The sequence below is a fragment of the Myxine glutinosa genome, chromosome 6 (genome assembly GCF_964187855.1).
Source record: "Myxine glutinosa chromosome 6, kmMyxGlut1.1, whole genome shotgun sequence".
In the NCBI taxonomy this organism is placed as follows: Eukaryota; Metazoa; Chordata; class Myxini; order Myxiniformes; family Myxinidae; genus Myxine; species Myxine glutinosa.
This window is the reverse complement of record NC_136266.1, coordinates 15,384,901-15,456,783: the sequence shown is the minus strand read 5'-3', so window position 1 is coordinate 15,456,783 and position 71,883 is coordinate 15,384,901. Positions and strand designations below refer to the sequence as shown.

The 71,883-nt window shown below is 46.5% G+C and overlaps 2 protein-coding genes across 6 annotated transcripts; one reads left to right on the top strand and one right to left on the bottom strand.

Annotated features, from left to right (window-relative positions):
• Nucleotides 1-11,642: 11,642 nt before the first annotated feature.
• Nucleotides 11,643-33,542, top strand: DNAAF19 (dynein axonemal assembly factor 19). 2 transcript variants are annotated; one of them, XM_068102885.2, is made up of 3 exons: nt 11,643-12,016; nt 30,907-31,033; nt 32,472-33,542. In XM_068102885.2, exons 1-3 carry the CDS (start codon nt 11,868-11,870, stop codon nt 33,027-33,029), a joined length of 834 nt encoding a protein of 277 aa, XP_067958986.2. In that variant the 5' UTR covers nt 11,643-11,867; the 3' UTR covers nt 33,030-33,542. The 2 variants fall into 2 exon arrangements, with proteins under 2 accessions (XP_067958986.2, XP_067958987.2); XM_068102886.2 differs by having other exon boundaries at nt 11,822-12,016; nt 30,993-31,033; nt 32,472-33,163.
• Nucleotides 33,338-68,188, bottom strand: LOC137417115 (cysteine/serine-rich nuclear protein 2). 4 transcript variants are annotated; one of them, XM_068102882.2, is made up of 6 exons: nt 68,098-68,188; nt 63,713-63,866; nt 47,551-47,810; nt 42,102-42,395; nt 41,147-41,400; nt 33,338-35,347 (listed from the first exon to the last, which is right to left on the bottom strand). In XM_068102882.2, the coding sequence occupies exons 2-6, from the start codon at nt 63,858-63,860 to the stop codon at nt 34,393-34,395; spliced, it is 1,911 nt and encodes a 636-aa protein (XP_067958983.2). In that variant the 5' UTR covers nt 63,861-63,866; nt 68,098-68,188; the 3' UTR covers nt 33,338-34,392. The 4 variants fall into 4 exon arrangements, with proteins under 4 accessions (XP_067958983.2, XP_067958981.2, XP_067958984.2 ...); XM_068102880.2 differs by having other exon boundaries at nt 67,753-68,183; XM_068102883.2 differs by lacking the exon at nt 68,098-68,188 and adding an exon at nt 66,955-67,189.
• Nucleotides 68,189-71,883: the final 3,695 nt, after the last annotated feature.

Genomic DNA, 71,883 nt, shown 5'->3' with positions numbered 1-71,883 from the left:
TCTTTCCGGATTCGGTTATCCTGTGGGTGTGTTTCTGTGAGGAGAAGGGTTGCAACGTCGCAGGGGGACATATTTACTCATTTGTGAACATCTGTAAAACTGTCGCACTCAGGGTAGAGTTAATAGTAGAGGGAACTACATCTGAGTGCCACACTAAAATAGGTAAAAATTTATCGGGTCGGGACGCCCCGAGGGTAGAGAAGGGTGCAATGTTGCGGATATGGGACTTGGCCTCAATATCCGCTTGTAAATACTCCCCTATTTCCCCAATACTCCCCAACTATCCCCAATCCCCCATTCCCTAGTCCCATTGTCTGTAAACAACACTCTGTAGAACCGACCTTCCCCTTTTTCCCCCATTAAATGTCGTGCCCAGGTCCACCGCATCTCACGTAGACAACTTTCGGACATCTTGCTAGTTATTCTTAGTCTATGTCAGTTAAGGACTCGTTTCCATTAATTCTGACTCTTCGTTGCACCAGAATGTGATTATATGGCACCAGTAGTGAGTTTAGGACCTTCCCAAACCTCCTCCCATCTTCTTCCCCAAACAACAACTACAACAACAACTACAACAGCAACTACAACAACTACAACAACGGCGCGCGCGGGGAGTGTGCGTCCTCACTCCGGCTCGGTTAGCCGCCATTACCCATGTGCGCTCCGACGGGGTTACCACGAAGGGGCTCCCTGTCAGCCCCTCGTCAAGGGCGGAGCAGGTAACCCCCCCCCGCACGCACCCAATGAGAAGCAACGGGCCGATTCCATCTGGGGCGGAGCTAACGAGCCGAGGGCGTGTCACTCCCCGCCGGATATACGCGGCCACTTACCGGACGTGACGTGAGATGCGCCCCCGACTGAAGAAGACAAGTCGCGACCTTCCATCGCTGAGAGCGACTTCCCCGCATCTCTAGACCGGACCGGGTCGATCCTGCCCTGAGCCCAGGTGCACCTGGAGCCATCGATTCTGCCTTTCCTTGCCATCAATCCCCGTGTGAGTCAGTTTTTGTCCTGTTTATCTGTCGTCTGTCGGGGCTATTATAAGAGTGTGTCTAAGTGCCTGTCTTCCTATGCTGTCCCTCTTGTCGTTGTAATCTGACCTTCCGCCCTAATATAACCTCCTCCGGAGGTCTTGAGAACTGAACCCTTGGTGTCGTGTCATTTTAATCCAGCCGTTGTGTCTTTTCCATCATTGATTTAGCATAGCGCGATTTAGTCAACGTTCGAGTATAATCGGGTAACTTGTGCGGACACGGCGGCCATTCCGCTCGGCCCACCCTAACATCAAAGTCGTGTCTGTAACAATATATACAACAACAAGAACAACATGCATTTTAAAGGCCATTTTCCCGAATGGAGCGGGGGTTAGCCTTATATATAAGGCAGGTTATATATATAAGCAAAGATTTGCAGTTGGGAGTAAATCCAAATGACTCCATGGTAAGATCTCCAACCTTTAATTGAACAAACAATGACTCAACGTTTCGATTAACAGCATGTGACAAAGCCACACGCCTCCGTTAATCTTCCTCAAGAGTGATAAAATCATCTCAACATCCCCTTATATGCAAAGTGGGCGGGGTATATGCAAAGTGGGGTGGGCAAAGCTGGACAGCCAATTAAACCGTATCACACCGCTCTCATGAACTGAGAACGTTACAGACCAAATTCAAAACTCATCCGCATATTAACGGCTCAAAATAATCCTGTAAGCAATGCTGGATAATAAATCAAGTGTTTAGAAAATCCAGAACAATCGTTACATTTAATTAGAAGTTAAACTTGTAAATAATGAAATTGTAAATTAAATTAAAACTGTAAATATATTAAAGCAAAAAATTTTAAGATAAAATAAAATTGCCATAATATCAAGATCATCACATGTGGCCCTCTGCAGTAAAGGGGAATGCGGGAAGGGGCGGGTCATAGGGGGGGATAAAAATGGGGGGGGGGGGGGAGGGAACAGGAGGGGGGCGGAAGCGGATGGGGGGTTTGGGAGAGGGGTGGTTTTGGAGAGGTGTGTTTGGGGGGGGGGGGGGGAATGGGAGGGGGCAAATTGTACGAATAAAAACCTTGTGTGACATATTATGTGGACTCGTTGTTCAAAGTACGGAATGCCTGCTTCGTTTGCACAAGAGTGGGTCAAACGCCACCGGTAAGTCAAGCACCTCTTGTGTGATCGAGGTAACAGTTTCTTCCGTGTGCCAAGCCGCCAAAACACGTCTTCTGTTTCTGTTAGGTGTGGAACCCAAAATATTAACCCTATCCCATAAAGGTGTGTGGCCTTCTTCAAGGCCGTGTTTGGCAATGGCAGATCTGCTGGGATAAATAAAAACACCTTTAGAGGCCATTTTCCCCCGCAAAGTGGGGGTTGGTCCTTTTTCGGGCACCATGGTTGTTGTTGTTTTTGTTGGTCCCCTTTTTGAAGCAATGTTTTACGGCCGGATGCCCTTCCTGCCGCCAACCCTATTTGTCACCTTTTACAACAAACAGGGAATTACCAGTGAACTGGTACTCAATTAGTCGACCTCGGAAGGCTATGTATACAGGCTGAGTCAACCCCCCTGGCGTTAATTCAGCGATCCGACCGGGATTCGAACCCAGGATTCTTGGTTATTATTATCCTAAGCTGGCACCCTAACCGCTAAGCCAATAACACCAGGATAATTACATTCAAATGCTTTTTGGTGTTCAGCAATACGTTGACCTAAGGTCCTCCCGGTTTCACCCACATATTTAGCCCCACAACCACAGGGCACTACGTATACCACCCCTGATCTATCCTTCCTCAGAAGCTTGTCCTTGACCCTCATAAGGGCTTGGCGAAGGGTGAAAACCGGTGTGTGTGGCTTTGTCACATGTTGTTAATCGAAACGTTGAGTCATTGTTTGTTCAATTAAAGGTTGGAGATCTTACCATGGAGTCATATATATATATATATTTTTAATTTATTTATTTATTTATTTAAATAAACAGGAATTGAATTCCTGTGTGTGGCTCGTGTGAAAAATTCTGATTCAACCCGGGACTCGAACCAAGGACCTCCATCACTTTCGCGGTGACAGCCCACTGCGCTATTGAGTCTACGGAATCTACTCAGAAATTTTCCACACTTAACACTGCGAGCTTTATAATGGCCGACGTCTTACGTGCCTGCTAGGCAGACCCCGGTTGTGAGCTTTAATATGTATATGTATGCGTATGTTCGTGTATGCAAGTATATGTAGAAGTGCATTAACGTGTAACGTGTAACAACGAGAAGTAACGTGAAGTATAACGTGTAACACGTTTGTACGTGTATCACTGTTAAGTGGGCTGTCAATTTCTGATTTTAACATACGCTCACATCCGGGGTATAGCCCCACGCAGGAATTCAATTCCTCTTTATTAAAAAAAAAAAGAAAAAAAAAAAAGTATATATTGTTGCGAATATGGAATTTGGCCTCCATATCCGCTTGTAAATATTCCCCTATTTTCTCCAATACTCCCCAACTTTCCCCGATCCCCCATTCCCTAGTCCCATTGCATGTAAATAACAATCAGTAGAGCCGACCTTCCCCTTCTTCCCCCATTAAATGTCGTGCCCAGGTCCACCGCACCACACGTAGACAACTTTCGGACATCTTCCTAGTTATTCTTAATCTATGTCAGTTAAGGCCTCGTTTCCATTAATTATGACTCTTCGTTGCACCAGAATGTGATTATATGGCATCAGTAGTGAGTTTAGGACCTTTCCCATACCTCCTCCCATCTTCTTCCCCAAACAACAACAATAACAACAACTACAACAACAATTACAACAACAACAGAGGAGATGGCGGCGGAGCGGGGGAGGATGCGTCCTCACACCGGCTCGATTAGCTCCAGACCATGCGCTCCACGGGGTTACCCCGAAGGGGCTGGCTGTCAGCTCCTCGTCAGGGGCGGAGCCAGTAACCCCCCCACGCACCCAATGAGAAGCAACGTGCCGATTCCACGAGGCGGAGCTAACGAGCCGAGGGCGTGTCACTCCCCGCCGGATATACGCGGCCCCGCGCCGGATGTGACGTGAGATGCGCCCCCAGCTTGAGACGACAAGGTCAGATGCGCCCCCAGCTTGAGACGACAAGACGCCACCTCGAGCGCTGAGAGACCTCCTGCATCTTTTGGGCCGCGCCATCCTGTCCCTGAGCACAAGGTGCACCTTGTGCTGGCCATCGAATACCCGCTTTCCTAGCCATCAATCCCCGTGTGAGTCAGTTTTTGTCCTGTTTCTCTGTGGTCTGTCGGGAATAATATAAGGTTGTGTCTAAGTGCCCACCTTCCTATGTTTCCCTCTTGTCCCTGTAATCTAACCTTCCGCCTTAATATAACCTCCTCCGGAGGTCTTGAGAACTGAACCCCTGGTGTCGTATTGTGTCATTATAACCCAGCCGGGTGTCTTCTCTTTCCTATTGAGCCAGCGTAGCGCGGCTTCGTCGACGTCCGAGTACAATCGGGTAATTTGTGCGGACACGACCGCCATTCCGCTCGGCCCACCTTAACATCAAAGTCGTGTCTGTAACAATTGGTGTCGGGAGTGAGATTCGAGGCCCGACCAAATTTTGAAAAAAAAAAAAACGAATAGAGGAAAAAAAAAAAATTTGGTCAAAATTTGGAGCGGCCGAAATTTGTTTTGTTTTACGAAACTCGAATTTTGCAAGTCGCGCTATGGCGGATCAAGACGGCTGGGGTCCGGTAAAGGAGAGTGAGGTAGGGTCGATCCAGGACCAAAATGAGGGACAGGAGGAGAGTGAAGCAGTGAGGGCGGCAGGGTCGCAAAATAGCGTTGTCACGCACGAGGTGGCCACGGCGTCCACGCCCGCGACCGTGGCAGCGCCCCTGGTGGATCCGAACCTTTTTATGTTGCAAATGAGGGCCCTTATGGAACAAATGGGTGAGCAATTGGGAGACCAAATTAGAGGTTTGAAAAGCAGTATGGGACAAATGGGGAACCGGATGGATGCTCAGGGTGAGCGATTAGAGGGCCAAATGGGGGTAATGAGGGACGAAGCGAGGGGTACTGGTGAGGGATTAGACAATAGATTAGGGGAAATACAGGAGAGGTTAACGGGGGTAGAAAACAGAATGGCCGCTCAAGAGAATCAAATGGAAGGGATGCAAAAAGGGTTAGAGGGGTTAGAAAACAGTATGGAAGGCAAATTGAGGGACATGAGGGACCAAGCGGAAAGGGAAGTTAAACAAATGGAGCAGCAGATAGAGGGGGTCAGAATGGGGGTAGAAACCAAACTGGATGCTCACAGGGAGGAAATGGAGCAGATGAGGGTGGCATCTGGGCAGGAGATGCAAGTGATGGGAGAGGAGATCAGAAGAGGAGTGAGTGAGGAGGTCGGAGGAGTGCGCGAGGAGGTGAGGCACTGTAAGGAGCGCATGGAGAAAGAGGTGAGAAAGGGGACTGTAAAATTGCAAGGTGGTATAGAGGAGTTGACGCTGGGAGTAGAACAACTGACAGTGGGACAAAAGGAGTTGGGGGACCAGGTAAAGAAGAACACAGCGGTAATAGAGGGTTTAAAATCGACACAGAAGGAGATGAAAAAGGACGTAGGGGTAATTAAAAAAGAGTGCCAGACGGTACATGAGGACCTGACGAGGAAAATGGACAAGGTGGTAGAGGTAATGGAGGTTAAAGAGCGGGAGGTGCGGGAGCACATAGAAAAAAATTAAGTGGAGTTAGAGGAAGAACTTAAAGGGGCGCACGAAGAGATAAAAGAGGTGAGGCACAAATTAGAAGAAGTGGAAGAAGGGGTGAGCGAAATTAAGAAGCGACGGAGAGGGGATAACAAAGAGATAAAAGAGGAGATAAAAGAATTGGTCCAAAGTCTGTGTTTGGATCGTGATGTGCTCGTTAACCGGACGAGGGATTCGCAGGTGATGGAGGAGAAGCGAAGAGGAAGAGGACCCGGTGTAAGTGGTGACCAATATGGTCATGCGTATGATGCGCCAGGTGATTTAAGAGGCTTGGGGGTCGAGATAGACCCGGGTGTTCGTGAGAGGCCGTGGGTGAAGTGTGCGACAGGTCTGGTGTGCGAAAGAGGAGGTGTGCAAGAAAGTCCGACTCTGGGGTGTGTGAGGAAAAAGTGTGTACCAAGGAGTGAGTGTGCAGGCGAGAGTGAGTCGGTCGTAGCGTGTGTGCGAGGGAGCACATGGGAGCGCGGTGTGGTGAGTGTTACAGAGGGTGTGACGGGAGAGTGTGCGCAGGAGTGTGCGCGAGAAAGGTGTGTGACGGACAGGTGCATGAGGAAAGAGCGCGCTGTCAGAAGTAAGGAAGAGTGTCCACCTGTGGTGAGTGTTACAGAGGGTGTAACGGGAGAGTGTGCGCGAGAAAGGTGTGTGACGGACAGGTGCATGGGGAAAGAGTGTGCTGTCAAGAGTAAGGGTGAGTGCGTTGCCAAGAATGGAGGTGAGAGTAGTGAGAGTGACATGGAGCGTGAGTTAGTTGTGACAGGTGAGAGAGGATGTACACCTGGGATGGAAGGATGCACACCTGGAATGGTAGAGCGTGAGTGGGAATGCACGCTGGAGTTAGTGGTGAGGCACGTGGTTGGGTGTGCGAATGAGAGCACACCTGTGATTGTCACAGAGGAGGTGACCGAGGAGGGGGCGCGAAGAAGTGTGTTGGTGAGGTGTGCTACCAACGAATGTGTGCCAAAGTGTTCGGTGGTCAGGTGTGTGACCAAGGCTGTGAGTGGAATGGGTGTGCCTGGGTGTGTAAGGAACGGTACAAGGAGCATGGAAACGGCTGGAGGTGTGAGCAAGGAACGGGCTGCGGGGTGTAAGCATGCAGGTGAAGCATCGACATTAAACGGGATAGAGTTTAGAACGACTTATAGCCGAATCGGGCCCTCGGTGCGTGCTGGGCCTCGCTTTGAACGGCCGCGTCTGTGCTCCACTAGGCGGAGCGGGCGGCCCGATAGAAAGAGTCGTCATGGCGACCACTTTTTGTTGAGGAATTCCGGCAGGTCGAGATCGGGACATTGGATGGCTCCGTGCCGAGGTGGTGCGTGGGATCTCGGCACGGGTAAGCCCCCGTCCCTGCACCGAATGCCGGACGCATCCAGCCGCAGGCACAAAACAACCAGCATCCATTGCTTGGCTTTACGAAGCCGGGCTTTGGACAGGGAGTGGCGCACCGAGAGGTATTAGTGAGTCGACTGGGTGATGAGGTTAGTGTTTTGGACCCAAAATTAGAGAAAAACAAAATTTGATGATTGGCAAGGGATTGGCAGTAGTGATTGGCAGATGATGGGCAGTGATTGGCAAATTTTTGATTTGTTGAAATTTGATGTGCAAAATTGGTAGTGAGAGACCCCCGATGTGGTGGGATGGCAAATCCACCATCCTTCCCATGGGGGGCAAAGGAGCACTAGATTATGGGGTGTATGGCAGTGAAAACTAGCCCGGGTGGGTTAGGATATGGTGTGTAGGGATCTAGCGAAGATTGACATTAGGTAACGTTAAGTTTAGTTAGTGACTGATACCTGTAGTGGGGACGCAGGTAGATTAGTATGGATGATAATGACGAGGGAGCGTAATAGTTTAAAGGGACGACTGGGAAGCGCAAGTTTCAGAAGGGAGTAGTTAGCTGAGATGATGCCGTGTTTGTGAGAATTGAACAGGTGTGATTGCACAGGTGTGCAATTGGACAGGTGTGTGGAGCAGTGTATGAGTAGTGAGTGTTGTGGATCAGCGCGAATGCGCTTGGGGAGAGAAGGGTGCAGGTGGCACCAGGTGTGAGAGCACAGGTGTGCAGGTACAGGTGTGTGGAGAGAGTTGGAGTGAGTGGTACGGAGTGGTGTGCATGGTGCGAAGGTGTGGATGGGGGAAGAGTGGACCCCTTTCACGAGTACCCGGGGCGGGTAGTGTAAGTGTTAGGTAGAGGGTACAGGTAAATTGTGGTTGGATATTGGCATCTGTGGTGCGGTTGCAGAATGGTGTTGTGAATGGGTGCATTAGTGTTGTGGAAATGGCGGGGCGTGTAGCCTGTTAGTGTGTGTAGTTGGTTGGGCACTCCACCACTGTGAGGATGTCGGCCAGGTGAGGCCGCAGGTGGGCTCTGGGAGCCGGTAGTTGTGAGTGGGTGCCTGAGGATCCCGGGTGTGGATCGGGCAGCCCAGTGCCAGAGAGGGCACGGAGTGGGGAGAGAGCCAGAGGGCCTTCCCCTGGTAGTTAGGTTAGGGTAAGGAGCAGGTAAGCTCGGAGGCAACTGCAGTGGTGGAGGTGTGCAGGTGGGTAGACCCACTGGGAGAGGTACACGTCGCAGCCCAGAAATTGTACGAGGGCACCGGGAGATGAATCGGGGGAGTGAGACCCCAAATTGAAGGGCACCACAGTTTGGCCAATGGGAATTGGTTTTTAGAACCCATAGTGTAAGAGGGCCAATGGTTTGGCCGGAGGAAGACCCCGGGTAGTGTAAAGTTGTTAAAGTCATTTAGGAAATAGTTAGGATTGATGAACCTGTCGCACCATACGCAGCCACTTACCTGTGGTGATGATGATGACTCCACACCTGTGTTTTCTTTGTTTTGTGCAGGAAATGAGATTGCTGTGTGGATTTGTGAGACGCATCACGACGTGGATGAGACATTGGGGTGATTCCATCTCTCCCTCCCTAGGAGGGACTGATGATGAATTGGTGATGGCAAATTTTGATGTTGAGTTGGAGATGGCAAATTTTGATGAGAGTTGAAAATGGCAAATTTGATTGGTTAGGAGGGAGAGAAGACGAATTTGGTTTATGGGAGGAACGGGGAAGACAGTAGGGATGTTTGTTGATTTGTAAAGTAGATGTTTATGGGTAGTGTTGTGTTTTGTGGATACAGTAAGGGGTAAGGGAGGGGCCATGTAGGTTACCTGGTGGGGGGGGGGGGCGTACGATAGGAACGTACCTGTCTCACCTGGTTCCCATGTGCCCCCAGTGTGCATTACCTTATATTGCGTGCACTTTTGCGCCCTTACCACCTTACTCACTTGTTTCTTCTTTTGTCTCCCACCTCCGAGGATCTGGCTTTGGGGTAGAGAGAGAGGAGAGAGAGGTGCTGGCTACGCAGTTGTGGGCCTGCACTTTCGCTGTTGGCTGCCTGGATCGATACACCATATGGACCGCAATGTTTGTGGCCACCCACAATGGACCGCAGCTCTTTTGCGGCCAAGCACCACCCGTGGAAGGACCTATGGGTCAACGTGGCACCTATGCCATAAAGGTGAACCACTGTTAATTAACACCAAGTGCACCACAAGAAGAGCAAGAGACACCTGCAGGGTTAGGGGTTGTCGAATTTATTTTTATTCCAATGAACAATGGTGACTGCACCGATTGGTGGTGGGGTGGTGCTGTTGATGCTCGGGAAGGGTGCTCTGCACGTTATTAAAGGCCGTCGGCCACAGAGCACTCGTGGGTTGGTGTATCGATGTTGGCAAGCGCGCTCTCTCTATGCATAACATCTGCATGTGTTCCTCCAAAAACAGGTCCTGGATCGTAGTGTAAATAGCAGCGTAGTCTTGTAAATAATGCTCCCTACCGGCTGTATGTTTAGTTTGAGAATTCTTTCCGGATTCGGTTATCCTGTGGGTGTGTTTCTGTGAGGAGAAGGGTGCAACGTCGCAGGGGGACATATTTACTCATTTGTGAATATCTGTAAAACTGTCGCACTCAGGGTAGAGTTAATAGTAGAGGGAACTACATTGCGTGCCACACTAAAGTAGGTAAAAATTTATCGGGTCGGGACGCCCCGAGGGTAGAGAAGGGTGCAATGTTGCGAATATGGAATTTGGCCTCCATATCCGCTTGTAAATATTCCCCTATTTTCTCCAATACTCCCCAACTTTCCCCGATCCCCCATTCCCTAGTCCCATTGCATGTAAATAACAATCAGTAGAGCCGACCTTCCCCTTCTTCCCCCATTAAATGTCGTGCCCAGGTCCACCGCACCACACGTAGACAACTTTCGGACATCTTCCTAGTTATTCTTAATCTATGTCAGTTAAGGCCTCGTTTCCATTAATTATGACTCTTCGTTGCACCAGAATGTGATTATATGGCATCAGTAGTGAGTTTAGGACCTTTCCCATACCTCCTCCCATCTTCTTCCCCAAACAACAACAATAACAACAACTACAACAACAATTACAACAACAACAGAGGAGATGGCGGCGGAGCGGGGGAGGATGCGTCCTCACACCGGCTCGATTAGCTCCAGACCATGCGCTCCACGGGGTTACCCCGAAGGGGCTGGCTGTCAGCTCCTCGTCAGGGGCGGAGCCAGTAACCCCCCCACGCACCCAATGAGAAGCAACGTGCCGATTCCACGAGGCGGAGCTAACGAGCCGAGGGCGTGTCACTCCCCGCCGGATATACGCGGCCCCGCGCCGGATGTGACGTGAGATGCGCCCCCAGCTTGAGACGACAAGGTCAGATGCGCCCCCAGCTTGAGACGACAAGACGCCACCTCGAGCGCTGAGAGACCTCCTGCATCTTTTGGGCCGCGCCATCCTGTCCCTGAGCACAAGGTGCACCTTGTGCTGGCCATCGAATACCCGCTTTCCTAGCCATCAATCCCCGTGTGAGTCAGTTTTTGTCCTGTTTCTCTGTGGTCTGTCGGGAATAATATAAGGTTGTGTCTAAGTGCCCACCTTCCTATGTTTCCCTCTTGTCCCTGTAATCTAACCTTCCGCCTTAATATAACCTCCTCCGGAGGTCTTGAGAACTGAACCCCTGGTGTCGTATTGTGTCATTATAACCCAGCCGGGTGTCTTCTCTTTCCTATTGAGCCAGCGTAGCGCGGCTTCGTCGACGTCCGAGTACAATCGGGTAATTTGTGCGGACACGACCGCCATTCCGCTCGGCCCACCTTAACATCAAAGTCGTGTCTGTAACAATATATATATATATACATATATATATATATATATATATATATATATATATATACGTATATATATATATATATATATATATACACAGTATACATACATATATACATACATAGATACATACAAATCACTGTGAAATCATAACTGATTCCACTTATCTCATGGTTCCAATTATTCCCACCTTCTCAAGGAATCAGCCGGGGAAGGTTGTGGCACAAGTCTTTCACGAACCGGCTGGCAAGGCCTGACGTTCTCCCGATGGTGACTTTTGAGAATGAATTTGTAATTTGTTCAGAGCGTCGGCGACAACTCGCCTACATTACACGACATGGGATTTAATGATTTTTTACGTCCAACCACGAATGCTAGCACACAGGACACCCGGCTTAACGTCCATTCGAGGGACGGCGCACTTTGTGATGCGACGCCATGTTTGAAAAGCACTAATCTGAGCAGTGAGCATTCGTTTTGTCGTCGCGTCGGGAATCGAACACAGACTCGAGAGCCCTATGTTTACGATCCACGGTTATATCACGAGTATCCCGCAGGAGGCGCTGTGCGGCCTAGTCTAAAATTGTGGCTTTTCCGGAAGTACGTCACAGCTTTAATTTTAAAATGCAGAAAATATATCAAAAAGAAATAACATTTCACCAAATGACATTAAGACTCAATATATATGTATATACATATGTATGTTTAAATCGAAAATATCGTTATCGATTTGAGACATTTGAGAGTGATCGCGTCGCCTAGCAACTGCAGTGTCGCTTTCGACAGTTGCTGATGAGTCCGTCTTTGCGAGTTATTAATCAGCCCTGAGCGGTCACTGATTTCTCTTGATTGGTCATATATAACTAGGTTTATATACACCCTTATTATACCAACCGCTCTCTAGTACGTATCCCACAAAACGCACGATTAACACGTACCTACGTTAGGGCTACCGAGTGCAGGGCCTGATGGCAGGAGGACCCATCGACCACTTGGAGATCCAGCGACAGTTGGAGAGGGAGGTGCAGATCGCTCTGGCTGAAGATGAGCGAAAGCACCGGGAAAACGAGGCTAAGTTCCGTGCCGGGACCCAGGCGAAGACCTACAATCAGTTTAGGTGTGTTGGTCCTCTTACTCTTACTCTTCTTCTTCTTCTTCTTCTTCTTCTTCGGTTATTTGGCGTCTCTGTTGATTTATAGATCTACACCATGTCCTTGGTGTGTTCCATTAAGCCCCAGTCACACCGGGTCTGCGACCAGGTTACGACCGAGCTGCGACCGAAAATTTTGTGAATCGCGGGCAAATCGTAGAAAGAGCGCGCGACTGGTCGCAGAGGTCGTGGGTGATCGCCAGAGCAAAATCAGTCGCAGCAAGGTCGATGGTCATGTTCAAAACTTCTGACCTGCGATTCCAAATCGTAAGAGGTCGCAGACAGGTCTTACGTACATGGTCGTACCACCAGTCGTGCATGGACGCACCACCAGTCGTGCATGATCGCGGGTCAAGTAGTCGCACGATTGGTCGTGCTACTGGTCCTGCCACCTGACGATTGGTGGTGCCACCTGTCGTTCAACCTCACGATCGGTAGTGCGAGCGTTCGCAGGTCGCCACGATTGATTGTCCGAGCGGTCGCAAGTCGCCACGATTGACCGTACGATTGGTCGCTGATCGCCACCACTATTCGCAGGATTACCTACGAATGATCTTGCGATCGATCTTCTCCAATCGTTGGTGATCGCACAACCACGCGTACCACCAATCGTACGATGACCCCTAAGACCAATCGCTGTTTGCGATAGCAAATGGAGAGCGTAGCAAACATTGACGATTGGTCGTACCTCGGCCAGATTGCCATCAATCGCACGATCCAGAAATCGTACGATCCAGTGTGACTGAGACCATAACAAGCGGCTTGCTTCATTCAATGCTTATCTATACAGAAAAGACAAACCAATCCATGTGTATTTTGGGGAGAAATCTTTCATGTTTGTTGATCTTGGAGAATTAGGATGAAAAACAGAAGCAATTCTTGGGAAAAATGCCTGAGGCATAGAAAAGGCCCCTTTATATGATATGTGGCAAACTATATAAAAGAAGGGACATTCCATGGCTTGTAGAAAATGTCGAACAATATGTAGAGAAGAAGGGACATTCCATGGCTTGAAGAAAATGTCGAACAATAGAGAAGAAGGGACATTCCATGGCTTGTAGAAAATGTCGAACAATAGAGAAGAAGGGACATTCCATGGCTTGTAGAAAATGTCGAACAATAGAGAAGAAGGGACATTCCATGGCTTGTAGAAAATGTCGAACAATAGAGAAGAAGGGACAATCCATGGCTTGTAGAAAATGTCGAACAATAGAGAAGAAGGGACATTCCATGGCTTGTAGAAAATGTCGAACAATAGAGAAGAAGGGACATTCCATGGCTTGTAGAAAATGTCGAACAATAGGGAAGAAGGGACATTCCATGGCTTGTAGAAAATGTCGAACAATAGAGAAGAAGGGACATTCCATGGCTTGTAGAAAATGTCGAACAATAGAGAAGAAGGGACATTCCATGGCTTGTAGAAAATGTCGAACAATAGAGAAGAAGGGACATTCCATGGCTTGTAGAAAATGTCGAACAATAGAGAAGAAGGGACATTCCATGGCTTGTAGAAAATGTCGAACAATAGAGAAGAAGGGACATTCCATGGCTTGTAGAAAATGTCGAACAATAGAGAAGAAGGGACATTCCATGGCTTGTAGAAAATGTCGAACAATAGAGAAGAAGGGACAATTCCATGGCTTGTAGAAAATGTCGAACAATAGAGAAGAAGGGACATTCCGTGGCTTGTGGAAAATGTCGAACAATAGAGAAGAAGGGACATTCCATGGCTTGGAGAAAATGTGGAACAATAGCGAAGAAGGGACATTCCATGGCTTGTAGAAAATGTCGAACAATAGAGAAGAAGGGACATTCCATGGCTTGTAGAAAATGTCGAACAATAGAGAAGAAGGGACATTCCATGGCTTGTAGAAAATGTCGAACAATAGAGAAGAAGGGACATTCCATGGCTTGTAGAAAATGTCGAACAATAGAGAAGAAGGGACATTCCATGGCTTGTTGAAAATGTCGAACAATAGAGAAGAAGGGACATTCCATGGCTTGTAGAAAATGTCGAACAATAGAGAAGAAAGGACATTCCATGGCTTGTTGAAAATGCCGAACAATAGAGAAGAAGGGACATTCCATGGCTTGTAGAAAATGTCGAACAATAGAGAAGAAGGGACATTCCATGGCTTGTAGAAAATGTCGAACAATAGCGAAGAAGGGACATTCCATGGCTTGTAGAAAATGTCGAACAATAGAGAAGAAGGGACATTCCATGGCTTGTAGAAAATGTCGAACAATAGAGAAGAAGGGACATTCCATGGCTTGTAGAAAATGTCGAACAATAGAGAAGAAGGGACATTCCATGGCTTGTAGAAAATGTCGAACAATAGAGAAGAAGGGACATTCCATGGCTTGTTGAAAATGTCGAACAATAGAGAAGAAGGGACATTCCATGGCTTGTAGAAAATGTCGAACAATAGAGAAGAAGGGACATTCCATGGCTTGTAGAAAATGTCGAACAATAGAGAAGAAGGGACATTCCATGGCTTGTAGAAAATGTCGAACAATAGAGAAGAAGGGATATTCCATGGCTTGTAGAAAATGTCGAACAATAGAGAAGAAGGGACATTCCATGGCTTGTAGAAAATGTCGAATAATAGAGAAGAAGGGGCATTCCATGGCTTGTAGAAAATGTCGAACAATAGAGAAGGGACATTCCATGGCTTGTAGAAAATGTCAAACAATAGAGAAGAAGGGACATTGCATGGCTTGTAGAAAATGTCGAACAATAGAGAAGAAGGGACATTCCATGGCTTGTAGAAAATGTCGAACAATAGAGAAGAAGGGACATTCCATGGCTTGTAGAAAATGTCGAACAATAGAGAAGAAGGGACATTCCATGGCTTGTAGAAAATGTCGAACAATAGAGAAGAAGGGACATTCCATGGCTTGTAGAAAATGTCGAACAAGAGAGAAGAAGGGACATTCCATGGCTTGTAGAAAATGTCGAACAATAGAGAAGAAGGGACATTCCATGGCTTATAGAAAATGTCGAACAATAGAGAAGAAGGGACATTCCATGGCTTGTAGAAAATGTCGAACAATAGAGAAGAAGGGACATTCCATGGCTTGTAGAAAATGTCGAACAATAGAGAAGAAGGGACATTCCATGGCTTGTAGAAAATGTCGAACAATAGAGAAGAAGGGACATTCCATGGCTTGTAGAAAATGTCGAACAATAGAGAAGAAGGGACATTCCATGGCTTGTGGAAAATGTCGAACAATAGAAAAGAAGGGACATTCCATGGCTTGTAGAAAATGTCGAACAATAGAGAAGAAGGGATATTCCATGGCTTGTAGAAAATGTCGAACAATAGAGAAGAAAGAACATTCCATGGCTTGTTGAAAATGCCGAACAATAGAGAAGAAGGGACATTCCATGGCTTGTAGAAAATGTCGAACAATAGAGAAGAAGGGACATTCCATGGCTTGTAGAAAATGTCGAACAATAGAGAAGAAGGGACATTCCATGGCTTGTAGAAAATGTCGAACAATAGAGAAGAAGGGACATTCCATGGCTTGTAGAAAATGTCGAACAATAGAGAAGAAGGGACATTCCATGGCTTGTAGAAAATGTCGAACAATAGAGAAGAAGGGACATTCCATGGCTTGTTGAAAATGTCGAACAATAGAGAAGAAGGGACATTCCATGGCTTGTGGAAAATGTCGAACAATAGGGAAGAAGGGACATTCCATGGCTTGTAGAAAATGTCGAACAATAGAGAAGAAGGGACATTCCATGGCTTGTAGAAAATGTCGAACAATAGAGAAGAAGGGACATTCCATGGCTTGTAGAAAATGTCGAACAATAGAGAAGAAGGGACATTCCATGGCTTGTAGAAAATGTCGAACAATAGAGAAGAAGGGACATTCCATGGCTTGTAGAAAATGTCGAACAATAGAGAAGAAGGGACATTCCATGGCTTGTAGAAAATGTCGAACAATAGAGAAGAAGGGACATTCCATGGCTTGTAGAAAATGTCGAATAATAGAGAAGAAGGGGCATTCCATGGCTTGTAGAAAATGTCGAACAATAGAGAAGAAGGGACATTCCATGGCTTGTAGAAAATGTCAAACAATAGAGAAGAAGGGACATTGCATGGCTTGTAGAAAATGTCGAACAATAGAGAAGAAGGGACATTCCATGGCTTGTAGAAAATGTCGAACAATAGAGAAGAAGGGACATTCCATGGCTTGTAGAAAATGTCGAACAATAGAGAAGAAGGGACATTCCATGGCTTGTAGAAAATGTCGAACAAGAGAGAAGAAGGGACATTCCATGGCTTGTAGAAAATGTCGAACAATAGAGAAGAAGGGACATTCCATGGCTTGTAGAAAATGTCGAACAATAGAGAAGAAGGGACATTCCATGGCTTGTAGAAAATGTCGAACAAGAGAGAAGAAGGGACATTCCATGGCTTGTAGAAAATGTCGAACAATAGAGAAGAAGGGACATTCCATGGCTTATAGAAAATGTCGAACAATAGAGAAGAAGTGACATTCCATGGCTTGTAGAAAATGTCGAACAATAGAGAAGAAGGGACATTCCATGGCTTGTAGAAAATGTCGAACAATAGAGAAGAAGGGACATTCCATGGCTTGTAGAAAATGTCGAACAATAGAGAAGAAGGGACATTCCATGGCTTGTAGAAAATGTCGAACAATAGAGAAGAAGGGACATTCCATGGCTTGTGGAAAATGTCGAACAATAGAGAAGAAGGGACATTCCATGGCTTGTAGAAAATGTCGAACAATAGAGAAGAAGGGACATTCCATGGCTTGTAGAAAATGTCGAACAATAGAGAAGAAGGGACATTCCATGGCTTGTAGAAAATGTCGAACAATAGAGAAGAAGGGACATTCCATGGCTTGTAGAAAATGTCGAACAATAGAGAAGAAGGGACATTCCATGGCTTGTAGAAAATGTCGAACAATAGAGAAGAAGGGACATTCCATGGCTTGTAGAAAATGTCGAACAATAGAGAAGAAGGGACATTCCATGGCTTGTAGAAAATGTCGAACAATAGAGAAGAAGGGACATTCCATGGCTTGTAGAAAATGTCGAACAATAGAGAAGAAGGGACATTCCATGGCTTGTAGAAAATGTCGAACAATAGAGAAGAAGGGACATTCCATGGCTTGTAGAAAATGTCGAACAATAGAGAAGAAGGGACAATTCCATGGCTTGTAGAAAATGTCGAACAATAGAGAAGAAGGGACATTCCGTGGCTTGTGGAAAATGTCGAACAATAGAGAAGAAGGGACATTCCATGGCTTGGAGAAAATGTCGAACAATAGAGAAGAAGGGACATTCCATGGCTTGTAGAAAATGTCGAACAATAGAGAAGAAGGGACATTCCATGGCTTGTGGAAAATGTCGAACAATAGAGAAGAAGGGACATTCCATGGCTTGTGGAAAATGTCGAACAATAGAGAAGAAGGGACATTCCATGGCTTGTAGAAAATGTCGAACAATAGAGAAGAAGGGACATTCCATGGCTTGTAGAAAATGTCGAACAATAGAGAAGAAAGGACATTCCATGGCTTGTTGAAAATGCCGAACAATAGAGAAGAAGGGACATTCCATGGCTTGTAGAAAATGTCGAACAATAGAGAAGAAGGGACATTCCATGGCTTGTAGAAAATGTCGAACAATAGAGAAGAAGGGACATTCCATGGCTTGTAGAAAATGTCGAACAATAGAGAAGAAGGGACATTCCATGGCTTGTAGAAAATGTCGAACAATAGAGAAGAAGGGACATTCCATGGCTTGTAGAAAATGTCGAACAATAGAGAAGAAGGGACATTCCATGGCTTGTAGAAAATGTCGAACAATAGAGAAGAAGGGACATTCCATGGCTTGTTGAAAATGTCGAACAATAGAGAAGAAGGGACATTCCATGGCTTGTAGAAAATGTCGAACAATAGAGAAGAAGGGACATTCCATGGCTTGTAGAAAATGTCAAACAATAGAGAAGAAGGGACATTGCATGGCTTGTAGAAAATGTCGAACAATAGAGAAGAAGGGACATTCCATGGCTTGTAGAAAATGTCGAACAATAGAGAAGAAGGGACATTCCATGGCTTGTAGAAAATGTCGAACAATAGAGAAGAAGGGACATTCCATGGCTTGTAGAAAATGTCGAACAATAGAGAAGAAGGGACATTCCATGGCTTGTAGAAAATGTCGAACAAGAGAGAAGAAGGGACATTCCATGGCTTGTAGAAAATGTCGAACAATAGAGAAGAAGGGACATTCCATGGCTTATAGAAAATGTCGAACAATAGAGAAGAAGGGACATTCCATGGCTTGTAGAAAATGTCGAACAATAGAGAAGAAGGGACATTCCATGGCTTGTAGAAAATGTCGAACAATAGAGAAGAAGGGACATTCCATGGCTTGTAGAAAATGTCGAACAATAGAGAAGAAGGGACATTCCATGGCTTGTAGAAAATGTCGAACAATAGAGAAGAAGGGACATTCCATGGCTTGTGGAAAATGTCGAACAATAGAAAAGAAGGGACATTCCATGGCTTGTAGAAAATGTCGAACAATAGAGAAGAAGGGACATTCCATGGCTTGTAGAAAATGTCGAACAATAGAGAAGAAAGGACATTCCATGGCTTGTTGAAAATGCCGAACAATAGAGAAGAAGGGACATTCCATGGCTTGTAGAAAATGTCGAACAATAGAGAAGAAGGGACATTCCATGGCTTGTAGAAAATGTCGAACAATAGAGAAGAAGGGACATTCCATGGCTTGTAGAAAATGTCGAACAATAGAGAAGAAGGGACATTCCATGGCTTGTAGAAAATGTCGAACAATAGAGAAGAAGGGACATTCCATGGCTTGTAGAAAATGTCGAACAATAGAGAAGAAGGGACATTCCATGGCTTGTGGAAAATGTCGAACAATAGAGAAGAAGGGACATTCCATGGCTTGTTGAAAATGTCGAACAATAGAGAAGAAGGGACATTCCATGGCTTGTGGAAAATGTCGAACAATAGGGAAGAAGGGACATTCCATGGCTTGTAGAAAATGTCGAACAATAGAGAAGAAGGGACATTCCATGGCTTGTAGAAAATGTCGAACAATAGAGAAGAAGGGACATTCCATGGCTTGTAGAAAATGTCGAACAATAGAGAAGAAGGGACATTCCATGGCTTGTAGAAAATGTCGAACAATAGAGAAGAAGGGACATTCCATGGCTTGTAGAAAATGTCGAACAATAGAGAAGAAGGGACATTCCATGGCTTGTAGAAAATGTCGAACAATAGAGAAGAAGGGACATTCCATGGCTTGTAGAAAATGTCGAATAATAGAGAAGAAGGGGCATTCCATGGCTTGTAGAAAATGTCGAACAATAGAGAAGAAGGGACATTCCATGGCTTGTAGAAAATGTCAAACAATAGAGAAGAAGGGACATTGCATGGCTTGTAGAAAATGTCGAACAATAGAGAAGAAGGGACATTCCATGGCTTGTAGAAAATGTCGAACAATAGAGAAGAAGGGACATTCCATGGCTTGTAGAAAATGTCGAACAATAGAGAAGAAGGGACATTCCATGGCTTGTAGAAAATGTCGAACAATAGAGAAGAAGGGACATTCCATGGCTTGTAGAAAATGTCGAACAAGAGAGAAGAAGGGACATTCCATGGCTTGTAGAAAATGTCGAACAATAGAGAAGAAGGGACATTCCATGGCTTATAGAAAATGTCGAACAATAGAGAAGAAGTGACATTCCATGGCTTGTAGAAAATGTCGAACAATAGAGAAGAAGGGACATTCCATGGCTTGTAGAAAATGTCGAACAATAGAGAAGAAGGGACATTCCATGGCTTGTAGAAAATGTCAAACAATAGAGAAGAAGGGACATTCCATGGCTTGTAGAAAATGTCGAACAATAGAGAAGAAGGGACATTCATTCCATGGCTTGTGGAAAATGTCGAACAATAGAGAAGAAGGGACATTCCATGGCTTGTAGAAAATGTCGAACAATAGAGAAGAAGGGACATTCCATGGCTTGTAGAAAATGTCGAACAATAGAGAAGAAGGGACATTCCATGGCTTGTAGAAAATGTCGAACAATAGAGAAGAAGGGACATTCCATGGCTTGTAGAAAATGTCGAACAATAGAGAAGAAGGGACATTCCATGGCTTGTAGAAAATGTCGAACAATAGAGAAGAAGGGACATTCCATGGCTTGTAGAAAATGTCGAACAATAGAGAAGAAGGGACATTCCATGGCTTGTAGAAAATGTCGAACAATAGAGAAGAAGGGACATTCCATGGCTTGTAGAAAATGTCGAACAATAGAGAAGAAGGGACATTCCATGGCTTGTAGAAAATGTCGAACAATAGAGACGAAGGGACATTCCATGGCTTGTGGAAAATGTCGAACAATAGAGAAGAAGGGACATTCCATGGCTTGTAGAAAATGTCGAACAATAGAGAAGAAGGGACATTCCATGGCATGTAGAAAATGTCGAACAATAGAGACGAAGGGACATTCCATGGCTTGTAGAAAATGTCGAACAATAGAGAAGAAGGGACATTCCATGGCTTGTAGAAAATGTCGAACAATAGAGAAGAAGGGACATTCCATGGCTTGTAGAAAATGTCGAACAATAGAGAAGAAGGGACATTCCATGGCTTGTAGAAAATGTCGAACAATAGAGAAGAAGGGACATTCCATGGCATGTAGAAAATGTCGAACAATAGAGACGAAGGGACATTCCATGGCTTGTAGAAAATGTCGAACAATAGAGAAGAAGGGACATTCCATGGCTTGTAGAAAATGTCGAACAATAGAGAAGAAGGGACATTCCATGGCTTGTAGAAAATGTCGAACAATACAGAAGAAGGGACATTCCATGGCTTGTAGAAAATGTCGAACAATAGAGAAGAAGGGACATTCCATGGCTTGTAGAAAATGTCGAACAATAGAGAAGAAGGGACATTCCATGGCTTGTAGAAAATGTCGAACAATAGAGAAGAAGGGACATTCCATGGCTTGTAGAAAATGTCGAACAATAGAGACGAAGGGACATTCCATGGCTTGTAGAAAATGTCGAACAATAGAGAAGAAGGGACATTCCATGGCTTGTAGAAAATGTCGAACAATAGAGAAGAAGGGACATTCCATGGCTTGTAGAAAATGTCGAACAATAGAGAAGAAGGGACATTCCATGGCTTGTAGAAAATGTCGAACAATAGAGACGAAGGGACATTCCATGGCTTGTAGAAAATGTCGAACAATAGAGAAGAAGGGACATTCCATGGCTTGTGGAAAATGTCGAACAATAGAGAAGAAGGGACATTCCATGGCTTGTAGAAAATGTCGAACAATAGAGAAGAAGGGACATTCCATGGCTTGTAGAAAATGTCGAACAATAGAGACGAAGGGACATTCCATGGCTTGTAGAAAATGTCGAACAATAGAGAAGAAGGGACATTCCATGGCTTGTAGAAAATGTCGAACAATAGAGAAGAAGGGACATTCCATGGCTTGTAGAAAATGTCGAACAATAGAGAAGAAGGGACATTCCATGGCTTGTTGAAAATGTCAAACAATAGAGAAGAAGGGACATTCCATGGCTTGTAGAAAATGTCGAACAATAGAGAAGAAGGGACATTCCATGGCTTGTGGAAAATGTCGAACAATAGAGAAGAAGGGACATTCCATGGCTTGTGGAAAATGTCGAACAATAGAGAAGAAGGGACATTCCATGGCTTGTGGAAAATGTCGAACAATAGTGAAGAAGGGACATTCCATGGCTTGTGGAAAATGTCGAACAATAGAGAAGAAGGGACATTCCATGGCTTGTGGAAAATGTCGAACAATAGAGAAGAAGGGACATTCCATGGCTTGTGGAAAATGTCGAACAATAGAGAAGAAGGGACATTCCATGGCTTGTGGAAAATGTCGAACAATAGAGAAGAAGGGACATTCCATGGCTTGTGGAAAATGTCGAACAATAGAGAAGAAGGGACATTCCATGGCTTGTAGAAAATGTCGAACAATAGAGAAGAAGGGACATTCCATGGCTTGTGGAAAATGTCGAACAATAGAGAAGAAGGGACATTCCATGGCTTGTAGAAAATGTCGAACAATAGAGAAAAAGGGACATTCCATGGCTTGTGGAAAATGTCGAACAATAGAGAAGAAGGGACATTCCATGGCTTGTGGAAAATGTCGAACAATAGAGAAGAAGGGTCATTCCATGGCTTGTAGAAAATGTCGAACAATAGAGAAAAAGGGACATTCCATGGCTTGTGGAAAATGTCGAACAATAGAGAAGAAGGGACATTCCATGGCTTGTGGAAAATGTCGAACAATAGAGAAGAAGGGACATTCCATGGCTTGTGGAAAATGTCGAACAGTAGAGACGAAGGGACATTCCATGGCTTGTAGAAAATGTCGAACAATAGAGAAGAAGGGACATTCCATGGCTTGTAGAAAATGTCGAACAATAGAGAAGAAGGGACATTCCATGGCTTGTGGAAAATGTCGAACAATAGAGAAGAAAGGACATTCCATGGCTTGTAGAAAATGTCGAACAATAGAGAAGAAGGGACATGCCATGGCTTGTTGAAAATGTCGAACAATAGAGAAGAAGGGACATTCCATGGCTTGTAGAAAATGTCGAACAATAGAGAAGAAGGGACATTCCATGGTTTGTGGAAAATGTCGAACAATAGAGAAGAAGGGACATTCCATGGCTTGTAGAAAATGTCGAACAATAGAGAAGAAGGGACATTCCATGGCTTGTGGAAAATGTCAAACAATAGAGAAGAAGGGACATTCCATGGCTTGTAGAAAATGTCGAACAATAGAGAAGAAGGGACATTCCATGGCTTGTGGAAAATGTCGAACAATAGAGAAGAAGGGACATTCCATGGCTTGTGGAAAATGTCGTACAATAGAGAAGAAGGGACATTCCATGGCTTGTAGAAAATGTCGAACAATAGAGAAGAAGGGACATTCCATGGCTTGTAGAAAATGTCGAACAATAGAGAAGAAGGGACATTCCATGGCTTGTAGAAAATGTCGAACAATAGAGAAGAAGGGACATTCCATGGCTTGTGGAAAATGTCAAACAATAGAGAAGAAGGGACATTCCATGGCTTGTGGAAAATGTCGAACAATAGAGAAGAAGGGACATTCCATGGCTTGTAGAAAATGTCGAACAATAGAGAAGAAGGGACATTCCATGGCTTGTAGAAAATGTCGAACAATAGAGAAGAAGGGACATTCCATGGCTTGTAGAAAATGTCGAACAATAGAGAAGAAGGGACATTCCATGGCTTGTGGAAAATGTCAAACAATAGAGAAGAAGGGACATTCCATGGCTTGTGGAAAATGTCGAACAATAGAGAAGAAGGGACATTCCATGGCTTGTGGAAAATGTCGAACAATAGAGACGAAGGGACATTCCATGGCTTGTAGAAAATGTCGAACAATAGAGAAGAAGGGACATTCCATGGCTTGTAGAAAATGTCGAACAATAGAGAAGAAGGGACATTCCATGGCTTGTAGAAAATGTCGAACAATAGAGAAGAAGGGACATTCCATGGCTTGTAGAAAATGTCGAACAATAGAGAAGAAGGGACATTCCATGGCTTGTAGAAAATGTCGAACAATAGAGAAGAAGGGACATTCCATGGCTTGTAGAAAATGTCGAACAATAGAGAAGAAGGGACATTCCATGGCTTGTAGAAAATGTCGAACAATAGAGAAGAAGGGACAATTCCATGGCTTGTAGAAAATGTCGAACAATAGAGAAGAAGGGACATTCCGTGGCTTGTGGAAAATGTCGAACAATAGAGAAGAAGGGACATTCCATGGCTTGGAGAAAATGTGGAACAATAGCGAAGAAGGGACATTCCATGGCTTGTAGAAAATGTCGAACAATAGAGAAGAAGGGACATTCCATGGCTTGTAGAAAATGTCGAACAATAGAGAAGAAGGGACATTCCATGGCTTGTAGAAAATGTCGAACAATAGAGAAGAAGGGACATTCCATGGCTTGTAGAAAATGTCGAACAATAGAGAAGAAGGGACATTCCATGGCTTGTAGAAAATGTCGAACAATAGAGAAGAAGGGACATTCCATGGCTTGTTGAAAATGTCGAACAATAGAGAAGAAGGGACATTCCATGGCTTGTGGAAAATGTCGAACAATAGGGAAGAAGGGACATTCCATGGCTTGTAGAAAATGTCGAACAATAGAGAAGAAGGGACATTCCATGGCTTGTAGAAAATGTCGAACAATAGAGAAGAAGGGACATTCCATGGCTTGTAGAAAATGTCGAACAATAGAGAAGAAGGGACATTCCATGGCTTGTAGAAAATGTCGAACAATAGAGAAGAAGGGACATTCCATGGCTTGTAGAAAATGTCGAACAATAGAGAAGAAGGGACATTCCATGGCTTGTAGAAAATGTCGAACAATAGAGAAGAAGGGACATTCCATGGCTTGTAGAAAATGTCGAATAATAGAGAAGAAGGGGCATTCCATGGCTTGTAGAAAATGTCGAACAATAGAGAAGAAGGGACATTCCATGGCTTGTAGAAAATGTCAAACAATAGAGAAGAAGGGACATTGCATGGCTTGTAGAAAATGTCGAACAATAGAGAAGAAGGGACATTCCATGGCTTGTAGAAAATGTCGAACAATAGAGAAGAAGGGACATTCCATGGCTTGTAGAAAATGTCGAACAATAGAGAAGAAGGGACATTCCATGGCTTGTAGAAAATGTCGAACAAGAGAGAAGAAGGGACATTCCATGGCTTGTAGAAAATGTCGAACAATAGAGAAGAAGGGACATTCCATGGCTTGTAGAAAATGTCGAACAATAGAGAAGAAGGGACATTCCATGGCTTGTAGAAAATGTCGAACAAGAGAGAAGAAGGGACATTCCATGGCTTGTAGAAAATGTCGAACAATAGAGAAGAAGGGACATTCCATGGCTTATAGAAAATGTCGAACAATAGAGAAGAAGTGACATTCCATGGCTTGTAGAAAATGTCGAACAATAGAGAAGAAGGGACATTCCATGGCTTGTAGAAAATGTCGAACAATAGAGAAGAAGGGACATTCCATGGCTTGTAGAAAATGTCGAACAATAGAGAAGAAGGGACATTCCATGGCTTGTAGAAAATGTCGAACAATAGAGAAGAAGGGACATTCCATGGCTTGTGGAAAATGTCGAACAATAGAGAAGAAGGGACATTCCATGGCTTGTAGAAAATGTCGAACAATAGAGAAGAAGGGACATTCCATGGCTTGTAGAAAATGTCGAACAATAGAGAAGAAGGGACATTCCATGGCTTGTAGAAAATGTCGAACAATAGAGAAGAAGGGACATTCCATGGCTTGTAGAAAATGTCGAACAATAGAGAAGAAGGGACATTCCATGGCTTGTAGAAAATGTCGAACAATAGAGAAGAAGGGACATTCCATGGCTTGTAGAAAATGTCGAACAATAGAGAAGAAGGGACATTCCATGGCTTGTAGAAAATGTCGAACAATAGAGAAGAAGGGACATTCCATGGCTTGTAGAAAATGTCGAACAATAGAGAAGAAGGGACATTCCATGGCTTGTAGAAAATGTCGAACAATAGAGAAGAAGGGACATTCCATGGCTTGTAGAAAATGTCGAACAATAGAGAAGAAGGGACAATTCCATGGCTTGTAGAAAATGTCGAACAATAGAGAAGAAGGGACATTCCGTGGCTTGTGGAAAATGTCGAACAATAGAGAAGAAGGGACATTCCATGGCTTGGAGAAAATGTCGAACAATAGAGAAGAAGGGACATTCCATGGCTTGTAGAAAATGTCGAACAATAGAGAAGAAGGGACATTCCATGGCTTGTGGAAAATGTCGAACAATAGAGAAGAAGGGACATTCCATGGCTTGTGGAAAATGTCGAACAATAGAGAAGAAGGGACATTCCATGGCTTGTAGAAAATGTCGAACAATAGAGAAGAAGGGACATTCCATGGCTTGTAGAAAATGTCGAACAATAGAGAAGAAAGGACATTCCATGGCTTGTTGAAAATGCCGAACAATAGAGAAGAAGGGACATTCCATGGCTTGTAGAAAATGTCGAACAATAGAGAAGAAGGGACATTCCATGGCTTGTAGAAAATGTCGAACAATAGAGAAGAAGGGACATTCCATGGCTTGTAGAAAATGTCGAACAATAGAGAAGAAGGGACATTCCATGGCTTGTAGAAAATGTCGAACAATAGAGAAGAAGGGACATTCCATGGCTTGTAGAAAATGTCGAACAATAGAGAAGAAGGGACATTCCATGGCTTGTAGAAAATGTCGAACAATAGAGAAGAAGGGACATTCCATGGCTTGTTGAAAATGTCGAACAATAGAGAAGAAGGGACATTCCATGGCTTGTAGAAAATGTCGAACAATAGAGAAGAAGGGACATTCCATGGCTTGTAGAAAATGTCAAACAATAGAGAAGAAGGGACATTGCATGGCTTGTAGAAAATGTCGAACAATAGAGAAGAAGGGACATTCCATGGCTTGTAGAAAATGTCGAACAATAGAGAAGAAGGGACATTCCATGGCTTGTAGAAAATGTCGAACAATAGAGAAGAAGGGACATTCCATGGCTTGTAGAAAATGTCGAACAATAGAGAAGAAGGGACATTCCATGGCTTGTAGAAAATGTCGAACAAGAGAGAAGAAGGGACATTCCATGGCTTGTAGAAAATGTCGAACAATAGAGACGAAGGGACATTCCATGGCTTGTGGAAAATGTCGAACAATAGAGAAGAAGGGACATTCCATGGCTTGTAGAAAATGTCGAACAATAGAGAAGAAGGGACATTCCATGGCATGTAGAAAATGTCGAACAATAGAGACGAAGGGACATTCCATGGCTTGTAGAAAATGTCGAACAATAGAGAAGAAGGGACATTCCATGGCTTGTAGAAAATGTCGAACAATAGAGAAGAAGGGACATTCCATGGCTTGTAGAAAATGTCGAACAATAGAGAAGAAGGGACATTCCATGGCTTGTAGAAAATGTCGAACAATAGAGAAGAAGGGACATTCCATGGCATGTAGAAAATGTCGAACAATAGAGACGAAGGGACATTCCATGGCTTGTAGAAAATGTCGAACAATAGAGAAGAAGGGACATTCCATGGCTTGTAGAAAATGTCGAACAATAGAGAAGAAGGGACATTCCATGGCTTGTAGAAAATGTCGAACAATAGAGAAGAAGGGACATTCCATGGCTTGTAGAAAATGTCGAACAATAGAGAAGAAGGGACATTCCATGGCTTGTAGAAAATGTCGAACAATAGAGAAGAAGGGACATTCCATGGCTTGTAGAAAATGTCGAACAATAGAGAAGAAGGGACATTCCATGGCTTGTAGAAAATGTCGAACAATAGAGACGAAGGGACATTCCATGGCTTGTAGAAAATGTCGAACAATAGAGAAGAAGGGACATTCCATGGCTTGTAGAAAATGTCGAACAATAGAGAAGAAGGGACATTCCATGGCTTGTAGAAAATGTCGAACAATAGAGACGAAGGGACATTCCATGGCTTGTAGAAAATGTCGAACAATAGAGAAGAAGGGACATTCCATGGCTTGTGGAAAATGTCGAACAATAGAGAAGAAGGGACATTCCATGGCTTGTGGAAAATGTCGAACAATAGAGAAGAAGGGTCATTCCATGGCTTGTAGAAAATGTCGAACAATAGAGAAAAAGGGACATTCCATGGCTTGTGGAAAATGTCGAACAATAGAGAAGAAGGGACATTCCATGGCTTGTGGAAAATGTCGAACAATAGAGAAGAAGGGACATTCCATGGCTTGTGGAAAATGTCGAACAGTAGAGACGAAGGGACATTCCATGGCTTGTAGAAAATGTCGAACAATAGAGAAGAAGGGACATTCCATGGCTTGTAGAAAATGTCGAACAATAGAGAAGAAGGGACATTCCATGGCTTGTGGAAAATGTCGAACAATAGAGAAGAAAGGACATTCCATGGCTTGTAGAAAATGTCGAACAATAGAGAAGAAGGGACATGCCATGGCTTGTTGAAAATGTCGAACAATAGAGAAGAAGGGACATTCCATGGCTTGTAGAAAATGTCGAACAATAGAGAAGAAGGGACATTCCATGGTTTGTGGAAAATGTCGAACAATAGAGAAGAAGGGACATTCCATGGCTTGTAGAAAATGTCGAACAATAGAGAAGAAGGGACATTCCATGGCTTGTGGAAAATGTCAAACAATAGAGAAGAAGGGACATTCCATGGCTTGTAGAAAATGTCGAACAATAGAGAAGAAGGGACATTCCATGGCTTGTAGAAAATGTCGAACAATAGAGACGAAGGGACATTCCATGGCTTGTAGAAAATGTCGAACAATAGAGACGAAGGGACATTCCATGGCTTGTAGAAAATGTCGAACAATAGAGAAGAAGGGACATTCCATGGCTTGTAGAAAATGTCGAACAATAGAGACGAAGGGACATTCCATGGCTTGTAGAAAATGTCGAACAATAGAGAAGAAGGGACATTCCATGGCTTGTGGAAAATGTCGAACAATAGAGAAGAAAGGACATTCCATGGCTTGTAGAAAATGTCGAACAATAGAGAAGAAGGGACATGCCATGGCTTGTTGAAAATGTCGAACAATAGAGAAGAAGGGACATTCCATGGCTTGTAGAAAATGTCGAACAATAGAGAAGAAGGGACATTCCATGGTTTGTGGAAAATGTCGAACAATAGAGAAGAAGGGACATTCCATGGCTTGTAGAAAATGTCGAACAATAGAGAAGAAGGGACATTCCATGGCTTGTGGAAAATGTCAAACAAAAGAGAAGAAGGGACATTCCATGGCTTGTAGAAAATGTCGAACAATAGAGAAGAAGGGACATTCCATGGCTTGTAGAAAATGTCGAACAATAGAGAAGAAGGGACATTCCATGGCTTGTGGAAAATGTCGAACAATAGAGAAGAAGGGACATTCCATGGCTTGTGGAAAATGTCGAACAATAGAGACGAAGGGACATTCCATGGCTTGTAGAAAATGTCGAACAATAGAGAAGAAGGGACATTCCATGGCTTGTAGAAAATGTCGAACAATAGAGAAGAAGGGACATTCCATGGCTTGTGGAAAATGTCGAACAATAGAGAAGAAAGGACATTCCATGGCTTGTAGAAAATGTCGAACAATAGAGAAGAAGGGACATGCCATGGCTTGTTGAAAATGTCGAACAATAGAGAAGAAGGGACATTCCATGGCTTGTAGAAAATGTCGAACAATAGAGAAGAAGGGACATTCCATGGTTTGTGGAAAATGTCGAACAATAGAGAAGAAGGGACATTCCATGGCTTGTAGAAAATGTCGAACAATAGAGAAGAAGGGACATTCCATGGCTTGTGGAAAATGTCAAACAATAGAGAAGAAGGGACATTCCATGGCTTGTAGAAAATGTCGAACAATAGAGAAGAAGGGACATTCCATGGCTTGTAGAAAATGTCGAACAATAGAGAAGAAGGGACATTCCATGGCTTGTGGAAAATGTCGTACAATAGAGAAGAAGGGACATTCCATGGCTTGTAGAAAATGTCGAACAATAGAGAAGAAGGGACATTCCATGGCTTGTAGAAAATGTCGAACAATAGAGAAGAAGGGACATTCCATGGCTTGTAGAAAATGTCGAACAATAGAGAAGAAGGGACATTCCATGGCTTGTGGAAAATGTCGAACAATAGAGAAGAAGGGACATTCCATGGCTTGTAGAAAATGTCGAACAATAGAGAAGAAGGGACATTCCATGGCTTATAGAAAATGTCGAACAATAGAGAAGAAGGGACATTCCATGGCTTGTAGAAAATGTCGAACAATAGAGAAGAAGGGACATTCCATGGCTTGTAGAAAATGTCGAACAATAGAGAAGAAGGGACATTCCATGGCTTGTAGAAAATGTCGAACAATAGAGAAGAAGGGACATTCCATGGTTTGTGGAAAATGTCGAACAATAGAGAAGAAGGGACATTCCATGGCATAAGTACATAATGTATCTTTTTCCACAAAGTCTTTTTGACTTTTGTTTTGCTGGCTTGAGATCTCAGGGTCCTGAGTTCACCAGCCCCTGTCAGCCGTCAGTTTTTTTAATTTAACCTCATAATAATAATTTTAAACTTAACTCATACTTCCATGGGATAGGGTGTCACTGCACTGTACCTGCGATCTGTTTTTAAAATTCCTCGGCCATTTCAACCAGAAGCAATCAGCTTGCTATCGCTTGCCAAGCCAGCCGTTCCTTATCTTAATATTATCATCCATTTCATTGGAGTGCTTAAGCTGCTTGGCGAGGGCTCCACAAATGGTCAGAAATACCTGTGCACTTAATTAGTCGCAAGGCCAGGGAAGTTTGGCCGTGTTATAACACCCTTTTTGAATATAATTAACGAGTTGAACCATCACTTGGTGAACGCTATTCAGGCTGCTTTTGCAAGCCATGGTGTTACAGTAGACAGTGGCAGTGCTACATTTTTGTTTTTACGGATCCATTTTTTTTATTGACTAACATTTTTGTGCGATATACTAACTCTCCCCTATCCCCTCCACCTTCTCCCCTCCCCCTTCCCCTTCTCTCCTCACCCTCCCCTTCCCTTCCCCCCCCCCCCATCCTCTCCTCCCCCCCCTCTCCTCATATTCCCACCAGGAAACGACTCATTGCTACCCGGCAACACCGTGTACTTTTGCTAAGAAATAAATATCGGAAAGTTTTGCAGACAAATTCATCAAGCAGTTGAAACATGAATTTATATTTCTTTCCACTGCATAGGGAGATTGTTCGGGCATCACACCTCAAACCACTAGACAAGCACAATAAACTTGGACATCCCAGGCAGACATGGAATGTTTTTGCAGGTTGGAGAAAGATGGAGCCCACTATCGAGAAAAATGTGCAGGTATGTTTGTATGATGAAAAAAGACAATCCATTGTCCTTAGTACAATGCGGCAAGGAAGCAGGTGGTGGGAGAACAAACTGCAAAAAGTCAAAGGAGGGGTGTCAATAATTCCCAAGAGTAACCCAACATGCAGATGTCTTCGAAACTCCGTGATTGTAAGAAACAACCAACATCAAGAAAGAGCAATCAGAGATTGCAGACCCTCGCCAGGACGTGTTTTTCGTGGTTTTTAAGGCTTTTGTTAAAACATATGGCGGCCGAACCACGTGACCGATGGCGTCATTACGTTTTTCTCCACCAATCTATCCATAGATGGCGCTCCAGAAATTTAATCTTGATCAGATGAAGTTTTGTACTTGTCGAATTGTGACGTCATAATGGAGGCACCTATGACATCATTAACATTTTATTCCCCGTGGAGAGTTCTTTACAATGAGCCGTCACATTTTTTTTAATGCAGCGCTTTGAGATAGAGGTGCAAAATTTTTCGATTTTTCCAAGATGGCGCCCGTACCACGTGACTTGCGTCATATTTATCATTAAACAAATCCACAGGTGGAGTTGCACCTAAGGCGAGAATTTCTTGTCAATCGGACCAACGGTTACAGAGAAAATCCTATTTATTCGGTGCGGACAGACAGACAAACGGACTCGAATGCAATGCCCTCTCCATTGGCGAGGATAACAAACCACAATCGGGCAGAGTTCAATCTGCAAATTAGGTTAATTTGAGACGCAACCTGCAGAGACAATGTGTTATCACAGCTTCCTCGTTTTTGTACCTGGCAAAGCTCAGGAACCACAACGTGGTGTAACTGCATCTACAAACACTTGTTTTATTTTCTTTTCTTTCCAGTATCCCATTCACTTAAATCCATAATTATTCTCCATCCACCCTCTGTTATTAGTCCCCTACCAGTTTCACCTAAGGGGACTATAGGTTTGCTCTCCGTCCGTCCCACCTGTGGTTTTTCAGCCTCCCCCCCCCCCCCCCCCCATACCCTTTAACATATTTAACTGAAACTTGGCACATTGCTTTATTATAAGTTATCGAACAAGTTTGAGTTTCAGGGCATTTTGTCAACTTTCCAAAATTATGGCCTTTTTGGATTTAGAAAATATCATCGGTAGGGGACATGTATTGCAAAGAAATTCTCCCTCTTGTTTCGTTTGACGCAATCTTCACTTGCATTAAGGCTGGAAAAACTTGACAATAGGTGTTGCTTCACAAACAAATTTCCTCAAACAACGAATCTACACATTACTTTAACTATCAAGGGAAAAGTCCCGGTGAATTGTAACAGCCTCGTACGTGGTGTGCTCGTGTATAAACCAAATAATTCACTCAAAAGGGCCATTTTCGGCCTCAATTGACACCCCTTCTTTCAGCCTAAGGAAGCTGATACGTTGCTCTGACCCCATTTTGTGCTTTCCCAGCGACAGTCATCCCAAGACCTTCCGAGGACGGCGGGAGAGCTTCACATGACATGGCGTGGACTTGCTGCGCACCCGAATGACCGTTACCGTCTGCTGCTCGACACTGGAGAAAAACGGCTCGGTCAGATGTTCTCCACAGAAGTTCCCTTCGGTCTCCTAAGTGAGATCCTGATCGCTCTCGACGATGGATTTCGGGATGAAGACGCATGCACAATTTACGGTCTGCTGCAACTCCTCACTCGCACACCTCGTTTTGCCCTCAACATCAGCTTCCTGAGTGCGACGGAGCACGATGCTTTGCACCACTTGTGCACGCGTCTTACTGGCATTTCTGCAAACGCGTCCATTCCCATGACTGCTCTGCAAGAAGCGAATGAAAACGGTCAGCAGCCAGCCAAAAGCAACCAACCCACAAGCTCAACGGCCTCGAATCGACAACCTGCTGGAGTGGATTTTTCCAAGAAAGACTTGCACAACACAGACATTGTTAGCAACCTTGAAAAATTGTCCTTCTCCAGTAATGATGTTGAAAACCTGAAACAATCTTTCAGTGATTGAAGAGGCTTTCTTTGAATTGAATTTCTTTCTTTCTTTTCTTTTCTGCTTTTCTTTTCTTTCTTGCTTTGTTTGAATTGAAGATTGAAGAGGAAGTAGAGAAGAGGCTTTCAGTTACAGAAAATGATAAAATTCATTGTGGAAATTATCCGCAAAGAAATTAGCATGATCAATACCACAGTCTTGTTTCAAAGAACGATGGAACGTTGGAAAGCAGACTCTAAAAGACACAAAAGTTGACGTTTTCCACCATTATTGGATGGATGTATCCCAGGTGGCAGCATAGGTAGGTGCATACGAGAAGGCAAATACAGGTTTTACAGGTTTAATGGCAAGAACAGCTCCAATTACACACCATGGCATCGTTTTCTTTCTGTTAGCACAGTTCAGCAAGATGACATTTCCTGTAAAACAATTGCACGGTTTCTCTTCAGGTAAAGAATATTGTGCTGCTACTGAAAACATGTGCAATGAAATCACACTGGAATTATAAATAAAGTTTCATTAAAAGCATGGAATAAATATACACTTTGCGATATTGTCATAGAAAAAGAAAAAATACAAATGCAAACGACAGCGAGTAAAAGCAACATCAATGTGAACACTCAAGTTTTCCTGGAATAACATTAAAATACTTCTACAATTACCAATACACATCCAGAGTCAAAACAAAATGTTTCAATCCCCAAAAAGTATACAAACTGTGCACAACATGGACACCTTGCAAATGTGTCAGTGGGATGGAAGCAACAGAACATTTTCAACATTTAATAGGAACCCATGTTATTTAAACCCTGGGACAAATGCAAGGCCAAAGCAAGAGCTTAAAACCCCTGGGAAAACAGCAGGCCCAAGCACAAGCTTTTAACCCTGGTAAAACGTAAGAACCAAGCACGAGCCTTAAACAATGGGAAACGCCAGGCCCAAGTAGGAGCTTGAAATCCCAGGGAAATGCTCGGCCCATGGACAAGCAAGCTTCAAGTCCCGGGATAATGCTTGCCCGTGCACCAGCTTTAACCCCCGGGGAAAAGACCGGCCCAAGCACGAGCTGAAAATATTAGACCCATGCACGAGCTTCAAGCTCTATGCAAAAGCCAGGCCCATGCACAAGCTTCAAACTCTTGGATAATGCCAGCTCTATGCACCTGGCTCAGCTGTAGATCAAGGCCAGGCCCACTGTTCATGTGAAAATATCTTTTATAAACATCTGTAATCACAGCCTATGCCGCTTCAACACTCGCGTTACAGCAGAGGCTGGAAACTAGTTGTGTGCACTGATACGTTGGTAATGCACGTACATGAGGAATGTCAATGTTCCATTATTTGCATTCCCAGCTATGGAAAGACATTTAAAACAAAACAAATTTCAGTCTCCAGCTTCAATTGCCTCAAATTCATTATCACCTTCAGAGTTAGCCTTCCTCTTGTCACTACCTTCCCGAGAATCCATGTTGTGCTCAACACTGACAAACGCACCGTGCTGGGAATGCAGGTGGCGACACACAGACGAAGACACCAGAGATGTACAGAAGCTCTGGCTAGACCTGGGATTGTCAGCAGTGTTCTCTGCATGTAGTTCATTTGAGTGTACTTTTATGTCTGACTTATGCGATAGTGGAAGCTGATCCCCGCTGGAAAAAATTTCGCTACCGGGTATTGGAAAAATGGCTTTGTTGGAAAGTGCATTACTGATCATGGAAGTCGATTGTCCAGCCATCTGCAAGTCATTTTGTTGGACAATTTCCATAGATATGCTGAGGTCAGTGTATGTCCCAGGGGAGTTCATAGGACATGGCTCGCAGGTGCTATGCACCTCTCCACAAATGATAGGTGAGTCTTGGCATGCAGTAATGTGTACCAGTGTCGGGACATCCTGGGCCGTGGCCAGAAGAGATGTCATGCTCATGCGCTGGGGCTCATCTGGTGCGGAAGGAAAAGATGCTCCTACATCTTGCAACGCTACAGAGGCCAGAGGTGATTGCGGAAGCAGGCAGCCAAGGCTGTACTCTTCCCCATGGAAGAGAGAGACTGTGGAGGATTCATCAGAGGGAAAGCTGAAAAGTGAAGAGTCGAGGCTGTAGGATGCAACATCGTTGGCGCGCTCTGCCTGAACGTGCATCTCAGTAGCACCTACTGGGAATGGCAGCGCTGTAGGAATGCCAAAATCTTCGTAACATCTGGTGTGTGCCTCCTCTCGCTCAGCTTCTCCGTCAGAGGAGCAAAGAGCTGAAGCGAAACCACTGCTCGGGCTGTCTCCAGCATCCCCAGTTAGTGTCTCAGTGGACAGGAGGTGCATCATCGGATTAGCTTCTTCTGTCATGCTAAAGGTGGGAGATAAAAAAAATGCAGCAGGTTTATGTCTCAAACAAAGCTGGTCCTACAAAAGACCATTCTTAATTTTTACAAGTTGGTTGCCACACTTTCTCAAAACATATTCCAGTTCTTCTGGCAAAAACATTGAAAAGAACACAAAGATCGGGCTCAGTATATGGTTATCACAGGTTGAAGAAAATCTTACTACAATAGGGCAAACGTGCATGTCATCGAAACTCCAAAATTGACAAGTGGTGGAAATATCGCCACTTTTGGTGTTAGCCGGTATTACACATATTCTTCCTATATCTTATGATATGTTGTGATCAATAAAATTGTTGATTTTTTTTGAAATGCATTTCCAAGAAGGCAGCACATTGTCCACCGGTGGGTCAAAAAGGGTACTCCCGCCCGAGTACCCGCAAGTAATTACAAAGCAGAGAATGTGAATGTTATGATGACATTCAATATCAAGTGGCTTAAGGCCAAAAAATATATATTGCTGGTCTCTGGTCAGACCAAAGTTCCAGAATTGATGCGGGGATGGTTTTTTTTTTTGGTTTTTTTTGAAAAACATGGATTGCACATATAAAGGTGTTGTTTTTTGTGTCATCATCTGCCGTGGCGCCGTCCAGAGAGAAATTAAAGACAGCCAATGGGACTGGTAGGCCTTTTTGTAAATAATGAACACAAGCTTAAGTTATTTTAAAATGTATTTATTCTGAAAATCATTAAGTTCTTCAAGCATATTATAGACTGCCATTTCGTTCTCGAGATCGCCTCGCCGTACCGTCAAACATTCCAATGCGTCGATCGCGTCAACACTGCGCATGCGCAAGTAATCTAACAGGCCGATGGTCTCCCACAATCTCTTCTCCCAGTCCACCAGATTATCACAGACACTTACAACTTCATGACAAACGAGATAGGATCCAGGCCTAACTAACAAGACCACCCACAGTTCTCTAGGCCTTCTGGTTGCTTCACACGAACCGGACAAAGAACGTCTTCGTTTCAATAAATGACAATATCCAGCCGATTGGATTCATGACGGCACGGCACACAAAACTACTCATATCTTTGGAACGGCCGGTTGGATTTGGACAAACTAAACGTAGTTTTGTCGAGCAGAACCGTGGGCGAACGTCGATACCAATGGCGACCCTCAGACACGTATTTCCTGAGACAGCACGCCGGCCCGGCAACATGCAAACATTATATGGCCCCGCAACCTGAATATTGCATTGGCGGCACGATCGTGACGTCACAGCTCACTTAATTGCAATTATCTCGTCTCGGCACAGCCTCAAGTATACGCGAATACTTGAGGCGGCGCGGCAACGGCATTGTTTATGTTTAATGTGCTCTATAATTTATGATGTGCTCTATCTATCTATATAAATAAAGGAGGAGTGTCTGTGTGTGTGTGTGTGTGTGTGTGTGTGTGTGTGTGTGTGTGTGTGTGTGTGTGTGTGTGTGTGTCTGTCTGGATGTCCGCTTATAACTCAAGAACTACACATCGGAGAAAAGTTTTAGACATTCGGAATCAGCATTAAATTCCGGTAGTTTTCGGCTACTTTTTATTTTAATATCAATGGTTTTAAAAAACTGGGCCAGCTGCAATTCCATGGTGTAGTTTGTGGCGGCGCTATTGCCCCTTTCCGATCCCATGACGCATTGCGGTTCCGATTCGCGATAAGGTCTATGCGCTATCACCGACACTTTTCCACCTTTTCCATACCTTTTAATCAGATTTACCTTATCGTCCATCGTAACCACATTACGCTTGGAAACACTAGCATTATCCTTCTTCGGACCCATGGCTAACACAGACACAGTAAAGGAATACTGTACGTCGCCTCTGTTTTGAATGAGAATCAGCAGTTGTGCGTACGTACAGTATACTGTACGTACATATTTATATATTTTCAATGTGCTTTTTATTGCATTTTAAATTGTTTTTTAGCTTCTTTTATTGTTAATTTATGTACTATTTTATTTATTTTAAATATATTTTTAAGGAAAACAAATGTTTTCACGTCCGTAGGAGTGACGTAATGTCGCACATAATGACGTTCGCTGCCCGGTCATGAAAGAAATTATGATTCTCTTGACAAAGTGACATGAAGATCAGGCAGTAAACCTCCCAACTGAGTTTCTCAACAGTCGTCAGCCTCAAGGACTCCCAACACACAGGTTGATTCTCAAGGTGGGAGCACCAATCATGCTTCTAAGGAATCTTGATCCACCAAAGCTGTGTAATGGAACACGATTGACAATCCAGCAAATGATGCCGCATGTCCTAGAGGCAACCATCCTCTCAGGACAATACAGAGGAGAGAAAGTATTCATTCCAAGGATACCACTTATTCCACCTGACCTTCCATTCTCCTTCAAGAGGATTCGGTTCCCCATCAGGCTATGTTTTGCTATGTCCATCAACAGGGCACAGGGGCAATCAATGAAGGTTGTAGGCCTGAACTTCACAGAACAAGTGTTTGCCCATGGCCAGCTGTACGTGGGCTGCTCGAGGGTTGGAAAACCAAGCAATCTTTATGTCTTGGCACCAAGTAAGAAAACCAGAAATGTTGTATAACCAGAGGTTTTGAGAAATTGAAAATTGACAAAACGTCATGTAGGAAATGTACTGTGATATTGCTCTAAAATATACATGTTCTTTTCATCATATATTTGTATTATTCTTATTCAACCCGGGCGAAGCCGGGTACCTCAGCTAGTATTATATAGACGGCGCGCGCTGTTGTAGGTACGGTTGGAAATATTAAAAAAAACAAAAAAACAAATTGACGCGCAGGGTCAAAATCGATGCGCGCGCTGACCAGAGACTGGAAATATATTTTTCTCGGCCTAAAGAAGTTATAAAAGAAAGGTAAACTTGCAGAAAAAAAATCCCAAATAAGATATTGGTGCATCCCACTTGGAAGAAGCACCTTTTTTTTTTTCTTTTTTTTTTTTGTATACAAGATCGAGGCTCGTGAAAGAGCTAACATTAATCACACAAAAAGACAAACCGACACACAAAACACAAAAAACAAGGGGAGCGGCAGACAAGATGGGGAGAGAGGGGGAAGGACACAACAGAGAGGGGGAAGAGGGGGAAGGACACAAACACAACATTTGAGAGCAGGGACATCGGGAGGACTTGGGGGGAGGTGGGAGAGGAATAAAACATATGAACACTGCAAGGACTCTGGGGTGAATTACCGGGGGTAGAAAAGATCAAGGTTTTCGATGGGGGAAGATAAGAGATGGTGGTGAACAGCTGTTTTAAAGACCTGGAGGGAGGAGTGGGATTGAAGGGAGTGGGGGAGTTTGTTCCAGAGGCGGGAGAAAAGGGGAATGAAAGAGTAAAGGTGAGCAGAGAGCCTAGACTTTGGCAGTTTAACCATAAGAGGGTTGCAGGCAGATCTTGTGCGACCTGAAGGAATATTGGGGGGACAGAGCACAGAGAGAGCTGGGGGAGCAAGGCCGGAGAGGAGTCGGTAGAAGACAGAAAGACCACCAACCTGCCTGCGGTGAGTGAGTGAAAGGCCCTCGGTGTTGACTACATCGCAGGAGATTCCAATGATTCTGAAAGCTTTGGCCTCAACAGCGTGAAGCCGAGCAAGGTGTGAGGCAGGAGCACCAGCCCAGAGGGGGGAACAGTATTCCATTGAGCTGCGGATGAAAGCCTTGTATGTGGTGAGGAGCTCAGGTGTGCCAAGGAAGGACTTCGCACGACGGAGGATGCCCAGTCGGCGACTGGCTTTGGAGGCCAGCTTGGAAATGTGGTTTTCCCAAGAAAGATCATGGCAGATAGTGAGACCCAAAAGCTTGAGCGACAGAACTTTTTGGAGAGGATTGTTGAGAAAGTAGATGGGAGGGTTGTCCAGTCGGTCCTTTCGGAGAGAGATTGTAAGAGTGTGAGATTTGTCAGGATTGAAAGACATGTTCCACTTGTTTGACCAGTCTGTGATTTTGTCCAGGTCTGCAGAGAGTGAGGAGGCTGCAGACTGCCGATCTGAGGGATGAGGAATGGAGCGACAGAGAGTAGAGTCGTCAGCAAAGAGATAGAGAGGATTTTCAAGAGAGTCAGAGAGATCATTAATGAAGACCAGAAAAAGCACAGGGCCCAGAACACTACCTTGGGGAACTCCAGCCTGAACAGGAAGAGGAGATGAGAGAAACCCATTCAGGGCCACACGTTGACTACGACCAGAGAGGAAGTCCGCCAGCCATGCGTGGAGATTTCCATGGATACCAAAGGAGGAGAGTTTGGTGAGCAGAGCAGGGTGCCAGACCGTATCGAAGGCACGTGAAATGTCAAGGGAGACAGCTCTAATTTCCTGTTTGGCGTTGAGGACCTCCATCCATTGTTGAGAAAGCAGAAGCAGCATGTCCAGAGTAGAGTGACCAGGTCTGAAACCAAATTGATGATCAGAGATCAAGCCATTGGAGAAGAGGAAAGATTTAATATCTGAAGCAATGATGGATTCCATGACTTTGCTGATAATTGGGAGAAGGCTGATTGGTCTGTAGTTGCTGGGATCTGTTTTTGCACCTTTTTTGTGCAAACCGGTGATGTTGGCTGATTTCCAAGCAGATGGCAGATGACCTTGAGAGGCCATTTTCCCCCACATAGCGGGGGTTGGCCTTTTTCGGGCACCGTGGTCCCCTTTTTGAAGCGATGTTTTACGGCCGGATGCCCTTCCTGCAACCAACCCTGTTGGTCGCCTTTTACGACAAACAGGGAACGACCAGTGAACTGGTACTCAATTTGCCAACCTCGGAAGGATGACAGGCTGAATCAACCCCCCTGGCGTTAATTCAGCGATCGACCGGGATTCGAACCCAGGATCCTAGGATCCTAAGCTGGCACCCTAACCGCTAAGACAACACCAGGCTAAGCCAACACCAGACTTGGGATAGAAGGATATTAATCTGGGACATCTAGTAAAATGTCCAAGTATTTAATCTTCAAAAACGGAACTACTATACTAATAGTAGTCAAGAGCATTTGCCATTTTGAAGCAGAAAAAGACCAATCAGTCAAAATAAATAATGTTTTAACAATATTTGCCTTTAATAACTTTACATGAAATATGTTAATTAGAAGCCAACAAAACACAATTCGTTTCGAATTGTTCTTCAACAAACTCATTCTATGAAGTAGATGGTCCAAGTAGTAGAGCGAGGACTTTGTATAAAAGAAGAGTATAATAAAGGAGTACACGGAACAGATCAGGATGCAAAATGTACGGTACAGAGAGGGACGGGGGGTGAGGTGGGGGACACCAACAACAGAGTGAAAGGCCAAGATAGAGGGAGACTTGGCAAACAATGGGTGTGGGCAGGAATGGGGGCGGGGGGGGGGGGCAGGAAAGGACATGGGGATAATCCCACCACCACCGCTCACCCTTACCTTATCAATATGTGCAGCGTTCATAGAGTAGGAAATAGTTTCAGCAACTCATTCTGGGATTCTCACTGCTTTTGATGTTTGATAGTGAAAGTTGCCGTTTAATTGTGCTCACTATTTACCAATGCAAGGATTATTGCGAAACCTTTTGTCAATGCTTGCAAAATACCCAAGCTTTCCCCAAAAAGTTAGGGTGTGTTGCAAACCAGAAAGAAATGTGATTTAGGGAAAAGATAACTACGATAATTATACTAGTAGAATAGTGCACTACATTTATCTGACATCGTTAATAATTCAAGAATGCTTCATTCAATTTTCTCTTAACTAGACATATTTTCTATAGAATTCAACTTTCATGACACATGACCCATTTGAAGATGATACACACCTAAAGACCTCTTGGCTGAGTCCATCGACAGCACTGCCCTCCTCCCCAAGCCGACTGACCAAATCCGTGGCCCCTTCGGCCCGCTCCATTGGACCTTCCGTGCAAACCCCACCCGTCTGCTTCTTTTCCAACTCGAGGCGCATTATCGTGTGGATGAAGTGTGTCCGCACGCGTACGGGGTTGAACTCTATGCGACCGGTGGGGTTACCGCAGCCGTCCAGTGTACAGCCACAAGGGAAGGAGAGTCGATCGACCTGTCACATGGAGAAAGGAAGGATTTGGATATTCAACTTCTCTCTTATTAATTTGCCCATCTAGATGGCAAGAATGATGGAACTACTATGGTCGTAATGCATGATGCTCTGACCCCAGGTTCAAATCCCATATGCTGTGCTGAATCGTCCCTTGTTTACTCATGGCCTTGCAATTCAATCAAAAGTACATTGATGTCTCCAAATCTTCTTGCCCTGGATGTGATTTATGTACAACCTCATCCATAATCCTTGGACAAACAATGAGAAAAATAAATAAAAAATATTATTTAAAAAAAAAAAAAAAAAAAGCAAAGCAATCAATAGCAAATTCCAAAGGTTAGTCTAATGTTGACAAAAGTTTTCATTTGTTCCCAAAGGTCAATATCAAATGATAGAAAAGCCACAATTTTTTTTTTTTTTTTTTTTTTTTTTGAGTGGAGCATGTTTAAAAAGAATTTTGGTTTTTAAGAAAACAAACTCAAAATAACCGATCTCAATTTTAAAATCATAATATTGCTGCTTGGTATTGATGGCAAGCTTGAAGCAACAGAAAATCAATGCTTTCCAATTCTGGCACCACTGACAACTGTTGGTGGTGACATCAAGTTCAAATTTCATGCTTCGACAAAAAAAAAGAAAAAAAAGAAGAAAAAAAAAGGATTTTTGAAATGACCAGTATTAAAATAAAGCACCAAACCCACCTGGCAGGAAATTCCAGCCTGGCTGCAGGCACAGCTTTCCGGGTCACAGTACGAGCGGCAATCGCATCCGCAGTCTTCGCGCGAAACACGAATCCCCCGAAGTTCGTGCTTCTCCATGCTCTCGATGCGGCGAACTCCAGCGGCACGGAGCAGGGTGCGCCGCTTACGTGTTGGCAGCGGCTGCAGAAAGAAGTAGTCGTCCACCTCGATGGCTTGCAGGTCAATCTCGTCAGGGATGTCGTCGATGGTTAGACGCCGCACCCGCTCTGGATCTTGCGTTCCATTCTGCGTCAGCTGGTTCAATAATGAGAGGAATGTATATATTTAGCAATGAGGTCATGCATAGAAAAAAAAACCAGAAAAAAAATGCCAACACCATTGTTATGGTGTTTGGCCTTTTTGTGGTCTTATCTGCACAGCACACAGCACATGATACAAGGATCTCAGGTCTAATTCCTAGATACTGTCGATTTGTCCATCCTCTTATTCTCTCTCTCTACGTCTGTTGGTCTGCCTGAAGGCACATTCCATGCTGTCAAAGCCGTCTCTTGGCAAGAATTGAACTGCATGGTTTGCCATTGCCTACCCAGCAATGAGGGCAGAAATGTGGAACCTGGCCAGCGTGCGGGCACACAGTTTACCTTGTGAAAGTCACCGTAGGGTATTTAATGTCCACCAGCAGAATGCTGAGATGATGTCCACCAGCAGAAAAATTATAGAACAAGTAATTAAACATCGTGTCACGCCACAGCAAGCAAACAAAAATGAACATGGTTACTAAACTCCCACTTGGATATGGTTTGTGCTTAAATCACAGACAAGAAATACTCAAACTCGATCGACAATCAAACCATCCACTAAAGTCTTGGCAATAAAACAAGAATGCTGACCAGTCTTTTGGCACAATTCTCAACATTACCCAACTGGGATTGTAAAGGAGACTATTTTTTTATCTATCTATAATTCCAGTAATCTCTGTGTGTATGCGACCGCTGTTTCTCGACAACTACCGGTCCGATATACTTGAAACTTGCCAGGTATATTGCTGGGGACCCGAGGATGTGCCTTTTCAAGGTTTCATATTAATCGGACAAGTAGTTACCGAGCTATGTCCAAAAAACGATTCGACCAATCAGAGAGCAGCGAGCTACCGAGCTATGGCGATTTAGCCGTTCGCCGTTCGCTTTGGCTTTGCGAATGGACCAAACCATTTCATGTAAATAGAGGGGGGGGGTTCTACCGTACTCGCAAGCCGTTCGCTTTGGCTTTGCGAATGGACCAAACCATTTCATGTAAATAGAGGGGGGGGATATAATTTTAGATATATATATAGTACGGGCATGCCCTAGTTATTATAATTTCTACAACTCTGTTACAACTGGGGCTGGGTATTTACGCCCTCTTCATTGCCACCGTTGGGTGTCAAGAGTTGCCCCTCTCCCTTCCCCACTCCACCCATGGCGACCAGAACACCGGACGTCAGAGTAGGGATCTCCTTCCTCCCAAATAGGGTCACCGGATCCAGGAGGACCCGATGGCCCCCCCGTGGAGCGTGTAACCCTTCCAGTGTTTGACACTCCTTATTTGCCCCTCTGGATAACCAGTCGAGGCCTGAGGCAATAGGTTTAAGGGTTGTCTTTTCAGCCAACACTTGTCCTTCAACGACAAGCTGGAGAAGCAGGAGCGTGGATCCCTCTTGGGATACATGCTGCCACAATTTTGGGAGGAAGGAGCCACGGGAACCTGGAATGCAGTGCCTCAGGGGACAGAGGCTGTACCTCACCATCCAAGAGGAGGCCCACATTCCCAGGAGAGACCAAAACCCCAGTGGGACCTAGAGTCCTGAAGAGGTTGTGCTGGCCACCTCCCAAAGAGTTTCCATAGACTCCTCAATGGTGTCCCTTCATAAGCAGTGGTGTCATTATAGGATCCATGGCTTTGTAGCCCAGATTTGATTGCAGAAAATAAATAAATAATAGAACGGCACTAGGTAGATCGCATACCTCTGCCAGGCTGAATAGTTTGTTTTGTATCCCAATGATAGGCCGGATCTGGATTTGGACCGAAACCAAAATCTAATCGGCTTGTTCTTGTCACCGAACCAACTCATCCACCTAGTTTAGTCATGTCATCCATAACGGCACTCAGTAGAGAGCATACCTCCGCCTGGTTGGCCATATCACTCAATGGTGAAGAATCACTTCAAAAATTATACCAGCTGGATCCAGATCTTCACCAAAATTGAATCGATTCTCCCTCGTCACACACACCACCTGTCCAACAAGTTTCGTCCAAATCCATCTATAACTTTTTGAGACATCCTGCTATGTATCGTTTTTGGAAAAATCTCCCAATGGTGAAGAATCACATAAAAATTAAATAATTCTCATATCCGAATCCGTATTTGGATCTTCACCAAAATCGAATCGAATCGTCCTCGTGACACACACACAACCTGTCCACCATGTTTCGTCCAAATCCGTCCACAACTTTTTGAGATATCCTGCTATATATCGTTTTTGACCCCATCTCCTAATGGTGAAGAATCACTTTAAAAATTCCAGTAGCCAGATTCGGATCTTCACCAAAAATCTAATCATTTCGTCCTTGTCACATACGCTACATCTTTGCCAAATTTCGTCTGAATCCGTCCACAACTTTTTGAGACATCTTGTTCACAGACAGACAAACAAGCAGACAGAGTCAGACGGGTGAAAACATAACCTCCATCCAACTTCGGTGGCGGAGGTAATTACAATATTAGTACAATCAATGTAATAGCGATAAACACAAGTTTAAATACACCGACAGATTCTGAAGATGAGACAATTTGGGGCAAACGGTGAAAGCTCTAAACATCAGCACGTTTAGTTGACGTCTTACTGCGATAACGTGCCAAAGAACACTTAATCCAAGCTCAACATCCAAATAGGCCTTGTATGGCTACGGTCCAACCGTATGGCTACGTATATTATACGTCTATAACTATGCGACATAAGGGTGAAAGGTGCGAGGAGAGCTCGGCGGGTGAAGTACCAACCGAGAATGAAGGTGTGGAGGTTGAAAGAGGTGACAGTGAGGGAGGCATTAAAAGAGAGGCCGAGTAGGGTAGAGGATGATGTGGTTGAGCTTGAAAGTGGTTGGATGTCAATGAAAGATAGTCTGTTGGGAGCCGTTGGTGAGGTATGTGGATGGACAAAAGGACCACCGAGGCACTCGGAAACATGGTGGTGGGATGATGAAGTTGGAAAGAGGACTGACGAGAAGAGGAAGAGGTTCAAGGAGTGGCAGAAGGCGAAGGGTACGGGAGCAGAAAAAGCAGAGCATGAAAGTTATAAGGCAGCCAAGGAGGCTGCAAAGAAAGAGGTAGCAAAAGCGCAGGATGCATGTAGGAAAATGTTCGGAGAACGCTTGGATTCGGAAGAAGGTCGGAGAGCGGTATTCAGGATTGCAAAGCAGATAGCGAAAGAGAGGTGTGATGTGATGGGGGTGAGTTGCTTGAAGGATGAAGTGGGACAAATCGTTGTGGACCCAGATGGAATTAAAGGAAGATGGAAGAGACATATGGAAAGACTGTTGAATGCAGAGAATGAATGGGATAGCAACATGGAGAGTAACCCAGTTTTAGGACCGGCAGAGAAGATAACCGAGAAGGAAGTTGAGGAAGCGATAAAAGCAATGAAGAGTAGAAAAGCGGGAGGACCGACGGAAGTTGTGTGAGATATGTTGAAGGCAGCAGGAAGTTGGGGTGTGAAGAGAATGACAGACATCTGCAATCTGGTGGTGAAAGAAGGCTGCATTCCAGTGGATTGGGAACCGAGTACCCTCTTCCCTCTCTACAAGGGGAAAGGTGACCCTCTGGACTGTGGCTCGTATCGAGCGATAACGTCATTGGAGCATGGAATGAAGGTATTGGAAAGGGTGTTGGAGAGGAGGATAAGGAAGAAAGTGAAGATCGACGAAATGCAGTTTGGATTTATGCCAGGAAGAGGAACGACAGACGTGCTTTTTATTGCGAGGCAGTTGCAGGAGAAGTACATGGAGAAGAGGAAGAAGTTGTTTCTTGGGTTTGTTGGTCTGGAGAAAGCATTCGACAGGGTTCCACGTGAAGTAGTGACATGGGCATTGAGGAAGTTAGGGGTGGAGAATGGTTGATCAGAGTAGTGATGGCAATGTACAAAAGAGCGCGCACAGCTGTAAGGTCGAAGGACGGGAACAGTGGTGAGATTGAGGTGAAGGTGGGAGTGCATCAGGGGTCGGTACTAAGTTCACTACTATTTGTAGCTGTGATGGAGGTGCTGGCTCGGAACGTAAAGGAGGGTTTACCGTGGGAGTTGTTGTATGCAGAAGATCTGGTGTTGATTGCAGAAAGGATGGATGGACTGAAGCAGAAGATGAACAAGTGAAAGGAGTTAATGGAGACAAAAGTTCTGAAGGTGAATATAGGAAAGACGAAGGTGATGGCAAGTGGTAAAGCATGTGGTGAGGTGGAAAGAACTGGGAAGTGGCCATGTGTTGTGTGCAGGAAGGGTGTCGGAGTGAACTCCATTCAATGTACAAAGTGCGCTGAGTGGGTTCATCAAAAATGTAGTGGTCTGAGAGGGTCATTAACCAGTGTGGCAGCTACATTCAAATGTAAGGTGTGCACAGAGGGAGCTGCAGATGGAGGAAATGTTGAGTTGGATCTTGGAGACGGCGTGAAGCTGGAAGGTGTGAAAACATTTTGCTACCTCGGAGACATGCTGAATGGAGGTGGATCAGACTCGGCAACGGTTGCTAGAGTGAGATGTGCATGGAAGAAGTTTCGGGAACTGAGTGGCGTGCTGATGAGGAGGGGAGTGTCGTTGAAGCTGAAGGGAAAGGTGTATGCTGCATGTGTGAGAAGTGTTATGATTTATGGGAGCAAGACATGGGTAATGAATGTCGAGCAGCAACGAAGGCTGGAAAGGGTGGAAATGCGAATGGTTCGGTGGATGTGCGGAATATCGTTGAGAGAAAGGAAGACAAATGATGAATTGCGAAAGACGATGGGAATAGAGCCTGTGATTGATGCTGTGAAGAGGAACAGGTTGAGATGGTTTGGTCATGTGTTGAGGAAGGATGAAAGTGACTGGTTGAGAAGAGTGATGGAAATGAATGTAGAAGGAAGTCGAAAACGGGGAAGACCGAGAAAGACTTGGCTAAAGATGGTCGAAGAAGAAATGCGGGCATGGGGGTTAACAAGGAGAGATGCAGAAAATAGGGCAAAATGGAGAAGATTGTCATGGGGACCGCAAGGCAAACCCCCGCTCCAGCAGGGAAAATGGCCTTTAAACTCCTGTTGTTGTTGTTGTTTGTATGGCTACGGTCCAAGAGACAGTTTCCAGAAGCACTCTCGACATAAAAACGCAAAGCAAGACGTCAACTTATGGGAGTAATCATACCCAAAAATTGGGAGGAGTAATCATACCTGCAAACGAAGCGAGTTAAGACGTTCTTCCTTGAGATGTTGATGTAGCACATGCTGGTGCACAGTCTCGCGCTCACGAGCAAATTCTCCTAGGGTGTACGTGGCCATGTGATTATGGTGACTGGCCATGCCGAGTGTGCTGCCACCCTGACTGGGTACGCTTGTGAAACCCTGCCGACGCTGGAAGTAATACACCGTCACCTGATTGAAACGTACACTCTTCCCTCGTGGGCGCTTCATCGGATTCAAAATAGATGCAGCTGAGGAAAAAGAGGCAAGATATTCAATTAATTATTGTACATAACATAAACCAAGACATTCCGTTTATTACGAAGGGTCTAAGTGGGAGCATGTCATGTAAAAAAAAAAATTCTATACAGAACGGAGGCTCACGGAATAGCTGCTGACAAAGGATGAGCAACAACAAAGTGGTGGAAAAAGAAGAGGAGGTGGAAACTAGGCACATGGACAAGTTAACAATAAACCTGCATTTAGTTGTTTGGTGAATGCGGGAGGGAACTTAGCAGTGATACACAAATCATCATGAGCAAGTTTTGCATAAAAAGGAGGAAGCCGTCAGAACAGATGATATGATCCAATATGATCAAGTACCATGCCCTAGGGCCTAGACAGAGCGTTGGTGCTGCCGAAACAGTTTACATCGCGATGGATAAAATCCTGGACGGGTCGCCACTCCGACATCGGAAGGAGATCAGGGCAGACATTCGTAATTTGGCCAGGGTACTGGTGATAGCTTGCCTCCTCTTCAAAAAGGACACCGTGGGATGTTTAGCATTCACCAACTAATCCTGGCAGATGGGACGCCCAGTTGAACATCCGTCCAAGGGTCGACATACACATTGATGAATAGACCCTTCCTGTGAAACACCGGGATGACAGTTTTATAGCTGGGTCGGGATTCAAACCCAGGCCAGACAGCTACGAGGCGATTGCACGTACCTCTAGGTCATCCTGCCAGACCAATAATATCCAATGATATTGAAAAAAATAAAAATAAAAACTCAAAAATACACGATTGGGGTAAAACAAAACACACGTATATGAAGGCCTGTGCACAAAAGGACTGCTAAGAGAGGAAACATTTCTGTTGTGTAGTTTCACGAGATGCTTAGCAAAGTGTGTTGCTGACAACACAGTTATAAAATCTATTTGGACGCCCATTCCATCCAATTTCCCTCCTGGATTCTCCATACCCATTCCATCCAATTTCACTCCTGGATTCTCCATACCCATTCCATCCAATTTCCCTCCTGGATTCTCCATACCCATTCCATCCAATTTTCCTCCTGGATTCTCCATACCCATTCCATCCAATTTCCCTCCTGGATTCTCCATACCCATTCCATCCAATTTCCCTCCTGGATTCTCCATACCCATTCCATCCAAGTTCCCTCCTGGATTCTCCATACCCATTCCATCCAAGTTCCCTCCTGGATTCTCCATACCCATTCCATCCAAGTTCCCTCCTGGATTCTCCATACCCATTCCATCCAAGTTCCCTCCTGGATTCTCCATACCCATTCCATCCAAGTTCCCTCCTGGATTCTCCATACCCATTCCATCCAATTTCCCTCCTGGATTCTCCATACCCATTCCATCCAATTTCCCTCCTGGATTCTCCATACCCATTCCATCCAATTTCCCTCCTGGATTCTCCATACCCATTCCATCCAATTTCCCTCCTGGATTCTCGATACCCATTCCATCCAAGTTCCCTCCTGGATTCTCCATACCCATTCCATCCAATTTTCCTCCTGGATTCTCCATACCCATTCCATCCAAGTTCCCTCCTGGATTCTCCATACCCATTCCATCCAATTTTCCTCCTGGATTCTCCATACCCATTCCATCCAAGTTCCCTTTACTCGTATCCCATCTCAATCTTATTTGCCCATATGCATAATCCCTTCTTGTTTCCATCCTCAATTTAAAGCAACCCCACCCCTTCCACCCACTTCCCCCATGCGTATGTAATACATAGATTGCCTCTTGTGCCATTTACAACAATGGAAATCTCTAGAAAAAGGAGCTTGTATGCATGTTTAATTTTTTATTTACAAAATTAGTCCACCTTACCTTTTTTACTTTTTCCCAATTTTTGCATTGTAGCTACAAATTGAATATCAATTGAACCTCTTCCTGATGCAAAGGTGGAAAGGGATGGGATGGGATTGAGTGGGAGGGAAGTCTTCGTGCAGTCAATGTCATTTCAACATCCAGTACAAGCCCTTTTCCTTAGCAGACAAGCAGGCCAAAGGTCAATCCACCAATACAGCTAAAGTCAGCATCAATAGGTCGTCCCCTTTTTAAACGAGGAAGAAAACAGTGCCATTTCAATTTTTAAGTTCAGGTAATCTTGTCGACTCGACCAACTGTTCCATATTCAGCACAAATGCAAACATCACAATGACCAGGTGAAGTACACAGGATGGAGCACAACAATCCACCATTCGACTGACGAGCCCTTGGCTACGAGTCCCTTACGTCATCAGCGTCGATTCGTTGGAGAACATAGCAATTTATAAACATGACGCAGCACACATGCTTCGCCTTTTAGCAATGCAAAAATGTAGTAAAACGACTTTTACAACCATCGGACACGGCCCTGGTCTAACGTTTTGAGCGTTGCCGTGATCTCCATCCAGGACGGTGCAGGCAACGAGTGCCAGACGTTAAAGAGGTCATCGCATGACTAATAAGCAGATGGGGCGACCCAACATCGTATTCATCATCGCACTGCGTGTGAGGCCGGGTGTGGCCAGGTGGAGTGAGCCAACAAAGCAAATAATGCCATTTATTTTGAAGGACACAAGGTAGACAACGATACAAACAGAGAGACCGTTTGTATCGTTGGAAGCTTCGGACGCTCGGCAAGGGCAGAGTTGGCTTGGCGATCTTTTCATCACCTTATATCCCACTCATTTAGAGACCAAAGGTGAGGCACACGGACAATAGAGTGCGTCTATTAAATATGTCATGTTTGTTCCAGCTCCGTTTTGGAGATGTGGAAACTTCTGTGGGCAGAAGGGAGGGAGGCACATGAAGGGAGGCACATGTGCAACTTGTAATTCCAATACGAGCTCGGCGAGTCACACCACCACCCCTCAACTTGTACACCTGTGGGTTGAACTTCGAATTGGTTAAACTTTGCTCAACTCCAAAGTGTCATGTGCATCTCATGAAATTTTCACACATGTCATATTAGTTTTAAACCTGGTGTTGGCTTAGCGGTTAGGGTGCCGGCTTGGGATCCTAGGATCCTGGGTTCGAACCCCGGTCGATCGCTGAATTAACGCCGGGGGGGGGGGGGGGGGGGGGTGACTCAGCCTGTCCTCCTTCCGAGGTCGGCAAATTGAGTACCAGCTTGCTGGGATGAATGATCCCGGTGTGTACCCCGGTTTAGAATAGGTACACCTTATCCCTGCGCATCGTAAGAGGCGACCAAGGGTTGGCGTCAGGCAGGGCATCCGGCCATAAAAACATTGCCTCAAACAGGGAACCATGATTGTCATGGGGCCCGCAAGGCTAACCCCCGCTCTAGCGGGGAAAATGGCCTTAAAACGATCATTCATTCATTCATTCATATTCGTTTTGACTACAAGGGCCTAGGCTCATGGAGAAGCTAAACCACAAAGGGCAGCAGGCTTACAACTACCGAAGGATATGGGAGGTGGGGAGTGGGAGTAGACGTACATGGAGGAAAACAAAACCAAAACAAAACCAAAAATGGTGGCCCGGAGAGGAACAGAATGGGAAAGAATCAGCGTGGATCGAAGACATCGTGAATGTGCATGAGGTAGTGATAGGCATCGCATTTGAAAGACTGAAGTGAGGAGGACGATACAACAGGCACATGGAGCCTATTCCATAATCAGGAGAATAAGGGGACAAATGAATGCAGGTGCTTATCTAATCTGGACTTTGGGTGGGCAAGCAGGTGAGCGGTTATAGAGGAATGCATGCCATGTGTAGTTTTGAAAGGGCAGAGGACCAAGACCAGGTGTACATCTGTATAAAAGAGAGAGAGAGCCAATCAACTTGCCACTGGTGGGAGTGACAAACCTTGGGAATCAGCCTTCTGTATCGACATCCCAATGGTCCAGAAGACCTTGTTTTTAATAAGGTGGTAAGCACGATCTTCTCTGGGTATTAGGTTTGGGTTTATATTCTGCACGGGTGTTCATGTGAATGTGCGTGAGAGCCCATCTTGGTAAAGTGCAACGAATGATGCGTGTATGGCATGCAATAAATCATGGGTCGATGCAGGAACGTACAGGTCACTGCAGCATTGCGTGAACAGACATATAAAGACTTCATCATGCAACAAACGACACCGTGGTATACATGACGAAGCATGACGTGGCATAATGCAGTGTGGTGCGACACGGTTGAAAGAAAACCCCCAAAAAAACCGAATGGTGCAGGTAAATGCGTTATGGTGCAACACCACAACATAGAGTCACAGACAGATAAGAGAGCAGGTGTAAATACAAATTCAGGTTTGTTTTGTTCTCATGTTTCGATTACGTTTTTCATGACGTCACGATTCGTAATGTGCATTGTAAATAGTTTACATTTCTTAATACACACACACGACCCGATGTGGTCTTAAATGTAAGGCAATGACGAAAAGGACGTTGGGACCCACAATCTCCTTATTGCAGTGCCGCGGTACTCCCTCCACAACCGGGGAATTTTTGACACCGGAAGCACGATGTCTGCACAGTCCCAGATGAAGACCACTTGGTAATTGAAATGATGGAACGGAGCCTTACCAAGTGGGCAGGTGCATTAGTTGATGTCACCTTCAGTTTTCAATATGGATCTTCCCAACTACGTCCATGTTTTAGTGCACAACGTTAATCTAGTTGGTTTCACTAGTGGGCCCTTCTCAGACAACCTATGGTGGGCAATGTGCTGCGGCACATTCTTGGAAATGCACTTTATTTATTTTTATTAAAAAAAAAAAAAAACGTTTTTGAAAGAAATTTTATCTATCACAACATATAAGACTACAAGGGCACTCTGTAGATTGCATACCTCCACCAGGTTGAACAGTTTACGTTTTGTATCCACTGATAGGCCAGATCCAGATCTAAACCAAAATCGAATCAGCTTGTTCTTGTCACCCATCCAACTCATCCACCTAGTTTTGCCAACTCATCCATTCAACAAATCCACAGCCTGGTGTTGGCTTAGCGGTTAGGGTGCCGGCTTGGGATCCTAGGAACCTGGGTTCGAATCCCGGTCGATCGCTGAATTAACGCCAGGGGGGTTGACTCAGCCTGTCATCCTTCCGAGGTCGGCAAATTGAGTACCAGATTGCTGGGATGAATGATCACGGTGTGTACCCCGATTTAGAATAGGTGCACCGTATCCCTGCGCATCGTAAGAGCGTGACCAAGGGTTGGCGTCAGGAAGGACATCCGGCCATAAAAACATTGCCCCAAACAGGGAACCATGATTGTCATGGGGCCCGCAAGGCTAACCCCCGCTATAGCGGGGAAAAATGGCCTTAAAACGATCATTCATTCATTCATATCCACAACTTTGAGATATTGTGTGTGTGTATATATATATATATATATGGGCATATCCACAGTAGAGTGTGACCATTGTGTGACACAGGTCAATAAAATTGAAAATGCATCAGCAGTATCTGTACATGCTTTATATGAAATATTGTCAAATATTGTAAACAAAATCCCAACAGACCTGTTATCGTTTTTTTCCAAAATTTCTGTCAATTCAAGATGTTTTGAAAAAACCTGCATTATCTGTTAACCGTGTCAAAAATTTGCTTCAAATAGGGGACCGAAAAACAACAACAACCACGGTTCCCGAAAAAGGCCAACCCCCGCTTTGCGGGGAAAAATGGCCTCTAAAGGTGGTTTATCTGTTAACCGTGTCTGTCAAATGTCCTCTACGTTACTTTTCAAATATTTTGACTCTGCTGTGGAGTCCGACTATGAGGAATAAGAATCTGAATTAAATCAAACCAGCCGAAGAAGTTTTCTTTTGTTTCATGTTTGGTGTGTGTTAACAACTCGAGTGGAACTATTCGTGATATCTAATGTTACTGTCAAATGTACCGTTCGTTACCGTCCTTTTGAGGACAGAGTGTCATGGAGAGACAAGCTTTTCCTCAAATCAACATGTTTTCATGGTAATTAATAGTTGACTTGAATAGCTTTTTCCAGACATGGTCAATAACCTCAACTTCTGCAGTATTCATAAATCAATTTTATTGACCTGTGTCACACAATGGTCACACTCTACTGTGGATATGCCCATATATATATATATACACACACATATATTTGGGGCTATCTCTCAATGGTGAAGAATCATTTTTTAAAATGTAAAATTTCTTGTATCTTGTGATACAAGGTATGGTTATGGATGGATTCGGACAAACTCGGTGGTCAGGTTTTGTGTGAGACAAGGACAAATTGATTTGATTTGATTTGGGGAAAGATCTGAATCCGGATCTGGAAACGAGAATTTTAAATTCAAGTGATTCTTCACCGTCAGGTGATGTGCAGACTTAGTAGTCGGTTGATAGCTTGTCGTCATATCTTATTACCTGAGCGTTTGGAATGCACACCTTGTAGGTGAGCTTGTTCCCATTCATTATACAAAATATCACCGGAAAAAGACACTGTTATAATTGACCACAAAGCGCTCTTTAAAAAGTTTATCGTACTTGGTGGACTTGCTCACCACAGAAAAACTGATGTGACGTCGTAATAAATAATAAATTTGTCATCTGTCTGTCTGTATATTTGTGTTTTTTGCAAAGACCACTTGGTCGATAACCACCACATTTGGCACAAAGACCAAGTCCGACCCAGGGATTGTTCAAAGGGTATAGTATTTTCATACACCACCTCAGTCATGAAAGGCCGCTTTTCCCTCTTTTCTATTTATATGCAGTCTGATTGGGTAACAGCTATCACATGACATATAACATGGGTAAAGGCCAGCATATCTGTCTAATTAGCCGAGCTGTGTCTTGCACCCATTGGCTGGACAGCTAGCCTGACTCAACCCACAATTGTAACCTAACAAAATATGTTCGCCATTTTCGTGCTGTGGTAAACCAAAGCCATCTGCTACGGAAAGTGTTGTACAGTATTCAAAATCGCCATGCCTTCCCTATGTCAGTATTCGCAATCGCCATGCCTTCCCTATGTCAGTATTCACAATCGCCATGCCTTCCCTATGTTTCTCCATTGTAAATCAAGCACGAGCCCATATTTGCCTGTACATATGGTTGGGTTCACGGCCTTTGAGAAGGCCCTAGCATGTATTGACCTCAGCCTTTTGGCCTTCAGCCCTCGAGCAAGATTCATGCTTATACACTGCCTGGGTTTTTTTTAAAGTTTTTTTCAGGAGCGACCATGTTCTCGTAAATTTGTCCCTCATCTCTAAAACCCCCACGTCTGTTGCGCGGAAGCTCCCCAGCCTCAACTCTGGCGACCTCATGTGATCTGGTGTGAACAATCGGAGTTTTTTTTAGTCAAGAAGATATTTCCCGATCAGCTTATTCTTGTCACTTACCCAACTCATCCACCAGGTTTCGTCACAAGTCATCCATAACTTTTTTGAAACATCATGCTATATATTGTTCTATCACCTATCAAGGTGTGCATTCAAAACGCTCTGGTAAGAAGTTATGACTACAAGCTATTATGCAACTACTAACTGTGCACATCAAGATAAACCACACTAAAGAGCGCTTAAAAATACCATGAAAAAAAAAAATCTGAAGATGGGCCAACACGTAAACTCAAAGGAAGTCTGAAGTATTCACACTTTGAGTAGTCTAGTCTAGATTCCATCCCAGGACTAAACTACAAGACCGCCACTCTGGTGACTTGCAGGCGGGGCTTTGCATCAGTGAGTATGTAATCTTTCAGAGAATGTGAAATCAGCAATCTTGTCGGTATTAACCTCACCCCTGTTTTTCACCCACAAAAAAAAAAAAAAAAAAAAATCATGCTCCCGGCGAAGCTTGATGATGTAGGACTGGAAGTGCGTAGTCTTATCAGCCGTGTCATCCGGTACATGTTGGGAGATGCGTGTGCGGCGTCGAACCGACCGATCATGGCGTGCCATTAACGTGTAGGCCCACGACGGGCTGGTCGTGAAGTCCCCAATGTCGTCCTCCTTAACTAAGCTCCTCGCCTTCAGCCTGAGAGAAAATGCTGCACAACTGTTGTAAACTGAAACGAATTTCCCATTATAAGTGGCAGAGGTTAGGGTGAGTGCTCCCTCAATCCTCATCCTATTGTCTTCGTTTTATTATTACAGTGGTTGATTTTATTTAAATTATAATGTTTAAGATCCACCTGGCATTCCTTCTCCAGCAGTAGAAGGTCCTCATTTGAGAGCTCCTCCCGGTACGAGTCCAGCAACTCCTCTACATCATCCTCCTCCACCTCAAAGCCAACAGACAGTCTTGGCCATTTTCACGATGTTACATCGTGATTTCGACAAATCATTATTCACGCCGAAAACCTTAAAGCCGTGAACAAATTGAGGGCAAAGTTTCCCCCATACACCGTTCATACAGCTACAGGTGACTTCCTTCCAAGTCTCCTCAACATTACATAGAACATCCCTTATTGTAAAGGCCTTCTGGAATTCCTTTACAGTCATCTGATCATTATCAGTTGATTTCACCTGCAATTCATTAAATCATTATCAGGTTTGCAAATGTTCTTCAGATATAATACACCTTGAATGCAGCAATCACTCCCTGGTCCTCATATCACCTGTACGATCACCTCTTTCATACAGTCCTAAAACATCCATTTTTAATTCAATTGTGATGGCCTTCCTCTGCCTTTTGCTCACACTACCAACCTTGCTACTCCACCAGACGCTTTTTGCAGTGATGAATGCAAGGGTTACACTTATTACAGCGGCACAACCCGCGCGCAGAATGGGAAACAGCATGACATGCATGAACATGGAGGGCTTCCGGAAACTGAGGGAGGGAAGGGGAGGTAGAGGAAGCCGGAATCCGGGTGTTATCGCGAACACATTTTCGTGTTGTTCAGTGCAAACATTTCATCGCAGCGTTATTCTCGCACTCGAGTCATGTCACCACGTAATTCAAAAAAATGCTATAAATGACAAGCGCACACTACTCCAAAAATGCGCAACCAGAACACGCATAAAACGGGAGCTTACCATACTGGAACTGGAATGTACGCCATTAACATTGTGGTGACGTCACATGCCAGGAAATGGTAGTGTTAAAGCGCGGCGTTACGCGCGCTACTTGCGAGCAAGGAGGAAGCTGACAAGCGGTAACTTATAAGCGTCTTTATTTCAGGAGCTCACTGTAACACTAGCGCGCTCCGGGCTGCGCGCCCCGTGTATATCCTCAGGCCACGCCTACCCCTCGGGCGTGGCCCTCGCCCACTTGGTGCGCGGAATGATGTCACCACGCCAGGGGGCTTTTGTGTCCACCACACGCGCCCCCCCAGAATTCCCGCGCACCTGGAGGGCCAGTTTGCGGGGCAGACGAATGACCCGGCCGAAGCGCCCCCTGGCGATCGGCGGCGTCCGGGGTGCAGGGATGGCAGGTGGGATGCCCCTGGCTGCCCCTGGGATGGGTGCAGGACCGGGGGGCGGCGTGGCGGCGGGGCTGGGCGGTGCCGGGGGTCCACCCGCAGGGGGGCGGCCCCGACGTGGGGGTCGGGCCACTGGCGGTGGATGGTCCACGTCGAGGTGGGCCGGCTTGAGGCGGTCTACCGAAACGCGGTCGGGAGTACCGCAGATGTCCAGGGTGAAGTGCTTCGACCCGGTCTCCAGCACGCGGAAAGGCCCGTCGTACAGGGGCCGCAGTGGTGTCCGGTGGGCATCGTGGCGGACGAAGACGTACTCCGCCGTGCGAAGCTCCGGGGCGACGTGCGTCGGTGGGTGCCCGTGGCATGCCGTTGGCACCGGGGCGAACCTCTGGGCGGTCTCTTGCAGAGCGGAGCGCTGCTGTGCCGCGGACCATGGTGCCGTGGAGTCGGGGAGGAACTCGCCCAGCACCCGTAGCGGTTGCCCGAAGACCATCTCCGCCGCGGATGCACGCAGGTCCTCCTTGGGCGCCGTCCGGAGGGCCCAGCAGGACCCAGGGGAGCCTGTCGACCCAGCCACCGTCGCGGAGGGTGGCCCGGAGCGCGGCCTTCAATGAGCGGTGAAATCGCTCACACAGGCCGTTAGCCTGGGGGTGGTAGGCCGTGGTTCGGTGCAGCCGGACCCCGAGCCCCTGCGCGACCGCCCCCCAGAGCTCCGAGGTGAACTGGGGGCCGCGGTCGGACGAGATGTCTGAGGGGGCGCCGAACCGGGCGTCCCAGGTGGCGATGAAAGCCTTCGCGACATCGGCCGCCGTTGTCGACGCCAAGGGCACGGCCTCCGGCCAACCGGGTGGTGCGGTCCACCATGGTGAGGACGTGGGTGAAACCCCGCGAGGGGGGCAGAGGTCCCACCAGGTCCACGTGGACGTGGTCAAACCGGCGTTCCGGCACCGTGAACGGGGCCAACGGGGCCTGGGTGTGCCGGTGCACCTTGGCGCGCTGGCACGCGAGGCACGTCCTGGCCCAGCCGCGGACGGCCTTCCGGAGGCCATGCCAGATGAACTTGTCGGCGATCAGCCTTTGGGAGGCCCTCGCGCCCGGGTGGGACAGGCCGTGGATGGCGTCAAACACCTGGCGCTGCCAGCCCGCGGGCACGATGGGGCGAGGACGCCCGAGGGAGACGTCGCACAAGAGGGCCGCGCCCCGCGCCGTCGAACGGCACCTCGGTGACGCGGAGGCCCGTGACGGCGGTCCGCAAGGCCTGGACGTCGGGGTCAGCGGCCTAGTCCGCTGCCATCCAGGCATAGTCGATGCCGAGGTGGACTGCGTGGGCGACGGCCCGGGAAAGGCAGTCCGCCACCGGGTTGTCCTTCCCACGACGTGCTGGATGTCCGTCGTGTACTCGGACACGGCCGAGAGGTGACGCTGCTGCCGGGCCGACCACGGCTCGGTGACCTTGCCCATCGCGAAGATCAGCGGCTTGTGGTCGACGAAGGCCGTGAACGCACGGCCCTCGAGCAGATGGCGGAAGTGCCTGACCGCCAAGTGAAGCCCGAGCAACTCGCGGTCGAAGGTACTGTAACGGCGTTCGGGCGGGCGAAGCTGCCGGCTAAAGAACGCCAGCGGTTGCCAAGCTCCACGCACCCATTGCTCGTGCACCGCGTAGTCCGAGGCATCGGTGGTGAGGGCGATCGGTGCATCGGGCGCCGGGTGCGCGAGCATGGTGGCGTTAGCCAAGGCGAGCTTCGCGCCCGTGAACGCCGTGTCCATCTGCTCGGTCCAGGTAACGTCGCCTTTGCCCGGCTTACCTCGGAGAGCTTCGTGCAGGGGGCGCAGGAGCTGGGCGATACGGGGCAGGAACCGATGGTAAAAGTTCACCATGCCCAGGAACTCCTGCAGCCCTCTGATCGTGCGGGGGCGTGGAAACCCCTTCACCGCCTCCACCTTGGCCGGCAGGGGGACGGCTCCGTGCCTGGTGACACGGTGCCCCAGAAAATCGATTATGGCGGCGCCGAACCGGCACTTTGCGGGGTTCATAATCAGGCCATGCTGGCCCAGGCGTTCGAAGAGCGTGCGGAGGTGGCGTAGGTGCTCTTCGCGGGACGAGTTGGCGACGAGGATATCGTCCAGGTAGACGTAGACAAAATCCAAGTCGCGCAGGACGCTCCGCTTTTAACACTAGCCCGCTAGCTTGGCCCGCTAACACTAGCTTGTAACACTAGCCCGCTCTGGGCTGCGCGCCCCGTGTATATCCTCAGGCCACGCCTACCCCTCGGGCGTGGCCCTCGCCCACTTGGTGCGCGGAATGATGTCACCACGCCAGTGGGCTTTTGTGTCCGCCACAGTGTGTTTTTTATGCCTCCGACGACTTCATTATGTTTTCAGGTTGTCCGTCCGGCTGTCCGTCCATCATGGGTTTTCGTTACCGCGATAACTTGAGAACAGCTGAAGGGATCTTAGTCAAACTTGGGACAGGTATGTATAATGATATAGAGATTAACTGATTAGATTTTGGGGTCAGAGGTCAAAGGCCAAAGGTCATGTGAGGTTAAAATGTGCTAACTTGTGAACAGCTAAAGGGATTTAAATTAAAACTTGGTACAGGTATGTATAATGATGTAAACATGAACTGATTACATTTTGGGGTCAAGGGGTCAAACGTCAGAGGTAATGTCAGGTAAAAATGTGATAACTTGAGAACAGCTGAATGGATTTAAATCAAACTCGGCACAAGTATTATAATGATGTAATAATGCGGGTGGAGGCATATCGGTCGACGCCGTGATGTCGAAGAGTCTCGTTGTAGTTACTCCCGCCAGGGAGTAATGCAATGCATTCGATCGTGTCCGTCCGTGTGTGTGTTCATGTGTTCGTGTGTTTGTGAACAAGATATCTGGAAAAGATCTGTACGGATTTGGATGAAAGTTGGTAGGATGATTGCCTTTGGGATCAGGAAGAATTGATTAGTTTTTGGTGAAGCTCAGGATATTATTCCAGGTCCAGGAATTTTTTGAAGGATTTTTTTTTACCATTGGAAGATAGATTCTAACTTGACCCACGGCGGGAGTATGCGCTCTACTGAGTGGCGTTCTAGTTTCAATTAAAATCGTATGTTTAAAAAAAAACCACATTTAATTCTATCCACATTCTTTATTTAAGTGTATTGCAATGTGTACACTAAAAAAAAAAAAACTATCTTGGTCATTATGGCCCCTTCTGATTGTGGGCCTGGCGCCGAGGTGCCAATGGCGCCAATGTAAACCCAGCCCTGGAGACCAAGTGGGTATTCCCGTCAATCATTCCTCACTCCTGTTTGTCAATCAATCAGAATTGACAGGAACGCAATAACATGACAGAGTTACCTTGCACGACGAGTAAAAACGTGGAACAGAGATCGCTTGTAGTTACATAATTTTACATTATTATTAAAGTTCTAAATGTTCCCCGATATGTAGAATATAGATCTACTGGTATATGTATGACAATTGGTATATAATTGAAATACAGCAATAATTGTTTTTAAGACCAATTTTTTTTCCTACATCTGTGTATTAACCACACCCCCAACTTTTAACTTTTTTGCCGATAAAAAAAGCACGGTTAACACACTGGAAAATACGGTACTTATCAGACTCCAAAGAAGTGCATGAATGAAAACTGAGTGTTTGGGTGTGTTCAAACACCCCTTTTGAAGATGATTTAAGGGGTACTCGTAGCAAAATAGGCCTTACCAAAATTGAGGTGCACAATCTTAGTCAGCCCTCTGTCACATCGCTGGGTTCTTACGCTGCCATTTTGTTTCGGCCTATTGAAATGTGCCTCGTCTTGAAAACATTATCTACTCTCACAGACTAATTAAAGTATACGAGTGAGATACACATGCTATGCACGGGTGGGAGGCCAGAAGCAAACAGACAATGCAGAAACGGCGAATGCTAAAGCATGAAACCAATAGATTCCACATTCCTGTAGCACCTTCAGTTGCACGTCAGACATGGACAGCAAGTTCGTGAAGGACTTCAATGAAAAACGTACCAGTTCGCAAACAAACAGGTACGTGTGTTCCATTCCCAGTCAATGGCGAATGTGCATCTGGCGATCCACGAATATCACGCTTAGAACGTAAAACCGTCATGGCATTTCGTCATTCACTTGAACTCGATATCTCTTTTTTCATTCCAAACAGCATAACTCCAATCACAAATTAAATAACAATAATAAAAAAAATAAACTTTTGACAACATTCGTGACATAAACAAATATTAAAATCCTGATGTGAAGTTCCGTACGGTTGGGTGACTACAATTACGAATTCAAAATCGTAATTGTATTCACTCAATTCCAATCATCAATTGATACTTTAACAAAACGATTAACACGATTAACGTTTAAACATTACGATTGAATGACGGTTTTATTGGGATATTATCAAACCTGCGCAATGCTGTCATCTGTCCACTTCCGCATTCGCGGCAGGTTCATAATTCTCATCAAAATCTAAACAGTATTTGTAGAATTTCAATAAAAACCACATCACTGTTTATATCGGTAAATATTATTCCATCGTGTTTGGAAAAACTGGAAAATTGGAAAAACAATATAGCCTATTTTACTCCAGGGGGTCCCAGGATTACCCACCCAAAATATCATTGCGATCGGTTCAGCCGTTTTTGCGGTACCTGGGAACGGACAGACAGACAGACGGACATTTGGTGAATTATAGTAAGATAATCGAAATCTGAATTCAGATTGGAGGATCAGATCCCATACACTAAATAAATATCAAAGTCAGAAAGCGCTTTAGCGCTTCTTATAACTAAGCTTTAAGCAGGGATGTCCTTCCTCCTTTTCCATACTGGCCAAGCATTAAACCAACTTTTTCTAATGTTACAACAATTATATTGAGTGAAGGAAAGATTAAGGAAAAGTGTAACTTTGAGTGCAACGAAAATGTTCCTTATCAACCATGTCATTGGAGTGCTTGCATGAGTGCGGAAGCCGCTTGGTGATTACTCTCCAAGCTTGTTGGTAATGGAATACCCTTGCTCCCTCCTCCTGATATATGACGTTTATTTATTTCCTTCACGACCCGTCACTTCCAATACATAGATAAATAAAAAACCAATGACCATTGACCTCGTGCTTGCAGTTCCACCATGTTAGTTCTAGCTGTGAAAAGCATCACCTGACATTTTGTGCTGTGTGACATGATATATTTTTGAATTGAATTCCTCTTTTAAAGACCTGTTTCAAGGTAAAGCCCCCTTCCTCCCCTCCTCCTCCACACACCCTCCTCCCCCCCCCCCCCCCTACACTCACCACCCTCCCCTCCTCCTACACTCACCTTCCCCCCTCCTCCGACACTCACCACCCTCCTCATACACTCACCATCCTCCGCCCCTCCTCCTACACTCACCACCCACCCCCCCTCCTGCACTCACCACCCATCCTCCCTCCTCCTACACTCACCACCCACCCCCCCTCCTCCTACACTCACCACATCCCCCCCCCCCTCCTACACTCACCACATCCCCCCCCCCCCTCCTACACTCACGACCCTCCCTCCTCCTAGACTCCCCACCTTCCCCTCCCTCCTCCTGCACTCCCCACCTTCCCCTCCCTCCTTCTCCTCACTATCTCTCAACATTCCCGTCAGCGAAGCGACCTTGCATTGCCCGACAACACCGGGCACCCCTGCCAGTGTACAATATGGGACACGAATTTTTTTTTTTTTACTTTGTCTCTGAAATGAAAAACTGAGTGGCAAAAGATTGATACTTGAGGCCTTGTGGATCTCATTCCTCCTCCCAACACCTACCCATGGAGACTACAACCTCCCACGATAGGTTATACCCCATTGACTGGATATTTAGAGACGATTTTAAAAGTCGCTGTGAGGTTATACCCAAGAAATGCACAAGTTCCTCGAGTCATCGGCCTGTGTTTCCAACAAAATGGCAGAGATGCGCTTGCTGGGCAGCACACTCAGCTTTGGCAGATGAAATTGTAATGAGATTTGAAACATGTTACCTGCATCCCCCCCACTGACCTTCAGGGGCCCGTGCCAGTAACCTTACCACAAAGGATTTTGAGCAAACAAAGGCTGCCCACTCAAAGCTACGATATCAACTAACAAATTGCAAACCTCTACCGCAGCCTGGTGTTGGCTTAGCGGTTAGGGTGCCGGCTTGGGATCCGAAGATCCTGGGTTCGAATCCCGGTCGATCGCTAAACAACAGGGGGGTTGACTCAGCCTGTCATCCTTCCGAGGTCGGCAAATTGAGTACCAGCTTGCTGGGATGAATGATCCCGGTGTGTACCCCGGTTTAGAATAGGTACACCATATCCCCGCGCATCGTAAGAGCATGACCAAAGGTTGGCGTCAGGAGGGCATCCGGCCATAAAAACATTGCTTCAAACAGGGAACGATGATTGTCATGGGACCCGCAAGGCTAACCCCCGCTGTAGCGGGGAAAAATGGCCTTAAAACGCTCATTCATTCATTCATTCATTCATACCGCAGGCAACGTCATGCGGTGAGGATAGGGAGTGGAACTTACGTGTGAAATGTGAGGCCGAAGGTGGATTGAGGCTGTCTCCGCTGTCGGCACTTTCACTGCTTGACAGCTCATCCTCGGAGTCCTTGAGGGAGGAATAAAGCGAGGCTCCGTCCACCTCCTCAAACTTCCTCTTCAACACTTCGGCCATCGTGATCTGTACGTGCACACACACAAACATAAAAATGCTGGAACAAATGTCTGCAGTGGTCCAATTAAGATTTGGTCCTTTATAACCAGACATGCCATCGTGCAAGAGTGATCTGGAAGGATTCCTGAGTTATGACAAAATGTCAAAAATAAATAAATAAATACGACAGATGGTTCAAGAACACCACGACATTATCACCCCGACTGCCCAGCGGCATCATAGTCAAGGATCCCAAAGTGTTGGCTTCTTATGCCAAATGTATCGACTCATTCACATCCTTTTCCCCAAGACTTCAACATGCGGCTCCGTCAGCAATAATCGGTTCCAGCTGGAAAAGGACGTCTTGGTAATAAAACGTGGAATGTGCATTTTCCTTTCCTCACGAGTCTCGATGTGCAGCTACATTACACCATCTAGTTCTTTGTTTATTTATATTTTTCAAATAAAATCCATTTCCCTCTCCTCGTTCTCAGGCTGGCAGGATGGCCTAGAGGTGTGCACACTCACCTCCAAGCGGTCTAGCCTGTGTTCGAATCCCGACGCAGCTATAAACAGTCATCCCAGTGTTTCATCAACGTGAGCGATTCGTCATAGTTTGTCCTCGGATGGACGTTAAACTTGGCGGTGTCTGCCGGCATCGGTTTGTGGGCGTTGAAGACCCCCCAGTGTCCTTCGCGAAGAGTAGGCAAGCTATCGCCGAACAAATTACAAATTTCTGCCCTAACTATTCCTGGGAAGACAATTGCAAACCACCCAATACAAACAGAGCCAACAAAATGCTTCGGACATACCTGATGACCTCACCTGACCTCATTGTCACCCGGATCCAATTTCAAAATGCAGGCTCAACCAAAACAAGTTACTTAAAATCGATCAAAATCAAAGTCCATTAGTATCAATGTTCCTCAAGTTCAAGCTCCGCCACGAGCCTCACACGCGGTAGTGTAAAAACTGGTGGGGAGTACACCAAGTGGTACATGACCGATTTGTATATCAAGTGTAGCGCCCAAGACCAATTCCTTTGAATGACAGATCAACCAATAAAAGCGACAGATCAAGGAACGTGTTATTTATCTGGGAATTAGTGCAACCATACCAAAATGTCTGACAGATTACCAACATGTCAATATTGATGGTCGTTCATGCTGTGGTAGTCCACCAAGTCAGAGACATATAGATGTTCCTCGGTGTAACGTGCCACCACCTGGTTAGAGGTGGAACACCACACCAATCACCAGGTGATGATAGAAAAACTAATAAGAGACGTGAACCAGGAAGTGAGGTCGTTTTCCACATTCATCAATCACGTAGTCTTAACACAGTAGGAACTTGATGGAGAGACAGCGGTGAATCCTCAAGGCACGAGGCCTATTAAGGTTCCAGAAGATCGATGGAAGCATCCACTGCAGTCACACAAAAGGCTGCTCAGGATGGAATCATTTTGTGGAATCAAAGTGAGAGGCAAACCGAGGCAATTCAATCACTTCCGTTTCATTTGTGCCTCTGGGCAGGGCGACGGAAAAACCATGCAAATGATCTCCAGGTGCATTACAATCTGCCGGTGTCCTTGCTCGATTCCGAGCACTCACGTCGGCAAATGTACACCCGGAGACACGATGGCAATAAAAGGGGAAAAGCAGCAGGTTGCGTGCCAATTGCTGTGAAAGTCACAGCTCTCGCCTTGATTTGAGGTGGAAAAAAAAGGATTTCTTAGGAACAATCTGGAAGGTGGAACTTCAAAGGGCTTCAAAGATGGCAAATTTTGAAGATCACAAAAGTGGTGAAAGGCAGGAATGCTCACTGAATTCCACCCTTCCCCCTTCCCACCCCCACCATTTCCTCTCCAAGGTAGTCAGTCGAAGGAGAAGTAAAAGGAAGGGAGGAGTTGGAGAAGGGCGACAACATTTTCCACTCCAGACCGGCAGATTTTAGCCAGGGAGCACTTACGGAGACGGTCGTCTCAAGTTACGGCGCGAGCACCGGGGAGACGACCAGACACGGAAAAGTTTCAAAAGGAAAAGCATCATTTATGCAATTACAGGAACCGACAAGCTCTCTCCAGAAGATAATGACAGAAGTGTGACCGTTGCATAACCTGCAGAAACACTTATCGAGATGCGAGCATCGAGCTCGGTGGTTACCTGCTTTCTATAGGTGGAAATGCTCTGCAAAACCTGTACCTGGTACCCAGTTCAAAAGGTATCAGGAAGCGCAGATGTCTGTTCACCCCGACGGAGGCGTTAATATCTGCAACCATAAGGACACATCTCCTCAACTATGTATGCAAGCAAAGGAAGAGACATTGTAAAGAGCCCCTGCTACAATTGAAGAATCTCATTGCCGATTGGTCAAAATTGTAAATTGAAGAGTCGAATGGAGAAAAAACCCCCCAAAAAACAAACAACGACCGGAAAGAAACACTGTTCGTGGATGCAAGAGCTGAGAAATGCCTCAATGTGCAGAGAATGCAGCTTTGGAATGCGGGGCGAAGCGGCGCCACCGTGCGATCGGACAGCCGAGCGCCACGAAGGGGCCTGAATACAGATGAGCGAGCTCCGCCAGAGCAGCCACGGCTGTAAATCAGACGGCGTGCAGGTGGCGGGCCGTGCCCTCTCGGCGCTGGACGTGGCTCATGGAGACAAAGGCCAGGAGATCCATGTCATAACCATGGCGATGGCAGGGATTGAACGTTCCATGTGATGTCAAGGCCAGAGACATTTCAGCATGCCAGTAGAGTGAAGAAGAAGAATAAAAAAAACACACATACAAGTCACCGCTAAAGCCACCACACCAGGGATTGCTTATGTAAATGAGGCTCATGACAGACATCATGGAGAGACCTCATATTATGAGACATCAGTGAGATTTCCCGGTGTGTACCCCGGTTTAGAATAGGTACACCGTATCCCTGCGTGTCGTAAGAGGCGACTAAAAGGGTCGGCGTCAGGAAGGGCATCCGGCCATAAAAACATTGCCTCAAAAAGAGAACCATGACTGGAGAAGATTGTCATGGGGTCCGCGAGGCTAACCCCCGCTCTAGCAGGGAAAATGGCCTTAAAATGCATGTTGTTGTTTGTTGTTGTGAGACTCTTACGTGGATCACAAGGACGTTGGTCGACAATGGGCATGAAAGCAAGACAGTAGATGGGATCCGAGAGTGGTACGTGAACACGTGCTCGGTGCTCGGCTGGGAACACCAAACGAGTACGTGTCAAACTCTGGACCTGGGTCTACACACGACCAAATGATGTTGTGCTGGGATTCACCCAAAAAGTCTTCGTCGAGCCATTAGGAACCTGTCGGACTCATGTTCGTGGAAACGTGATGGTCTGGGTGAAAAAGAAATATCTGTCGTCATGGAGAGTTACCAATAAAATAAGACACAACGTGTCCACAGAAACGGTGTCCGCAGTTCGCAGAACACGGAAATGCCAGGCAACTGGCCGGGGTCCAGCAGCACCCCGCCTCTGTCTCCGGACACATAAAAACTCCTACACACGTCATGGAAGTGCGAGGTGAATCACAACGCCTCTGACTCGCCCCAAACTTACGAAAATTCCTGTGACGTCACACGACTCAGCAGCCTGGGGGCGGAGCAAGGGGGCGTGGCGTGTTTGAGATTTTTTTTAATGAAACGCGAATTAATGAAGGAGGCTTAAAGCCGAAACTGAGGTGTAATCCGAATTTAAAGCGACACGAGGAGCCGAAGGTAAAGGAGGTGCAGGAGGAGGTGGGAGATTATTCTTCTTAACGAACGGACAGGACGTTTTAAACTCGGTCCGTTGTTAACCAAGAGGGGGATCGCGTCATCGTTCACCTCCACCTTTCACGTGCCCACCGACTCGAGTACGGACGAAAAGAACCGGGAGGAAGTGCAAGGAGCCCCACATACCGCCTCCCTCTCCCTCCACCCGATGACTGCGCCTGGATCGAGACAAAAGAACTGAGCGCCACTCCGGGAAGCCTCGTCCATTCATCCGAGCGCTGCCGGTCACACCCGAGGGTCTTAGCACCGGTCACACCCGAGGGTCTTAGCACCGGTCACACCCGAGGGTCTTAGCACCGGTCACCGAGCTTCTCACAAAGGGAATCAATGGGCGAATGGAAACGTGATGCAAACGCGACAAGGACGGGTCGATAATAAAGGGCAAAGGAAAACCCAATCGGGATGAGGGGGAAGCAAATCGGGCCGGCAATGTCGCTCGTTTTTTCGGCCAAACAAGAGAAGCAACCGTACCTGCAAATCAGGCAGCAGCCACCTGCACGGTCTGTCCTACCCAGCTGAAGCAACCGGCCTCACTCGTTATCAGACAAAAGCCTCGTAACACGTTCGATCCGCCCACACGACGGCGAGTCGACCAATGAGGTTCGACACGGCGCTGGAAGCCCGTCCCTCCTGTGGCTCTCCGACCAATGGAACAATGCGCCGGACCGTCTCGCTCCGCCCACCTCAAACGAGTCGACCAATAGGCGTGTGCGCGATAGCCCGAGCGCTCTCCACTGTTGGTGGAACTGTGCGTGACGTCACAGCGGAACGAAGTGACGTCAGTTGGCAGCGTGCGTTGCGCCTTTATCTGCCGCGGGCATCGCGTTTCACGTTCGCGGGGACACGGGATTCAAGCGCTTTGATTTACACCAGAAACCGCCACGAGCATCGCGTCCATTAGTCCAGATCGGGATGACAATCGGGATGACCACGCTCACACCGGATCGGTTAATCAATGAAAATACCGGTACAAAGGTATTTGAGCACAAGCACAAATTAGCTCCAAATTCTTCCCTTACCTCCTCCATTATTTCTCATAATTCTCAATACGTTGTCTGGGAAGGGCCTTTCAGTCTCTAAATACCCATGAACAGTGTACCTGTTCACAAAATCCCATTCACCTCCCCACCTGTCGACGACACGTATCTACAGGTGCTTCTCAAGGCACCACCTCTTCTTGATTACTCAAATCAAGTAATATCTTTATCTTTCAACGAATAACAACGAATCAAAGTAATATGTTCAAAATCAAACTTTCTTGATTCAATATGAAATTTAAAATCTCAGAACCACACCGCGGAGTTAGAAACACCTGGTTAGAAACAGGTGAAATGATGTCAAACAAGGTACTAGATCATGGCGAATTGACAGAGATCGATATAGGTTTCCATTCATTGTTTCCCTGCAAAGATTAACTGGAAAGAATCTGAGAATGCAAATCCCGCCAGCGTCCGGTTGTATTAAGGCGTCTTCTTCTTCTTCCATATGCCAAAATAACGAGAAAAAAAATACAAAATCAAAATAGATGATTTTATGCAACCTTGACCTTTGGATCTGAAAAAACAATCTGCGTCTAGCTTTTGATTTGTGAACAAATAAATTGACCCAATATGCAAATTTTGCCTGTAGTCAGGGCCCTTAGGGATATTTTGGCGCCGTTCGGTTCAAATTCTTCCAAAAGCACCAAATTTGGCCCAGATGTTGCCCATGCCATACTCTTTCGATTTTTGACGGGCGCCAATACGGGCGCCCCCCCCCCCCCCGGGGGCCCCATATTGGCGAAATATTAAATGGCCGCCACCCGGATTAGAGGAAAATCAGTTAAATAACCAAAAGGGTTGGAATCATGTATGATACTAAAGCGCGGCGTTACGCGCGCTGCTTGTGAGCAAGGAGGAAGCGGACAAGCGGTAACATATAAACGTCTTTATTGTAAGACTACACTGTAACACTGAACTCCTCCGGGCTGGTCGCCCGGTGTATATCATGAGGCCACGCCTACCCCTCGGGCGTGGCCACCGCCCAATTGGTGCGTGGAATGATGTCACCACGCCAGTGGGCTTTTGTGTCCGCCACACGCGCCCCCCCAGAATTCCCGCGCACCTGGAGGGCCAGTTTGCGGGGCAGACGAATGACCCGGCCGAAGCGCCCCCTGGCGATCGGCGGCGTCCGGGGTGCAGGGATACCAGGTGGGATGCCCCTGGCTGCCCCTGGGATGGGTGCAGGACCGGGGGGCGCCGTGGCGGCGGGGCCGGGCGGTGCCGGGGGTCCGCCCGCAGGAGGGCGGCCCCGACGTGGGGGTCGGGCCACTGGCGGTGGATGGTCCACATCGAGGTGGGCCGGCTTGAGGCGGTCTACCGAAACGCGGTCAGGAGTACCGCCGATGTCCAGGGTGAAGTGCTTCGCCCCGGTCTCCAGCACGCGGACCACGTGGACGTGGTCAAACCGGCGTTCCGGCACCGTGAACGGGGCCAACGGGGCCTGGGTGTGCCGGTGCACCTTGGCGCGCTGGCACGCGAGGCACGTCCTGGCCCAGCCGCGGACGGCCTTCCGGAGGCCATGCCAGACGAACTTGTCGGCGATCAGCCTTTGGGAGGCCCTCGCGCCCGGGTGGGACAGGCCGTGGATGGCGTCAAACACCTGGCGCTGCCAGCCCGCGGGCACGATGGGGCGAGGACGCCCGAGGGAGACGTCGCACAAGAGGGCCGCGCCCGCGCCGTCGAACGGCACCTCGGTGACGCGGAGGCCCGTGACGGCGGTCCGCAAGGCCTGGACGTCGGGGTCAGCGGCCTGGTCCGCTGCCATCCAGGCATAGTCGATGCCGAGGTGGACTGCGTGGGCGACGGCCCGGGAAAGGCAATCCGCCACCGGGTTGTCCTTCCCCGCGACGTGCTGGATGTCCGTCGTGTACTCGGACACGGCCGAGAGGTGACGCTGCTGCCGGGCCGACCACGGCTCGGTGACCTTGCCCATCGCGAAGATCAGCGGCTTGTGGTCGACGAAGGCAGTGAACGCCCGGCCCTCGAGCAGATGGCGGAAGTGCCTGACCGCCAAGTGAAGTCCGAGCAACTCGCGGTCGAAGGTACTGTAACGGCGTTCGGGCGGGCGAAGCTGCCGGCTAAAGAACGCCAGCGGTTGCCAAGCTCCACGCACCCATTGCTCGTGCACCGCGCCCACCGCGTAGTCCGAGGCATCGGTGGTGAGGGCGATCGGTGCATCGGGCGCCGGGTGCGCGAGCATGGTGGCGTTAGCCAAGGCGAGCTTCGCGCCCGTGAACGCCGTGTCCATCTGCTCGGTCCAGGTAACGTCGCCTTTGCCCGGCTTACCTCGGAGAGCTTCGTGCAGGGGGCGCAGGAGCTGGGCGATACGGGGCAGGAACCGATGGTAAAAGTTCACCATGCCCAGGAACTCCTGCAGCCCTCTGATCGTGCGGGGGCGCGGAAACCCCTTCACCGCCTCCACCTTGGCCGGCAGGGGGACGGCGCCGTGCCTGGTGACACGGTGCCCCAGAAAATCGATTGTGGCGGCGCCGAACCGGCACTTTGCGGGGTTCACAATCAGGCCATGCTGGCCCAGGCGTTCGAAGAGCGTGCGGAGGTGGCGTAGGTGCTCTTCGCGGGACGCGCTGGCGACGAGGATATCGTCCAGGTAGACGTAGACAAAATCCAAGTCGCGCAGGACGCTGTCCATCAGTCGCTGGAACGCCTGAGCCGCATTCTTCAGACCGAAGGGCATGCGCAGGAACTCGAAGAGTCCGAATGGCGTGATGACCGCCGTCTTCGGGACGTCCTCCGGCCTGACGGGGACCTGATGGTAGCCGCGTATGAGGTCCACCTTCGAGAAGAAGGACCTGCCCGCCAAACGGGCGGAAAAGTCCTGAATGTGGGGGACGGGGTAGCGGTCGGGAGTCGTGGCGTCATTGAGACGGCGATAGTCCCCGCACGGTCGCCATCCCCCGCCGGGCTTCGGCACGATGTGCAGCGGCGACGCCCAAGCGCTCTCTGAGCGCCGAACGATGCCGAGTCGCTCCAGGGTAGCGAACTCCGCTTTTGCCACCGCCAGCTTCGTCGGCTCGAGGCGGCGTGCCCGGGCGTAGACCGGTGGCCCGACGGTGGGGATGTGATGGGCCACCCCGTGCTTGACGGCCCCCGCCGAGAAGGTGGGCCGCGTGAGGGCCGGGAAGCCGGCGAGGAGGCGGGTGAATGCGTCCGCTGCCGGAAGCGTACAGACCAACGTGGCCGGAACCGAATCGTTCGG

What these genes read in the sequence shown, in the direction of transcription:
- DNAAF19 (XM_068102885.2), top strand. Translation starts at nt 11,868, where the DNA reads ATGGCAGGAGGACCCATCGACCACTTGGAGATCCAGCGACAGTTGGAG. An exon ending in AAGACCTACAATCAGTTTAG is followed by an intron (nt 12,017 to 30,906) that starts GTGTGTTGGTCC and finishes TCCACTGCATAG; the next exon opens with GGAGATTGTTCGGGCATCAC. An exon ending in CTATCGAGAAAAATGTGCAG is followed by an intron (nt 31,034 to 32,471) that starts GTATGTTTGTAT and finishes GTGCTTTCCCAG; the next exon opens with CGACAGTCATCCCAAGACCT.
- LOC137417115 (XM_068102880.2), bottom strand. Translation starts at nt 67,833, where the DNA reads ATGGACGAGGCTTCCCGGAGTGGCGCTCAGTTCTTTTGTCTCGATCCA. An exon ending in TTCGGCCTCACATTTCACAC is followed by an intron (nt 47,811 to 63,712) that starts GTAAGTTCCACT and finishes CTTTTTCCTCAG; the next exon opens with CTGCATCTATTTTGAATCCG. An exon ending in CTCAGCCAAGAGGTCTTTAG is followed by an intron (nt 35,348 to 41,146) that starts GTGTGTATCATC and finishes TCCCACCTTTAG; the next exon opens with CATGACAGAAGAAGCTAATC.